The following is a 72,089-nucleotide window of genomic DNA, read 5'->3' on the forward strand; positions in this document are numbered from 1 at the left end:
ATATAAATATAAATTTACTAAATTTAATATATATTTATACAATACCTATTTATATTTATTATATACTTATAATATACTCATGATATATTTTATACAATTATAATATATTTATCTATTTTCTTAATATTTTAAATTTTATTTTTAAAATTAATTTAAAAATCTCTTTAAGTATTTAAATTCATTCATTATAATATGATAACATTGATGCAATAATTTCATAAATCTTAATTAATTATGAAATTATTATAGATATTTGTTTTATACTCATATTGTACTAATATATTATATACTATTACGTCTTCGTTATCTTCTTTTTTTATATATATTCTTAATATTTTCTTTTTATATAATTTTTAATTTGTGCATGAATCATATTTGTAATAATTAAATTTTTTTATTATTTAAGTACTTTTTATTTACATTTTATTATACTTAAGGAATAGTTATAGCTTTTTTTTTTAATTCAATTTTTAATATCATTTTATGCTTTCATTTTATATTTTAGTTGGAACTTAATTAGAGACTTAGAAAGAATTTTAGTTGTTACTTATAGACCCTAAGACATGAACTTCATGTCATATGCTCTCTATATTTTTCTTTTACTTTATTGTTGTTGTTTTGGTTTTAGTTATTATAATTATTAATGGTAGTAGATACGCATTATACACTCATAATATACTCAGAGTTTATACTGTTAATTATATTTTTGTGGTTTTTGGTCTTATTTTATGTTTGTTTAAAAATTATTTCTTAGTCAATTCTAATTATTGATTAGAAACTTGTGTGAAAGTTCCAATTTTTTATGTTAATGTGATATGATCTACTTAGGTCATATTAATTTATGCATAAAAACAACTACAACTTTGGATTTTAAAGAAGCAAAAATGCAAATCTTGTTAGATTTTATTAATCAGATCTTCAAAAAATGAAACCTATAATTTTCTTAATTCTTTTTTACATTTTACTAGTTTTACAAATGTATGGTCATTTTATGGAGAAAAATCACATGTAATTATGATTTTAAACAAGCTGATGAACATCAGAAGAAGCTTGTGATTGTATTTTTTTTTTTTTTGTATACTTGAAATAAGATTAGTATATAATATATACTCACAATAAACTCATCGTATACTATACTATTAACCATGAGATTTTGGAAGTTGTTATTTTTCAATATGAGAATACATGTTATATCAAAGTTTACATATTTTATGTTTTCTTCTTAGTATCCATTATGGTGAAGAAAAATAGGTATTGTGTCTATATTTAAATAAAACATAAAAAATATGATTTTACAATCTGAATGGAGAAGCTTTAATAAAAATCAGAGTATACCTGAGATAAACTTGTTATATATTTAATATATACTATTTACTGTATTCATTTGGGTCAATAATAACAATACCACTTCATACAGACATTTTGTCAAACATCTAAACTGCAATATCTGATTCAACAGAATCAATTTCTATACTGTAATATCTGATTAAAAAAAAATAATTGTACTTCAATATGATTTTTTATCTAAGGAAAGAAACCAAAATACAAAAACTAAAGCTAAAGAATAATAGAAAAGAATAGATAAATCATGTTTCCTTATTTACAAAAAAATCTTTATCAATTCCTCAAACAATTCTCAACAACAATAAAAATAATAATCCAATTTAGATTCTTTCAAATCAATCCAAACTCAAGTTACTTTAGGTATTTTATTTTTTCTAAAAATAAAATTTTAGCTATTAAAATCCATCTTCTATTATCATAAATCAAAACCAAATATTCAAATATAACACAATAATACAATAAACAAGAAAAAGTTTAGAAAGACAAATAACAACAAATAACAATAGCAAATGTGCTTTTTAAACTCTCTTCTTTTATTGACATGATTATTCGTCTTCTCTTCGATGCTACTTTTTGCTATTTACATATTGTTTATTGTGAATTGTTGCAAATTTCTTAAAATTTTAGTGTGACGATTTTATTTGAATCTGGAGATATATCTGAAGATTTTCAAGGCAGCGAATAGAGTCTCGAAACAGAGGACCAGGAGGTGAAGAATATGAGTCTTGAGCAGGCAGCAGTTTTGATAGTTCCATTTGAATTGTCTTAAACCATATCTAAAGATGGATGTTCTAAATTTTATTCTCTCTAGAACTGTATAGCTTCTAGCAGTTTTGTATCAAAAAAACTGGAGGATAAATGTATAAGGAGTTTTTTTGTACATATCTTGGCTCGAGGTCTACAGCCAAACCACCTTTTTCCTTTTCCTGCTTCACTCCAATATTAACACTTCAACAAATCAAAGTCCCTTTTAAATAGATATACAATTTTGGTTTGACAATTAAACAATAAATTATGATTTCTTTTAATATCTCGTTTAGTGTGGAATCAGAATTTAGGAGTTCCAATATCTCTAGGTCCATTTGATTTGTTTTCTCTTTCAATAACTCTTAATTCATTTTTTTTAAATATTTTAGGATTTTAGTATTTTTTGGTTTCATTGTTGAGTGGGATAATATAAATCATGGAACAAATTAAAATAATGAATAAAGGTGACATCAGAAAAAACCCCCTATCACATTAGCATTATTAACAATATTTTGTAAAAATAATTCGATTTATTAATGAATTAAATCACATAATATCTCTATGTTAAAAAAATTACATGTTTCTCTAAATATAAATTAGTAAAATTACAGGGTATTTTTCTTGAACTTTTTCCAAAATATAATGTAATAGAAGGAGAAATAATTAGGAAATAAAGTGTAATTTGGCCATTAATCTTGTCACACGGGCTCAATTTAATCATTTTTAAATTTATAGAATTTAGTCTAAATCGTTGTATGCTTAGTTCAAATTAATTATATTTTAAAAAAATAAAAAAGCGAGAGTCACCCTCTCTTAAAAATAAAAATAATTAAAAAATTATAATATTATTTTATATTTTTAATACAATTAATATAATTAAGTAATAAGTAGCTATTACACTATTATTCTTACCGAAATCGCTCTCATTTTTATCATTCTTGGCATCACAATTCATCAGAATCGTTTCATTGTCATTATTAAGAAAAAATAAAAATATTATAGCAATATTTATTTTTATATTTTATTTTATTTAAATATTAATATAAATTTTTTAATTTATATAAAAAATTAATATTTTTATTTTTATTATATCTAATCTCTTTTCAAGGAGTATATAATTCACTATCTCATTTTTATAAAAAATAAAGTTAATTTGAATTAAATATTTAAAAAATAGAAAAAAAAGGTAAATTGAACCCCAATAGGTAATGCAGCATGGGCATCACTAATGCTGAGGTAATTCAGGAACGAAGTTTGAAAAGAATACAAGGAAAACAGGAAAGAAAGTTCTGAAAAGTTTGAAAGAGGGAAAAGCAAACAAGTGAGTCAAATAGAGACATCTACAAAACTTCATGAATAATAATAAGATACAAGAAACTCCACGTCTAGAAAGACTCATTAATTAATGGCATTATGAATCTCACCACCCACCACTTGCCAGCAGTCCTTCTAGAAAAGCATCTCTCCTTGCATATTTTGAATCATCAAACTCTCTTTTTTTTTTCTCTCTCTGCGCTGTAGAGCAAAGACTATTCTTCTTTCTCATTTTCTTTTGCGAAATTGTTCCAATTATTCATATTGATTTTGATTATGATTGTAAATAATTATATTCTATTTGGTAAATTGTCGCCACCCATTATGACTCTTCCTCATTTCTTGTAAAACCCGTCGTCCTCTTCTTCTTCTTATCTTCTTCCTTCTGTTTATAAACGATGCCTTTTGACTTTGTACCATTCTCCTATCTGTAGCATAAAACACGTATCTTTGCCCTCCTCCAAAGCAGAACATACGCTTACATCACAATACATACTGCGCTCTCTCTCTCTCGTTTTGCTCTAGCTATTTCTTTGTTTATGTTTATATGTACATACATGTTACATACCGTCTCTTTCAATATTGGTTTGTTACATGCAGCCAGGTGCTGACAGTTTCTTTCTGATATAGGAGAGTTCGCAAGAGAGGTTCTTTTCTTAATCTTTTAGAGGTTTTTTGTATTGTTCTAGTTTCGGGGTTTTCTTTCTTTTTGGATTCTGGGTTACTGGCCTTCTTCTTGTATGTTGTGATTTTATTTGTGATTTTGTATTGAATTTTTTATCTGGACACTTTAAAAATTGGATTTTGGTTAGCTCTATGTTGTTAGAGAACCATTTGATCTTAAGATCAGCATGGCCTCAAAGAGGCCGCTGTTGATCCCATCACCACGAACTTCTAGTAATCCCCAAGATTATACTAGTTTACCTGTTTTAGCTGATCTGTCCAAACCCACTATTGATAATCCTAAATTGGTTTCCAGGATGGATTCCAAAAACACAATTGAGAGTTCCTCGAGCATTGAAATTTCTTTGAATTCCATGTCGAGAAGAAGTGCTTCTTCTAATCACTCGAGAGCTTCTGGTGGAAATTCAGTTAGGGAAGTGACATTTGGTGATTTAGGATCCAAACCTGTGAGATATGGTTCCAGAGGAGCTGATTCAGAAGGGTTTAGTGCATCCCTGAAGGAGATCAATGATGAAGATGCCAGGTTGGTTTATTTAAATGATCCTGAAAAGACAAACGAGAGGTTTGAGTTTTCTGGTAATTCTATTCAGACTGGGAAATATTCACTCCTTTCCTTTGTGCCTAGGAATTTGTTTGAGCAATTTCATAGAGTTGCATACGTTTACTTTCTTGTCATTGCTGTGCTCAATCAGCTACCCCAGCTTGCAGTTTTCGGTCGGGGTGCTTCCATTTTGCCGCTTGCCTTTGTTCTTTTAGTTACAGCAGTTAAGGATGCGTATGAGGATTGGAGGAGGCATAGGTCAGATAGAATTGAGAATAATAGATTGGCATGGGTTTTGGTTAATGATCAGTTTCAGCAAAAAAAATGGAAGGATGTTCGGGTCGGTGAGATAATCAAGATTCATGCAACTGAAAGTCTTCCTTGTGATATGGTTCTGCTCTCAACTAGTGACCCAACTGGGGTTGCTTATGTGCAGACTATAAACTTAGATGGAGAGTCAAACTTGAAAACGCGATATGCAAAGCAAGAGACCATTTCAAAGATTCCTGAGAAGGAAAAGATTGGTGGGTTGATTAAGTGTGAGAAACCCAACAGAAATATTTATGGGTTTCATGCGAACATGGATATGGACGGGAAAAGGCTGTCACTCGGTCCCTCCAATATTATCCTTCGTGGCTGTGAGCTCAAGAATACTGCTTGGGCAATAGGTATTGCAGTTTATTGTGGCCGTGAGACCAAAGTTATGCTTAATAGCTCAGGAGCCCCTTCAAAGAGGAGCCGACTGGAGACACGCATGAATTTAGAGATCATCATCCTATCTTTGTTTCTTATTGCTTTGTGTAGTATTGTCTCTGTATGTGCTGCTGTGTGGTTGAGGCGCCACAAGGATGAGTTAAATACCATGCCTTTTTATAGGAAAAAGGACTTCAATGATGAAGATCAGGATGATTATAATTATTATGGATGGGGACTGGAGATACTTTTCACATTCCTCATGTCAGTGATTGTGTTCCAGATTATGATCCCTATATCTTTGTACATTTCTATGGAGCTTGTCCGGGTTGGTCAGGCTTACTTCATGATTCGAGATAAACAAATGTATGATGAGGCCTCAAATTCAAGATTCCAGTGTCGTGCTTTGAATATTAATGAAGATCTGGGGCAAATCAAGTATGTGTTCTCAGATAAAACTGGTACTCTTACTGAGAACAAAATGGAGTTTCAGTGTGCAAGCATATGGGGAGTAGATTACAGTGGTGGAAAAGCCAGTTCACAAGATGTGAATGTTCGATACTCTGGTAAAGGTAATAAATCTATTATTAAGGCAAAAGTTTTGTAGTTTCACTATTCAGTTGATTGTGCATTAATTTATTTTACCATTTTCTGATTGCTTACATGTTATCAGTGGATGGAAAAACTTTGAGGCCAAAGATGAAGGTGAAGGTTGACCCTCAGCTTCTACATTTATCAAGAAGTGGAAAGGTTACAGAGGAAGCCAAACGTGTTCATGATTTCTTCCTTGCGCTGGCAGCATGTAATACTATTGTGCCTATTGTTTTTGATGATGCATCGGATCCTACTACTAAGTTAATGGATTACCAAGGGGAATCTCCAGATGAACAAGCATTGGTTTATGCTGCTGCTGCTTATGGATTTATGCTTATAGAAAGAACTTCAGGTCATATAGTTATTGATATTCAAGGAGAAAGGCAAAGGTGCTCTCTCTCTCTAATTGCTATTTTCTACTTTTAAAATTGAGTGTCTTGTCTTGTATTGCACCACCACAATCAGTAAGAAGAACAATAAACACTATTATAACCATCACTGCTATGGCTGCAATCTAAGCTGATGCTTGAATGGGATAGCTCATGGTTATATTTGTTGCCCTGGGATTAGCTACAGGGAATAATTCAGGCAATAATTTAAGCTAAAGAGATGGATAAATTCATTAAGAAAATTCTATTCACAAATGTTCTGCTACTTTAAGCTTTGTGCTGGAAAATTGGGGACTGCCATGGAATTTCTTTTCCTTTTTTTCTTTTCTTGGATGAGAATAAACATGAATCTTTTTCCTTTTTCACCAAAAGTTGCTTTTAGAGATTTACCTACTGTGCATCTTGTTTTATCTCAATGATTGGATTATATAGGAAAATGAGAATGAACCTTATAATTTGTGGCACTACTTAGGAGTACTCTCGATTGATTACTCCTTCAGCTAAAAATTATCCTATTTTTTTCCATTTCCTTCCGAGCAACATGGATCTCACAGTTTCTTTCTTTTGTTGGATTGCCCATTTGGGCAGTACAGGTTCGATGTATTAGGTTTGCATGAGTTTGATAGTGACCGGAAGAGGATGTCAGTTATATTAGGGTGCCCTGACAAGACTGTCAAAGTCTTTGTAAAAGGTGCCGATACATCCATGTTTAGTGTGATGGATAGATCCTTAAACATGAATGTAATACGTGCTACTGAAGCTAATCTTCACACTTACTCTTCAATGGGTTTGAGAACTCTTGTTATTGGGACACGTGAATTGAGTGATTCAGAATTTGAGCAGTGGCACTGTTCCTTTGAGGCAGCTAGCACAGCTTTAATTGGTCGGGCTGCAATGCTTCGAAAGGTTGCTAGCAGTGTGGAAAACCGTCTTAGCATACTGGGTGCTTCTGCCATTGAAGATAAGCTGCAACAAGGTGTCCCAGAAGCCATAGAGTCTCTTAGGACAGCGGGGATTAGAGTATGGGTTTTAACTGGGGACAAGCAAGAAACTGCGATATCAATTGGTTACTCTTCCAAACTCTTGACAAATAAAATGACCCAGATTATAATCAATAGCAACTCTAAGGAGTCATGTAGAAAAAGTTTAGAAGATGCTTTGGTCGTGTCCAAGAAGCTTACTACTGTGTCTGGGGCAGCACAAAATGTTGGGGGAAGTTCTGCAGCTGCTATAGGCCAAGTCGCATTGATTATTGATGGTACCAGCCTTGTTTATGTGCTTGACAGCGAACTTGAGGAACAGGTGATGGCTTGTTGCCTCATCTTTGTCTTTCTCTATTTTATAGTGATGCCTTTGTTTCTTCTGATATATTGTACCCTTCTCTGCAGCTATTCGAATTAGCCAGTAAATGTTCAGTAGTACTATGCTGCCGGGTGGCACCATTGCAAAAGGCTGGAATCGTTGCCCTTGTGAAGAACAGGACTGCTGACATGACACTCGCTATTGGAGATGGTGATTTTCTCTTGCTTTGCTTTAAGATCAGTGCCTTGTCCTTAAAAAGAAAACTTTGGGAGCACATGAATATTAAAATATTCTACTTTATGCATTTTCATGTTGGTTTTCTATTCTGATATTAGAAATCCCACTGGTTGTTACTAGGTGCTAATGATGTTTCGATGATCCAAATGGCTGATGTGGGAGTTGGGATCAGCGGGAAAGAGGGTCGGCAAGCTGTAATGGCATCAGATTTTGCAATGGGGCAGTTTAGATTCTTAGTTCCACTTTTATTGGTCCATGGACATTGGAATTACCAGCGGATGTCCTACATGATACTATATAATTTTTACAGGAATGCTGTATTTGTTCTTGTTTTATTTTGGTGAGTAATACGTGCTTATTTCATCTGTTTCTTTATATGCACAATTGTTCTGCACAGAATGAGCCATTGAATTCTATTGGTAAAAACTGTTTGAAATTTTTGGACAAAAGATGAATTTTTTCACTGAACCTGAATTTTAAATTTGTGGTTGCATGCAATTGATATATTTAATTTTATGTGATTGAATTAATATTTAAATTTGAATTAATAAATAAAATGTTCTTTATATAGGTTTCTGCTATGCATGCACCGCAGAAATATTGCTCATATTCAGGTTATAAGTGAAATTTTTTTACTAAAAGCCACTATGAAGCTAAATGGATTCATATCCCTTGTTTCCTTATTAAGTCAGCTCTAGATGTTGACTATTCCATGATTTGGTGGAGTAAGATGAGTTATTTTGCAACTGTATACAGAAACACAAAATACATTCTCTGGAATTCAGTGTTATTCAAAGCTTACAGAAGTATTATCTTATTTTGACCTGCTTCTTGATATTGCTGTTTTTGTTTTATTAAATTTATTTTCTTACATTCTTTGCAGTTACACGCTCTTTACAAGTTTCACTTTGACAACTGCAATCAATGAGTGGAGCAGCGTGCTGTATTCTGTCATTTATACTGCACTGCCAACCATTGTTGTTGGTATCCTTGACAAGGACCTAAGTAGAAGCACTCTTCTAAAGTATCCTCAGCTTTATGGAGCTGGGCAAAGACATGAGAGCTACAACTCTAAGTTGTTCTGGGTAACAATGATTGATACCTTATGGCAAAGTGCAGTTGTCTATTTTGTCCCTTTCTTTGCATATTGGGCCAGTACAATTGATGCACCGAGTATAGGAGATCTATGGACACTTGCAGTAGTCATTTTGGTTAATTTGCACTTGGCTATGGACATCATCCGGTGGACTTGGATTACGCATGCAGCCATTTGGGGGTGCATAGTTGCAACTTTCATATGTGTCATTGTCATCGACTCTGTGCCTACTTTAGTTGGATACTGGTAAGCCTGTTCTCCGTCACAGTATAAGATGCATGATCTACTTTCCTGTATGCATATGCATTACATACTACAGCATTTGCATATTCATACTGTTAAAAGTTTATGAGATGCAATGAAAAGCATTTGTGGCACACTTCTGTCTGTGAATCATGAAATAGGTCAACTTGGGAAATTCCTTTTTTGGCTATTTGAAGTGTCAATACCTGCTCTGTTGTTCCAATAATTTAAGACTGTATTTTCCAGATAGAATATCTACTCTCTATTTATTTGGTCAGTTAACTGGAGAATTCGACATTGGAAAAGGCAACTTTATAAAGTTCTCTGGCTAGGGATCTGAGTCTGTTAAATAGAGTACTGATGACCCATTTCATTTACTATTTGCTTCAAAGAGGATTGATTTAATTCCGAGGATGACGGTGCTCTCAAGAAGAACCTTAGTCCAACTTGTACTAGCCTACACATGGTTAGCCACATGGGTCTTTTCAGAAGATTTTCTTCAACCTTAGATTATATGCAAAGTTCTAAGTATGGCTGATTCACACGTTTTTTTTTAAAGCACAAGTGACTCTGCTCACGGGTTTAAATTTATACGGAATTATTCATTGTAGACAAAGTAAAAGCAGAAAGAGTGGTTATGATGTGACAAAATAAGAAGTAAAGTGCACTTCTTTCCAATATTATGCAAGTAAAAGAGATGAAGACAGTTTACTGTTAACTGAACCTGATGTGTTTTCTTTTGGTTACCCTCGGTGTTCACTGTTCGGTTTATATATGCATCAGTTCAAGCAACTCTTGGATAGCTAGAAGGACTAGATATCACTTGTGGTTTCCTATCAAAGAAAGTTAGAAATAATACTTTAGTCATGTTGCCAAACTATATGCCAATCTGATAATTCTCTGTTGTCAATAAGTTGCATTGAGTCATTGAGAAAGAAAATTCCATCTATAATTTGAGAAATCTCGGATATTTGTTGGTAGTTTTTACACTAACTCCAATTTATTCACAGGGCCTTCTTTGAAATTGCAAAGACAGCACCATTTTGGTTATGCTTGCTAGCTATAGTTGTAGCAGCACTCCTACCTCGATTTGTCGTAAAAGTGCTTCATCAATATTTCAGTCCTTGTGATATTCAGATTACAAGAGAAGCAGAAAAGGTTGGGAATAGAAGAGAGTTTGGAGCTGTAGAAATAGAAATGAACCCAATCTTGGACCCTCCAAGAAGATGACATGGTAATTTTGTGACTTCTTATACTTTTTTTTTTCTTTTTTTTTTTTTTTTGTAAAAATATAATATTCTTTCAGGCTTCTCAATGTATGGCTGCCTGGTTTTTGTTGTTTGCTATCCAAAGGATAGTGCTTGTAACATTTAGGTTTGGTATTTTTTTGTGAATTTGTTGAGTGTAAATTATCAGGGTTTAGTGGAAGAAAAATAACACTTAGTGCACGAAGATAAAAATATTATACGAAATTTTACAGTCTGAAGATTTGATATGAACTTATGGTCCTGGTTTTTTCTCTTCGCTTTTCAGTTAATTAGTCCAACTGTAGTTCAGACATTTCTCACATCTTTGGAAATGATTCTAATTTCGATCAGCCATACTCTTTCTACATTACTAAGATGTACAAGGTTCACATTTACACGGACAGATTTTGTTTGGGAATTGAGATTTAGTTCAGAGAATTTAGGAGAACACGAAAAAATAAACTCAAGAAGTAAAATGAGAATGGTGGAGAGAAATGCCAATCTGCCTCTGAATTGAAGAGATAATGAAGGAAAAAGTGCTGATGCTATCTCCTAAACGTATGCTGTTAGCACCACCCATATTGCGGTGATGTTAGTTAACTGTAACTAACTGTAAAAAGTGTATATAACTAACTGTAAAAAGTGTATATTTTGAGGAGGAAGTGAAAGTTCGAATTTGAGACTTCTACGGTTTCTCACTAGGCCAAGGACCTGATATTCTCATTAACATCCATAGAGCTTTCCACTAGGCCAACGACCTGGGATTTTCATTAACATTGAGGTAAAGAGAGAAAACGAAGAAGATAATCCTGAGGTTATTACAAAACCAAGCTAAGTAATTTTCAGTATGAATTAAATTTTAGGAGCTAGGTGGGTAATAGATAGACGAGGCATAACTTTATGGTAAAAAAGGAAGTAATAGACTATTAAACATGGGAACATGAGACATAAGACTCTTGATTGTTGTGGGAGCCTCCTTCCCATGATTCCTGAACTTGTGCTGCAAACTGCAGATTCCAGAGAACATCCTCAACTGATGGCCTATCAGATGGCTTGTCGGAGAGACATCTGATACATATCGCCATCATTGTCTTCAATGAATCATCTGCGCATTCCTTGCAGACTGCGGGATCAATAATACTCCTTCTAGCTGTATCGTCAACTGTTATGCTTACTTGTAACTGCATAGCAACCATAACCAAATTTTTAGCCTCAGATTGCTGCCAGGTTTCAGTCATTTATGATAACACAAAAGAATTACTCTTTGGGTGCTATACGTTTTACATGAGTTGCATAACTTTGTGTAGTGTAATGCAGAGAGAAAAACAATAACTTACTAGATCTTTTACTACAATGACTTCGTCAAGAAACATGATTGGCCTTCCAACTATAATTTCAACGAAGATTACTCCCAAGTCATACACATCTTTCTTATCATCATCCGTTTCCCTGCATATATAATGATAAATATCATAAGAACTATAATAGAAAAAAAAATGCACAATAATCATAACACCTATAACCAACAGGAGGGAGAGGTTTTTAGAAGGAGAATGCAAATTACAATGTGGGATTTGGTGAATGACCAGAATTTATTCGATACAATCTGAAGTTGAACCTAAAACTAGAAAATTGGCTGTAGCCTATTAAGAAGGAAGGGTGTTTGCATTAACTATGTCAAAGTAACAAGATTCAATATAAAATTGCAAGTTCTACTACTTACCTTGTCAGAGTGCATTGCTTTGGTCCTGGAGAAGTAACTGGAGCACCCACCTGAAAGGGTCATGAAGAAAGTATAGGCTCAAATTACTATTCTGAGGGAAGAAAGCCCAGACGATGTATACAATGAATGAATGTAAAAGGCAGCCTCTCAGCCTTACCATTCTTCTACTTTCAGCTAACAGTGGCAGGTTATAGCTACTAACTTTCACATGAAGATCATGATCTAAGAGAACATCTGTTATCTTGAGATTATTAGAAAATACGCCAGGAACAACCCCTGTGTGTAGGAACTGAATACCCTTTGCAACCCCAATTCCAGCTCCTATCCTTTGTTTCCAGTTCAGCTTTTTCCCTGGAGGTCCTGCCAGAGAAGGAGCCAATATATAGCTGGCATATATCTGATTGTTCATAGTTTAGAACCTTAATCACACAAGAGGTTGTCTAACACAGATGCTATAGAAGTTTACCTGAGATGTAGTCTCTTAGTGTCCCATTTGGAAGGAACTCAAAAATAAGAAATATTCTGCTAGTGCTTGAATCATCCAGGCAACAATCGAAGCAGTGTCCTAGTGCACTGACCAAATGACTATGCCTGAGTTTTGAGATTAACTCAATGTGGCGCGTAATGTTTTGCTGTGAGTGCTTTTTCTTCACTGTCAAGCTCCTAATAGCAACAAGTGTTCCGTCCCTCAGCTTTCCCCTATAAATCTGACATCAGAGTTAGAAAATAAGATACCGATAAACGGATTAATGGTTGAGTTCCTGTCTCGTGTTGTAAAAGGATTCAATTCCTGGCGCCTCCTTAATTAAAAATTTCTGATATGCCAAATAAACAATAATTTCAATGTCAAAAACTCTTAATGGATACCTTATAATGATCCAGTAAATGTGAGTTATCAAAGTTTTGTGTAGCCTCCTTAAGCTCCTCCAAAGCAAAGGTACGATAAGGAGGAAGGTTAGCTCCCAGTTTCATTGTTTGTGATATATATCCTGAAAATGGAAGGCATCAAAATTGGAGCAAGACAGAAAATCTACTGTAATGAATTTAAAGAACCAAACTGAATTAAAAAGAAGAAAAATGAAGACCTTACTTGCATCTGAAAGCAGCTTTACTGTGTTTACTGATGACACATTCTCCATTATCAGCCTTGCTTGGGGTTTTTCCACAGTAAATTTACTGTACAGTCTCCCGATAACTAAGGAAACCAGACCAACAATTATAATGGCTCCAATAATCCCTCCTATAGTGCCGGATGCAAGAACCGCTTTATCATGAGGTCTTTTGTTGTGCATCTCTTTATCGTGAGGCTTGACAGCTAGAGCTTCATTTTGGCAGAAATTAGAAGGATGCTGCTTCTGTTCTTGGTTGGACAAGCAATTGCTAGCAAAATGGACAACCATTGTCTTGGAGCTTGATTTAAGGCAAGTAGGCAAGTCTCCACTTAAAAGATTTGAGGATAAATCTACGTGGGCAAGATTAAAATTGCAGGACATGTTTTCGAAGAGCATTCCTGTGAATTTGTTCTCTGAAATATCAATGTAGGTTAACGAAGGGAGAGAGAGTAATGATGGCAAAAAGGGTCCTACAAATCCATTCAAGGAAATGTCTAGCCTCTGAAGTTGATAATAGGAGATTAAATCAGAAGGTATGCCAAAGTGAAAGCTATTATTTCTTAGCACAAGACTCACCAAATTGCTATGCAAGCTTGGAAAGTGAGGTCCAAAATAGTTGTCTTGTAAATCAACAACTTGAAGGTTTGTCAAGTGGTGAATATCAGGTACTTCCCCAGACAAAAGATTATGTGATACTGATAAAACGCGAAGATTTTCCATGGAAGTCATAGATTTTGGTAGAGACCCACCAAAGGAATTGTTCTTTAAGCTCAAAACAGCAAGAAGAGGAAGTGAACTTAGGCAACTAGGAACATGGCCAGTGAAATTATTATGCTCTAAGATCAGTGTTTGAAGGTTCCTCAAAGATGAAAGTTGTTCTGGAATGGTGCCATATAGATGGTTGGAGCTTACATTAAGTATTTCAAGTGAATATAACTGACCAATGGTTGCAGGCAATGGACCCCATAAGCCAAGAGAAACCAGAGATAGTACCTTCAAGTTAGATAGAGCAGCAAGAGTGGTAAAGAAAGAGTCAATGGAGAAACTTTGAGGCAATGGAGGAAAGCCATTGTTTCCTGTAATGTGAAGCTGAGTAATGTTATCTTCATAGCAAACCAGAGTTAGAGATGGAGTTGGTTCAATATTGCAGAAGTCTGCAGTGGTGTTAATGCTGCTAAGGGATAATGGGTAGTCCAGAAGTTGCTGGATTACCAAGATGGATTGAGATTGAGCGGATGGAAGCTGGCATGAATGATGAACAAGTGAAAGAAAACTCACCGAGAAAAGAAGAAGATGACAGGGAAAGTGAACTGAGCTTGCCATGGCTTGTTAAAAAGAGGTAGGTGACTAGTTTACAAAGGGTTATAATGATGAACTCTTTATCTCTTTCCTATTATTTTATGTTTTTGTCCTGTTCTGTGATGAGAAGCCTTTTGGTTATCTTCTTTGCTCTCTTCTTTATGTTGGGTTGGGATGGTAGTGCAATGTTTGATTGTAATAAGTAGTTCAATCTTTGTAAGGATGAAGTCACTAAACCTGCCCAGATGAACTGACATGTATTTCTTTAAGTTACAAGTGACAACCAACCTTCTAAAAGCCCTTTTGTTTGTAGCATCAGTAATGGCCAATCTCAAAATATTATGCCACTTTAAGATTTAGGAATAAATCATATTCAGGGCCACACATTTTTTTTTTTTTTATCGAGTCTTTATATTCTTAATTCGTAATATTAAATTTTAATACTTTAATTTTATGAAATTTAAATCATTTTCTAAAAATAGATATGAATGTGTATTAGACGGCATATTGATAACTATTAAGTTTTCTACTAGAATTTTTATGATTTATTTTGTGAGATTGAGTCTCTATTTTTATTTTCATAACATTAAACCTTTATACATTTATTTTAGTGACATTAACCTCTATAAACTATTATTTATCTTTTAAGTTATAAGAATGATAAAAATTTATTATAATTTAGATTTAGTTATATTTTATATTTTAATAATAAACTTTTAATTTAATTGGATTGATACCACTTGATTTTAATTTATTTAATTAAGATTCTAATTTATTAATTTTAATTAGTTATATTAACTAAGACATGATATTTTCATTAATAAAAATAAGAGATAAACTTATAGAAAAATTATAAAAGAAAGTTATAATTCTTAGCAATTAATACAATTTAAAGCAAATTATATATATTCTAGTAACAATTTATTAATTATAGAAATATTCAATTAAAATAGTACCCAAATCACATTTCCATTAATTAAATATATCCAATAATGGCTAAATAAAATATATATTAATTCATATATATGATTATGAAATTTAAATGTTCATTATAAAATAAATTTCTAGCTTTTTTGTATGTTGACCTAAGTGCAATTGATCTCTATTTTGATTTTAATAACCAAATTAATTATCACTAATACCATGATTGAGTGTCTATGTAACAGAGCATCAAAGGAACCAAACCTATCCCAAATATTCTTTAGCCTTGAAGTAAATCTTGTAAAATTTACCTCAAAAGCGCGAGGGCGCTCCAAAGGAGCGGGAGCGCTTTTCATACAGTGAAAAATTTGCAAGACGTTGAAAAGTCCACCTGACAGAAGTTCAATTATCTTATGACACTTGGCAGTCAAAGTGTCAAAGCTCCAAGAAGCGCGAGGGCGCCTCATTTTAGGTGAGACAAATTCTGGTAGATGATAGCGCAATGAGAAGCGCGTGGGCGCGGTCAAGGTAAGCGCAAGAGCAGTTTTCACAATTAATGCAATGTCAGTAACCGTTAAGATAGTAGCCATCTTATCGGTGCTACGTGGCTGGAGCCGTTGGAGTTCCAACGTCTCTTTTCAGAAAGCGCGAGCACGCTTGGGAAGCACGGGGGCGCTTTCCATGACTTTAGACAAAGTCATCAAATCTTACATTGAAGGAGTTTTAGCTTCATTATAACATCTCTAAGGGGTTGGTATAAGTATAAATATAGCTTCATTATAACATCTCAAGAACCAAGTGTGTGAATTATATATACCAAAACTCTTACAAATTTATTTCTCAACTTCTTACACTCATTTTCTTTCTCTGTAAAGTGTATTAAGTTGAAATCTTTATTCAACTAAAACTCAAACAAGGTTGTTATGTGAGCCTATGTATTAAACACAAGGAATTGGTTGTTGAGTAACCATTAATACTTAAAGGTTAAGGGACTTAGTGAGAGTTTGATACACTAAGGGAAGAGGTTTAGTGTGAGCCTTGAAAATACCAAGTTGTGGGTGAACTTGTAAAATTCAAAGTTGTAATCTAAGTGATTATAGTGAAATACTTAAGTGTGATCTTGAGGAGTAGACGTACGTAGGTTTGTTCTTGAACTGATAAACCCTTTGTATTGACTTCTCTAACCCTTAATTTCCTCACCTTTTTCCTTAATTTCTTATGTTCTTACCTAAAATCTTTTACTTCCACAATTTGAGGTCACCAATTCAATCTCCCTCCTTAGTTCCAAGGGACAACAAGTGGTATCAAAGCAAAGTCACTCTTATCAAGCTTAATTGCAAGTGCAAAGATCATGGCAACTAACGAAGGAGCCTAATACCTCAAGCCATTCTTCGACCGATCCGATTATGCTTTTCAGAAATTTTGTATAGAAATTTATTTGGATTATGTGATGAAGGAACGAAAAGCTCTCACCAAAATAAAGAATGAAAAAGAAAGAATTCTTCTTAGAGAAGAGTGGGTTAATGCTCACAAGAAGCATAACCATAAGAATAAGCAAGCAATAGCTATACTTGTGAGTTGTCTCTCTCGAGAAGAGTGTGCGAGAGTGCAACATTGACGATGGCTCATCAAATTTGGACTACCTTAGAGAATTACCATGATGACTGAGTATTTATGTGATAGAGCATCAAAGGAACAAGCCTATCCCAAACATTAAAGCCTTGAAGCAAATCTTGTAAATTTACCTCAAAAGCGCGAGGACGCTCCAAAGGCACGGGGCGCTTTTCATACGGTGAAAAGTTTGCAAGATGTTGAAAATTTCACTTGACAGAAGTCTAATAATCTCATGACACTTGGCAGTCAAAGTGTCCAAACTCCAAGAAGCGCGACAGCGCCTCACTTTAGGTGTTGAGATAAATTCTGGTAGACGATAGCGCGATGAGAAGCGTGGGGGTACTTCTGAGCGCGGTCAAAGCAAGCGCGATGGTACTACTGTGGCGCGGGGGCGATTTTCACAATTAATGCGATGTCAGTAACAGTTGAGATAGCAGCCACCCTATTTGTGCCACGTGGCTGGAGCCATTGGAGTTCCAATGTCTCTTTTCAGAAAGCACGAGCGCGCTTGGGAAGCACAGGGGCACTTCCCATGACTTTAGGCAATTTTTACCAAGTTAACAAATCTTGTATTGAAGGAGTTTTGACTTCATAAATACCTATTTTAAAGACTCAAAAACCAAGTGTGTGAATTAGATAATACCAAAACTCTTGCAAATTCATTTTTCAATCTTTTACACTCATTTTCTTTCTTTATAAAGTTATTAAGTTGAAATCTTTGTTCAACTAAAAAATGGTTGTTGTATGAGCCTAGGTATTAAAAACACAAGAAATTGGTAATTAAGTAACCATTAATACTCAAAGATTAAGGGAGTTAGTGAGAGTTTAATACACTAAGAGAAAAGGTTTAGTGTGAGCCTTGAAAATACCAAGTTGTGGGTGAAATTGTAAAACCCAAGGTTGTAATCTAAGTGATTATAGTGAAATGCTCAAGTGTCATCTTAAGGAGTAGATGTAGGAAGGTTTATTCCTGAACTACTATAAACCCTTTGTGTTGACTTCTCTAACCCTTAATCTCCTCGCTTTTTTTTTTTTTAATTTCTTGTATTTTTACCTAAAATCTTTTACTTCTGCAATTTGAAATCACCAATTCAATCACCTTCTTAATTCTAAAGGATAACATTGTATGACTCAAAAGAATTTTTATTTTTTATTTTTAAATGTACATAATTTAATTATATTTCTAAATTATAGAATTAAACTTTAAACTAGTTTTAAATAATTTTAGTACGTTAAATAAAAACTTTTAAAACAAAATAATCAAAGATTTAATCGGTTAAAATGTAAGACCTAAAGACTTGATATAGAAACTACAAGGACCAAAATAGGATCTTTGCACACTGAGTTGACGTTGTTTTTACTTTCCTCGAGTTACATAGAATTTAAATTTCGCGAATAGCATAAAGAATATCAACAAACAAAAAGTACAAGAATTTAATATAAAAAAGGAAAGAACTAAATATCAAAAAAGAATACAACAGGCAAAATATGTGTTATTGCATAAAATTTATCAACATTATTTTCTTTTTGTCCAAGGAGCTACGGGCGATACTATGTCAACGTTTGACATTGAAGTTAATTTATTTTATTTCTTATATTCTAACATTCTTTTGGAAAAAATAAAAGAAATGAATGTTTTATTCCATTCTCAACAATAAATTTAAAAACACAATTTATAAGAAATTAGAAGAGGCAAGAATTTAACTCAAAACATTTATTTTATAAAAATAAATATTCTTAACAATTAAACTAAATCTATTAATATTATTTTACCAGCATAAATAATCAATCATTTAGTATGTATATATTTGCACATAGGACCATATAGTGCATATGAATCTATATCATTTAAAGTTAACATTCTAAATATTATTTTTAATATCTTTACTAACTAACAAATTAGCCTTATGATTATATAATGATTTCTAATTCTAAAATATGGTACTATTAATTATATTTATAGTATTAGTCTATATAAAATCAGAAATTATAAATATTTTAAATAATCTGTATATTGTTATATTGATAAATTTTTTTAAAATTAATAAAAAATGTTTTAAATATTTAAGAGAAATATTTAATAATATCTAATTTATTATTATTTTTAAAATATTATAAATAATATAATTATTAAAATTTTATTAAACTTAATTTAATGAATCAGATTTATATTATTATCTATAATTAAAATAATTATAATAGTTGTACATATGAATAAACTACCTGTGTGTAAATTAACCCTGACTAAATATTAGAATCAGTAGGAATTGAATTACTGTTCGTCTCCTCCCCATATCGTGTTTTTGGTTGATTCCTTTGCCTATCATCATTAGGCATTGAAAATAAATAAGAAGAAAGTTACAAAGTAGCAATAATCATTTGAAATTTAAAATATTGTTCAGTGCAATTCCCAAAGCAAAGGCAGAGTCTGCAACGATACATAACATAAAAACAAAAGCGCACACATAAAAAGGACTTTTGTCACTTCACTGGAAAATGGCACACTAAACCATGTCGATTGCCAAAAAGGAAGAAAGACATGCAAGGCTTCGTTTGGATAATCGTCTTTGAAATCCATAACTTTGTTAAAATTAATACATGGTAACAACATGAGGTTTTTGTAAATTTTTAGTTTTATAGTTTTATTTCGCTCTCTTATTCTATATATACATTAATTTTTAAAATATTTATAAAATAATAAAGAATTAAAATAACTTTTTAGTATTAAAATGAGAAATTTCACAAAACTCTCTTTTTTATATAAAATTTTAAATTTATTTTAAAATTTAATATGAATAAAAAATTCTATAAATTTTTCTTTAACCACATCATAAGTTTTAATAAATTCATAAATCTTTCATAAAACAATTTCAAAACAAACATTAGCTTAAAATTTTATAATTTTTTTAATAAGTTTGTAATTTTTAGACTTGAAATAAGACTCCCCGTGAAGTAATATCTACGGCTTAAAAGTCCTTTTATTAAAGATCACATATATATTAAGTTTACCAAAAGTCAAAATAGTGTTGATGTTGGGGTGTAATAAGTGAAGCAATAGGAATGAGTGTATGAGGAGGTTAAAGTCGAGTTTCAACATGTTAAATCATAAAGACTGGCTTGAAAAAGAGAAGAGGTTGTGAAACTTGAAGCTTTATTACCCAGGGAAGTTCGACAGAAGGAGGAATTTTAGATTCAAAAGTCAAGAATTGTATGGCTTCAAGCCAGGAATCAAAAGACCGCATCCAAAGGAAGATAATTCATGGCTTGTATGATCAGTGAAGGGAATGACAAACCGAACCTCAAGACATTACTTAGATTATTATGGACTATTTCAGGAAAATCTACATCTTAGCAAACCCTCAGAATATAGATTTTTCATTTGGTTAATTAATGCAAAATTGTCAAGGCATATGAACTAGGGTTTCACTATGGAAGTCGCTCATGCTGAGATTTAGAAGGCAGCCTTTGCAATTAATCTAAAGAAAGCCCTAGATAGAGATAGTATAACAAGTCTCTTTTTCCAGTTCTATAGGTATGCTATCAGTGATGATGTTTTTCAGGTCGTTTCTAGCTTCTTTTGAATAGTAGAATATTGAAAAAGCTTCAATCAAAGTGAAAAATTTAATTCTAAAAGGTCTTTCCCTATAATATGAGTTAATTACACTATATTTTTTATAAGATCATATCTAAGGTTCTCTTTTCAAGACTACATAATATTATTCCGGATATTATTAGTGTTATAAAAGGTAGATTTCTTAAGAGGGAAACTATTTCAAACAATATTCTCATTGCCCATGAAGTCATGCATAACTTAAAAGATTAGAGTGGCGACTTTTATGGAGTGGCTGTCAAATTGGATTTGAGCAAATTTGTGATAGAGTGGAATGGAAATTTCTCCAGCATATATTTTCCAGGCTAGGCTTCTATTGAAAATGGATTAATTGGATAATGGAATATGTCACCACTTCCTCTTACTCAGTTAAATGTAACAGGGAAAGACATGGCATCACCACACCCTCCAAAGGGTAAGGCATGGTGACCATATATCTCCATGTTTGTTCATTATTATGTAGAGGCTCTCTCTCAACTCTTTTAATAAGTAGAAAAGCAACATACCATTATTAAAATTAAGATAGCCAAGCAAAGCCCGATGATCTCACATCTTCTATTATGGACAACTCCTTATTTTTTGGCAAGGCTTCGGAAAAAAAGGCTTTAGAAAATTATAGCAGAGTCTAATGCTTCTATGATGTGAGTGGTTAGCAAGGACAAGTCTATAATTTTCTCCAGTAAGAACAAACCAGATGCCTCAGGTTTTATATAACCTAGATTTTGGGTATTACGAATATTAGGTGTTAGGAATAGTATTTAGGACTCCCTGTAGTGGTTACTAAGTCTAAGGAACAAACTTTTATGAAAATGAAAGAAAAGGCTACAACATTGACAAGTTGGATGATCGCTAAAATCTTCACTTGGAAATCTATAGGATAACTACAATATAGGGTAATGAGTCAAGATTGATCCTACAAGAACAACTCAACTGATATTTACTAAAACTTATGTAACTAAAAGAATTGAATTGTAAAGATTGGATATTGAAATAGTAAAAGCAAGTAATAAAAAAGTTTAAACTTTCATAATTACAAAACACTAGAGATCCATTTTAATGATAATCATCATGGAAGTCAAATCAAATGTAAATTCTTAAATACAATTATTCCTAAGATATTCTAATACTCTCTTAAGCTATTACCAATTCTCAAAGGTAACAAACATAATTAAACCCATTAAGTAACAATTTAAGTATCATAGTCTATTAGATATATTTATTTAGCTAAAATCATTATCTTTAATCTCCTAGATCTAGATGTATATTTCTTCTTTCAGTCTATCATAAAAATTCTAGAATAAAAATACTATGGTGATTAATCACAATATTCATAAAAAGAACAAGAAGATTAAATTAATAATTAAATAGAATTGTCATTGAAATCCAATCATGAACCCATTAAACTACATCCTTCACTCTAGTAGAGAGATTATTTACTTATACTAGATAAACAATAAACACAATAAATAAAACATTCCCAGATAAGAGTTAAAATAAATACTATTTTGATCTTTAAAATTTGAGAAGCTCCCTTCAATCTCGTAGCCAAGTATCAAATTTCCTATCAAAAGAGTGTTTTTCTCTCTAAAAATGAATTGCCCCCCAAAACTAGGACAAAATGGAGTATTTATAGTCTCTAGGTCAAGTTAGATCTCAAAAACCTTTTTTACTCTCCTAGAACAGTAAAACCTATGAGTAAAAACCTATTTTTAAACACTCACAATGTCTTCAACCAGTCTTGGATCACTTAAGTGATGAACCAATTGAGGAACCAGTTAATAACAATGCCCAAATCATCTCCCAACTGGTGCTAGTTCAATGTATGGACACGAACCGGTTAATAACATAAGTTGACTCTTTGCTTCAAGGCTCAGTTGATGCTGGTTCATGAATTACACTGAACTGGTCGATGAACCGGTAAGCATAAAACTTCTTTCCTTGCTTTCATCCAAATAGTCTGATGCTCTAATTCCTCCAGAATCGATCACCTTCCAAAAAGTTTTAAAATTACTCAATACTGCATCAATACTCCCGATATTAAATAAATAATAACTAAGTACTTGGAGTACGGTTAAACTCTTATGAAATATAAGCATACTACTTAACAAACACACAATAAAACAATGATTATATGCTCATAAAATAGAGTTATCAAATTCCCCTACATTTAAATTGCTATAATCTTAATAATAATGTACAAAACTCAAACAACTCTAAACATTACTTGGAAACTTACTCAACCAATTCCCCAGAATAAAAACCTCATAATTGGCAACAAAAAATTGAAGAAGAAAAAGATGAAATAATTATTCAATTCAAGTATAGCAATTCAATTGAGCTCAACATGTGTGTGAGAGACCTTAAAGCACATTCAACATAAACAATTGATTCATTTACTTATAAAATCATTCCACACAATTATCTAAATCCTCAATGTCATCATTTATTAATGCTCCTCAATCTTTGCCTAAGAGAATTTTCACTTTATACACTTATTATTTTTTCTTTTATTTTCGTCATCCTTTTGAAGGTTTCTTTCTTTCACTTTAGATGAATACAATTCCTTTTCTTTAGTCATTCATAGCCTTTGAACACGTATACTAACACTTGTGCTGAAAGTGCCAGTTGCTCAGCAAATAACACAGTAAGAAAGCTTTGCTCACTTATAATGCTCAATCACCATTTGACGTGAAGATCAATATTTGTGATGAAGACCCCTAGTTACTAAGTAACTAAACATTAGCAGAGTATAAACTTAACTCAAAATCTCATTTAATCACTAGCAACAATTAGAGATACAAGCACACTACAACAATCAATTTCCTAAAAAACTTTATTAAATGATAGCCTCTAATTTCCTTAACTATCTACGTTAATCATGTCAAGATTTTATGTGCAATTAGTTATAAAACTTAAATATTACACAATGATGGAAAAACTATCTCAACCGTTTAGATCATAAGTTGGCTACAATATCTTGATCACAGATTTTTAGGGGAATATATCAAGAAGTAATAAACATGACACCTAAAAATAAAAGAAAACAATACAAAATTAAAATTTAGCAAAATTCAAGCTTTGTTTCCTTCCCTCATACTTATTATTGATATTATCCCGAATGTTAATTCTTCATGCATACACAAATGAAAGAGAAGGAAACTCACCTAATTTAAGCACATCCACCTTTATGATAAGATCCTTTCATGTCTTTAGAATCATCATCAAATTGCACATGTGTAGGCCTCCTTCGATTTAGATTCTATTCTTTAAATGGACTATCATCTAGCCTTATTCTGTTCTTATAAAAATAAAGAAAATATTGCAAAATTAAAGGAACACAAAAATAAATAAAAAATACTATAATTTATTTAACTCATATAACACAACATTTAGGTTGCCTTCCAAGAAGTGATTGTTTATAGTCCATAACTTGATTCTTGGCCTAGGTTCTTTTGTAATTCAAGGTAATTCTTTCAATTTCTTATTTCATACCTTGCTAATAACTCTTTGAAAATTCTAAGAACTAGCCCTCTTTTCTTTTTCTTCTTCAGCAGTCCAACCCAAGAGAGCATGTGAACACAATCATATTGCAGTCAGGTAAGTATGTTCCTGGTCCTTCTTTTGTTTCTAATAATAATGCTGATGCGCAGGTAGATTCAAGCAGGAAAGTTGAAGCTACCAAGACAAATGAACTAGAGAAGAAAGAGGCAAAGGAGATTCTACTGAGGGAACACCAGCCCAAAATTCCGTACCCTACTAGATTGAAGCAGGCGCAAGTTGAGCAGTAGTTTGGTAAATTCCTGGATATTTTTAAACAATTGCATATAAACTTACCTTTTGTTGAAGTTATGTCGCAGATGCCTATGTATGCGAAGTTCTTAAAGGAGATTCTTAGTAACAAAAGGAAGTTTGAGGACTTGGTGTGCATGACGCTAAACGAGGAATGTTCGGTAATTTTCCAGAATAAGTTATCGGAAAAGCGACATGATCCAGGGAGTTTTACTATTCCTTGTGTTATAAGTAACTTATCTGTTAATGATGCTTTAGCTGATTTAGGGGCTAGCATTAATATAATGCCGTACAGCCTGTTTGTAAAGTTGGGGTTGGGAGAGACCAAACCCACTAGGATGAGTATACAGTTAGCTGATAGATCTATTAAGTATCCTAGGGGTATTGTAGAGAATGTGCTAGTAGAAGTAAACAAATTTATAATTTCTGTTGATTTTATGATCTTAAACATGGACGGTGAGAGTAGTGTACCCTTAATTCTAGGAAGACCTTTTCTCACAACATCTAGGGCAATGATAGATGTTTGTGATGGAAAGTTAAAACTTAGGGTAGGGGATGAGACTGTCACCTTTGACTTGCATAATTCCATAAGCCAGTTTTTAGATCATAATAATGTTGTGTTTGCTATTAATGTATTTGATGATGCTATTGAGACACAGTTGCAGGAAGTATTATTTGAAGACTCTCTATAAGTCATTTTGCTAAGGGGAGATAAGCATAAGCTGTCAAATGAGGAAGTGTTAGAGCAGCTTGAGTTTCTTTTAGCAAACGAGCCAAGCAACAATACTGATGAGTTTGCTGTAATTGACAGGATAGGTGTGCAGAAGTTGAGGCCATCACTTGAGGGACCACTGGTTCTCGATTTGAAAGAGCTTCCACAATGTCTTGACTATGCGTATATGGATGAGGATAACGGGCTGCCTGTCATTCCAGCAGTTGACTTGACACCCGAGGTGAGGGAAATGACATTGCCCTCTCGAAGGAAGTACCTAAAAGTGGTTGCTTAGAGGATTGCTGACATTCTAAGGATCCATAACTTAGCAGTTCAATCGCAGCATATGTCAAACCCGCACATGCAGGGAGTTACCACCGAGTCAAGTTAAATAACTCGAGAAACAAAAAGAAGCGCTTTTGGGAGGCACCCCAACTTTTATTTAGTTTTGGAACATTTTTTTAGTTTTATTTTTCATATTTTATTTAATTTTTATTTTCAGTTTATATTATTTCTTTATTTTTCATTTTCAGCTCCTGCCGAGGACCCACTGAATTTCCACTCCACCAGCCTCGGCGGATGATCAAGGCAGTCCCCCTAGATCTTCTTTTTATTTTCTGCGTTGATTTACTTTATTTTTCATACATGTCATATACCTAGATAGTATTGATTTTGCTTTCTTTATTTGTACATCCCATGCGGGGTATCCACTTCGTTTTACATTAAGGATAGTATGTTCTTCAAGTGTGGGGTGGGTGTGGGTAAACCATATGTTCTCTTCTCTTTCCTATGACTATTGGATGTGTCTGAAATTGCTATCCCTGGTGTTGTATATTATTAGGATGTTAGGACCTATGTTCTTCATGTCGCTTAAGCTTAGTTTGTTCGTTTGTAATTAATGATTTAATTCACACACTTGTAATTGATTGTCCCTCTCGATTTTTGTTCTTAGAAAGCAATTTCATTGTGTTCAATATGTCACTTTGGCTGGGTTAAACCGGTGCTGCTTGAGTTCTTTGCAAATTTCCAGCCTTTACCTTTGAACTTTGATTATGCCAATCTCTTATACCATTTATGTGATGATTCAATTGATCAGTCTGGGAACCAATTGTAAAATTTAGCCACTTCAAATGCGAGCTTTTGAACCAAAATTTGAGCATCCATTGCAAATTATGCTTATGATTTTCTTGTTTGAGTGTGCGTTGTACTTAATTTTGTTTCTAGAACTTGCTCTGTAATGCTTGTTAAGGTTACATGAATTTTTGAATATCATTAAATGATTTGGGCAACTTAGGATTCACCACATCTGGCCAAAAGCCTACCCTTTGTTTCCATTAGTCAGCCAGTTTTAAGCCTGAATCTTTTCTTCATGATTTACACCTATACACTACATTTATACCATTCTCTACATTTGTCTTTTCTTTCATCTTGTATACTAAATAATTATGTGTTATGCTTCTTCTTTTATGTGTCTAATTTTGTTATAAAATTCACTTAGTCCTTTTAATCATTCTTTGATGCTCCCTTCAATCCAAATTGTATAACTATTCTCATTGTTTGTGTCATTAACCATGCAGCCCCTGTGTAAGTTGCAGTAGCATAAAAAGAAAAATATTTAAATAAGTGTTTATTATGCTTCTTTCTTAGCTCTTTTCTCTTTTGGATTCAATTCTTTGAGCATCCTCTATTTTAAATAAAGCTTAGTGAGTACTTTTGTTGATTTAACATTCAGCTCCTGAAGCATTCATTCTAAATAATTACATGATTTTTCAGTATACTTTACACTTCTATCCAAATGTTCTTACCTTTACCTTAGCCACATTTCAACCCTTGTAAAGACCCTTTAATTTTGGTATTCATTTATTCGCAGTAGCGAAGATGGGGTTTATGAGCAAGCTTATAGTAAACAGGTTTTTTGCAACTGCATTGAGAGAATCTTTTTGTTTACCTGTAAATAATGTGAGTGATTTGAGAGATCCCTGTGAAGCAATGGTTCCTAGTCTTTAATGCTGAGTTGCTATATAAGTTGTACTTTGAGATGGTATTATTATAGTTCTTCTTTGAAGGTGTATGATATGTTTAGCTACTTGAATTTCATTCTTTATATGTTTAATAAGGTTAAGTTGCGAACCTTAGCATGGATTTTGAAGGGTGATTGTTGCTTGTATATGTATTGAGTTATTGATTGCTTGGGGTGATTTGATATGCATTGTGTTACACATGTTTATATGCCCATTACTTCCATTTTTGTGCATAGTTATCTTGTTTTATGCCAGAATCACCTGTGTTTTGGTTCCTTTTATGTTTCAGGTGATCATTGATGGAAATTGTCAATATTTAAAGGCGATACGTGCGAATACGGATCAGAATCCATCAAAATCGAACAAAGGCTAGCATTTCAAGGTTGAGCACAGCCTGGACTCTAGCCGTGCTGAACCATCGACCTTTGACCCTCAAAGGTTGCCTTTTGGCACAATTTCTGAGTCCACCATGGTCTCCATCACGGCCCGTGGTGGCTCAGCATCGGCGAGGGCACGGTCAGGGAGCATAGGATGATTTTCAGGACTCGAAGGTCTAGCACGGCCTGGACTCTGCCCGTGCTAATTAGCACGAGCTTAACCACGGCCATGCTGGAACATTTATATAGCCAAAATCGATTTCTTTTATGAGGGTTCGGTTTTCTGACTTTAGATATCATATACGCGCGCGAGCCACCTCTTTTCAGACTTCGACATTCGACTTTGGGAGACCATTTCACATATTGAAGGACAGATTTCAGTGGTTCAAGCATCACATTGAAGATCAAGAGTGTATTTGGAGGCATTCAAGAGGAAATTTTTGAGGTTCATTATTCAGATTTGGAGATTTAGGACTATTCATCTGACTTGAAGAAGAAAGGTGTACATGTTTCCAATTTTCTTTTATGTATTTGTTCCTTATTTTATGTTATTCGTTAGCATGAGTAGCTATTGAACCCATTGGGGTTCCTTTGGTTATTGGATTGCACTTAATATTTATGAGATTTTGATTATCAATGCTTATATTCTTCTTTCTTTCAGTATTAATAAGATATCAAATTATTCATGAGACGTTGTGAACTATATTGTTCAGATTGCTTTTTGTAATTGAGAAATTCATTTAGTAGTTGGAAATTTGAATAACAAGAACTGGTTAATGATCACTTAGAGATGAGGGTAATTAACTAGCCAGACTAAGAATTAACAACTCTTAATAGCAGTGGATTAATCTTAAGGCTAATCTAAAATCAATCGTTGGAAGAGATTCCGTCGTTTAGGTTCTTAGTTTTAAGAATTCGGTGTTCTCAAGAGGAAACTCGAATTTAATTTAGAATCTGCTCACCGGTAATCATAATTGGTAATCAATCTAATTTCTACCTTTATTAAAATCCAACTAGTTTAGGTCCCTTTGGGTTTGCTTTCTTCCCTTGATTGTTTCACTAAACCTTTGCAGATTGCTTAACATTTAGCTAATCACTTAGCTTACATTTAGTCATAGATTAGTAACTTCATCATTATTATTTAAGGTTAGATAACGCAGGATGCTAGAGTAGTTCTAGGCTCACACTTTCCTGAGGATACAACCTTGATACTCGCCATTAGTGCTAGTCTGTATCGATAGGTTCACTGCCTTAGATTGTAACTGCATAAATAGCTCATCAATAGTAATTCTAAACCTTTAAGGACTTTGATTAAAAGGTAGTATATATAAAAAGAGATGCATGGGGCAACAAGGATTGATGGTTTTATTGAGAAAAATATTTTCTTGAGAAGAATACCCTAGGTGAATCAATCAATAAGATTAATTGATTCAGCCTATTGTTTGGAGCTAGCATCCAATCTCCTACATCTCTTCTCAATCTCTTAAAAGTTGTTTAGTGAGATCTTTTCTTAAAAGCTTGTGTGGATCACCAAAAGAGGCTGGTCATTTGAGTAGCTTTGAAGTGCATCAATGATCTTTGAAGAATCAAGAATCAATAAAGCTTGGAGCACTCCTTAGAATTGGCGGCATGCTCCTTTGTAAGCCTTCTCCATATTTTGCTTGTTTTGTGTGTTATGATTACTTTACATCAATGAGACCCTTGGTGGGATTTGAAATTCTTTTGCTCTCATTGCACCTTCGTTATATTTTGATATCAATTTCCAATATGTTAATATAAGTGTACAAAGTTGGTCCTTCCAAATCATAAAGTAGCCATTTTGGGTATGTTTAGGCTTAACAATGTGGTTTGCATGTTAAACAGGCTAATAACGTGATTAGGAGCATGATTAGAGTTAATTAATCAAGTTTATTTTCTATTATATTTCCATGATGGATTACCTTTAGGGTTCCCATATCAAGTTTCCATTTTTAGTATGGTTTGAATGCTTTTGATAGTTAAGTGTGTTTAGTTGCATTTCATTAGCTTATTTATTATTATAAGTACCTAAACTAACTTAATTTATTTATAGTACAAGTTCGAATATTTGTTCTTGACCCAATCCTCGAATGAGGACCTTCCTTAGCCTTAGTTTAATTTAAGTTTGATTATTACTAATGTGTTTACATGTTTATGTACTTAGGTATGATTAGAACTATATGGGATGTTAGTTAATCCTCCATTATATTTGCTAATCCATTTTGGATCCCTGTTAATTCCTTCATTATCTTTCTTTGGATTGAATTTAATTTTATTTGGTATGCTTAGATTTCACCTCACATGCCTATTAAAATGAATCAACTCACTAATGTGAGTTCTCGCCTTCCATTTTTCACTCATATAATTAACCTAAGATAAAATGAACCTGCACCCACATGTTTAATAAAAACTTATTCTTACTTGGCCATCTTCGCATATTAGATAAAATCTAAGGTACCAATATACCTCCTTTAGATTAGTGACACTAATATGCCTTCCACTTAAGTAGATACATGATAAGTCAGTACGTTCTTTCCCTCACTATGCATGTTTAAATAAAGATAATAAAATATCCTCATAATAAAATGGATAGTAACCGAGCTAGGATTAGTATAATTAGGGAAACCAAAAGTCTTAAAGTCTAGTGGAGGTCAAACTCTGTGTCCGGCCATGTTAGGGTGCCTAACCCTTTCCTAAAACGTACCTAACTCTTTGAACCCACATCTCTGACTCGCGTAGGAGGAAAGTTAGGCTCTCTATGAGGAATCTGAGTTGCCATCCTTTGCCCCACCCTATTATCTTAGTCATCTTTCTAGTGGTGACTCCCAGTCTTCTCCGATAATTTGCAGTCACCGCAATTGTCGTGATTCCTTAAGCACTTCTCCCGAACTGCTCATTTTGAAACCGGATGAGCAAACTTTCGACACGGTAACGTGGTTGCATACCATATGGGGTGCGCCCTAAAAGACGCACTCACATTACCCAGAATTGTTACAATAAAAAATCTCCTTTCTAAATTTACTCCAACCCATGAAGTTTTTATTTCGGCTTCCTCTATGCAATTGCATCAAGGTGCTATAAATTGGGGAGGCAGTTTTTTTCATCTCACCTTAGATTTTAATTCTTGTAAATAATTTAGGGATATAAATTAAGATTCAACAAAAGAAAGGTGAACATGATCAATATTGGATTTTAAAAGAAGAAATTGGATAAAAACAAGAAATTTGAGCATTAGGATTTAGAAATTAGATGAAGAATCGCTTTGATAATAGATATAGTCATTGTTTCTCAATATCTTTACCACACCATCACACTAACTTCCACTTTTTTATTTGCATAAAAACATATGCATTTACAAGTCAGCAAATCAGAATTTACATAGTCCAAAAGTGTTTTAGGTGGCTAAGAGAACCAAATAAAATTATAAATGGTTAAATGGCTATTCTCATTTAAATGCTACTTATGCATTCCCCCTGTTTATAACACTTCTTATATCATGTCCATGCACACATCAACATTCATGGGCTCATCCATTTTTAATAACAAAATATAGAATACATTTAATCAATAAAAGAATAGAATCAATAATTTTAAATGAAACTGTAACAAGGCTAAGTTTTCTCCAATGCAGGATGGCTTTATAATTCGTCCTTTTTTTCTTCTCTACATTCCTTATTTTCACCATAAAATGCTGCAATTCTAAGAGATTAAATTCATCTACTATATTATAGACATTTAGAAATCAATAACTAATAATAGATATTGATCAGATTTCTTAATTATAAAACATTAAAATAATAAATCATAAAAATGAAAATGAAAAATAAAAATATAATGTTCACTAGCTTAACCCGACAATGAGTATATATCTTAATTTGAATAAATTTTTAAGTTCAAGTTCTCACTCTTTATTGTAACTTAAGAAAATATAACAAGAATAACATGAAAGAGGACATATTGGAAAGGGCATAAAACATTTTATTTTCTTATGATAACTGATCAAAATATAGGTCGAATGATTTATGCCAAATAGAATAGACTGAGAATACAAGAATAGAGCATAAAAGAATGGACCGAGCAGACAAGAGTAGGCTGATCATACAAAAATAGTTTGATTAGACAATAGTAGGCCGATATATAAGAATAGGCTGAGCACATAATAATGTGGATAATACAATGATGGTCAACTATAATAGGCCAAACAAAACATGTCGAGTAAACCAATCAAAGTCCAAGTTCTAGTGAAAATACAAGTCTAAGCATGACCAATTATTGACGGACTTTATTAAGTAATCCAATTAAACAATGATACTTATATACCACTAAGAAGACTGATCTTCATAGCATTGAGAGCTCTTCATATTACTTATTTTACTCCTAATAGGACTAGAAGACCTCTAGACTGTATATAAGGGTCTAAGAACAATATGTTGGGTAAATAATTTATTCTACCCGACTAGATATTCTTATGTTCACAATATCTTTACTTGTTTGTGCTTATGAACTAAGGAGGGGTGGTTGAATTGGTGAATGGAGAAGGGTGGAAATTAAAAGGTTGGTTTGAGAAAAGGTTGAAAGAATATAAAGAAAAAAAGAAGGAATTGTAGTGGTTTGGGTGTTGACAAACTCTATGTTCACTTTTCAATTTACAATTAGGCATTCACTATCTTCTCAATTTTACAAATAAGAGTTTTTTTAAGCTTACTCCCAACTTAGTGTTTTATGGCTTACACTAAACCTTACACTTGTGTTTTAGTGGTTAACACACAACCTTTACAAAAGTTTTTCTAGGATAACCCTTAAACCTTACCCCAAGTGTTTAGGCTAATACTCAAACCTCAAGAGCATTTAAGCTCTTAGAACAACTAAAGAATGTGAAATTAATTGCAAGAAAGAGAGAAATTGAATGCACAATAATATGAATTTTTGGAGGTTGTTGATCAACCATAAATGACCATTTAATATGGTTTTTATAGCCTAAAAATATCAAAGAGCCGTTACACATTTGTTCCAAAAGATTCACTATACTTTGTTTTAAGACTGTCATTAAATGCACTTGTCATAATGTAAAATTGCGGTTGCGATTCTTACATCGCGCTCATGAATCTTAAACTACCACCAACGACTATCTGACATAGTGCTATGGCATTGGCGGCTTTCAAATGTTATTGTTGGTGGTTCCTAACGGTTACTTCAAACTTCAAGTTTTACGGTCGTGCCAACTTAAGGTGCGGTCATGAATCAGAGCTTTCCAAGCCATTTTCTTCTGCCTTGAAACTTCTACCTTTTACAATCGCGCCATCCCAGTGTGGTCGCGATTTTGAGCTTTTGTATACTCAAAGTTTTTGCCATGAAAGTGTTGCTTTTCACGGTCATGCTCTCCTAGTACAGTTGCAATTCTTGAGGTAACCTTTCTTGAACTAATGCTACACATGAAACTTGAAGAACCATTAGATTAACACTTCAATTTGTGTGTTAATATCAAAATAAGGGATGACAAGCTATTTAGGCTAATAGTCTGCCCCTTTTTTATTTTGACAAACAAATTGATTAAAAGAGATAAAGACTTAGAAAGATATTTAAAGGTGGGTAAGTAGGTGCTCAAGTTGATATTTGTAGTCTAGCTCCCCCTAAAATATTGCTCCCTCTCACTTTATGCATATTAGTTAAGAGTTATGAAATGAATAGCTTCTCCCCTTTTGTCCAATTCAAGAAGGGAAAAATATTAGAGTAACTTATAAAAGCATAAAGAAAAGAAATAAAGAAGGCAACAATAATTATTTAATATTGAGAAGGATGTATAATTACACAAAGAAATGGGACTTAAGATCAAAAGCAAATAAAACAAACAAAAGATTAAAAACATGAATGCAAGTGAGATGAATAATGAATGACTTCTAAAGATCTTTTGACCCACTTGATTTCTCTTCATTCTAATCTTCCTCCTCACTAGACTCATCATCAGATAGGCACCTAATCTGGATAATAAGGAGGGATCCTATGGTGCTTTTGCATCTCAATGAGATCTCCATGGACATGTTTGAGAAGCCTATAAAAATTTTCAATCCTTTTAGCTTGCCTATCATGAAGATGATCATCTTGTCTCTTAGGATGATGCTTTCTTGAGGGACATTCGTCTCTTATTCAACCCTTTCCTTTTCATTCTTGGTTTCCTTTACATCTTTCTCCTCTTCCTCTTCACCCTCTTCTAAATGTAACCTAGCACTATTCTTTTCCTTAACTTGTTCCATAGAGGAAAAGGCACTAGCACCTAATATGACTTCCAAAGAATCATCACTCCTTTTCTTGAGAACTTTAGAGCTAATAAAGTATTGGATGGTGATATAGTTTGTGCTTATAGATAATTGGTATTTTAAGAAGGCAAGGTGAGTTAGGGTTAGGAGTTTAAAGTAGTTTGTAATCATGGAGACAAAGGGTGAAACCATGACACAACCACGAGATGATTTTAGGAGATGGACAATATGGTCAATGAGGAAGAAGGTGAGTTAGATTGGCTTATTATGAACCATGCAATAAAGAATGCATAGATCCTTTTGGGTAATCTTTTCATTACCATCACACCTTCCATGAATGGTTAGCCTGATGATCCTATGAAGAGTCTAATGAAGAAGAGATTTAAGATTTTTAGCAATAAAATTATTATCTAGTTTGATTTTAATTGAAATTTCGTTCTAAAAAGAAACTAGACCTACTTGAAGCTCTCCTAGAGCGATGATGCCATGCTCTTGGAAGTTTAAGATTCCTCTAAGTTCACTTCTTATGAGTGAGAACCTTTGCCCAAAGAGGTTGAATATAATGCTAAAGTACCAAGATCTCCTCCTTGTCTCTTGTTAACTTATAAGGAACTTAAAAATTCCAAGGTGAGTTCCTTGTATCCATCTAAAATTGTTCCTTACTTATTGGCTTGTTCCCTTCATCTTGGTGGGAATATCTAAGGAAGAGGCAAGAACTTCTTCATCTTAGGTTTTACCCTTGCTCTAATTGCCTTGAGAAATATTCTTTTTAGGAGCCATTGGGAGAGGGATGAGAGAATAATGATGTATGTAATGAGGATTTGAAAAATCTTTGATAAAATGCTTTAGAAAGAGAGAAGATTTGCACTTGAAAGGAGTAGAGTGAATAAAGTGTATGTAAAGGTGTAAAGGGGGGGTATTTATAAACAAGGAATAGTAAAAAAAAATGGTAAAGATACATTGAAGAGGTGTAACTCAGAATTTATCCAAAAATGATGGTAAAAGATTTTCAGAAATCGTACAATTCGCAACAGCAATCATGGAGTGTGATCATGAATTTCAAAATTCCTGTTAGAATGGCTAGTTTGACTAGCTTTGCGATCGTGAAAATGGACAGAGATATCATAGAAGTGAGGCTTCAATTTTCTTCCAATTTCACGACCGAGGCCATGTGTCGCGGCCGCGATTTTTAAAATTTCAAGAACCTTGAAATTTTTTAAAGCACACTTACTTTCACCTTTAATCCCATATCATATACAATTCATATTTATGTATGAATGGATTAATTAACAATAAGATCATCACATGTGATCCATGTTCTAATCCATTCAATAATTTTTGAAATCAAACAATCAAATAAACCATAATCAATCGAAATAATTACCATTAGGCATTCCTAGTTCCCTTTTGATGAAATTTAATCTATCTTCACTAAGAGGTTTGGTGAATATGTTAGCAAGTTGATTATTAATGTCAATGAGTTCTAATACAACATTACCACTTTGGACATGATCTTTCAAAAAATGATGTATAATATCTATATGCTTACTTCTAGAATGTTGAATGAGATTCTTAGATAAGTTTATAGCACTAGTATTATCACACTTAATTGGAATGAGACTAAGCAGTTGGCCATAATCCTTGAATTTTTGCTTAATCTATAGAATTTGGGTACAACAAAATCCTGCCACAATGCATTCCGCTTCAGCAATGGATAAGGCAACTGAGACTTGCTTTTTACTACACCATGATACTAAGCATTCACCTAAGAAATGACAAGTGCGGAAAGTGTTCTTTCTATCTAAAAGATTACTCGCATAGTCAGCATCAGAGAAGTCAACTATGTCAAATGAAGGGTCCAAAGTTCTATATGACACAAGAAGCCACATGGGCATGTGGCCTTCACGTGTGAGTTGTGAGAAATGGCAGATTGCATGAAAGGTCCATATGAGAAGCCCACACGGCCATGTGCTCTCCGTGTTAGACTGACAAGCGAATTTTAGCATTACGTAAATTTGATTACATTAGCTTCAATACAGTTTTTCATGATCTTACAGGTCCAAAATTGAAAAATAGTCTTCATCAACTTTGTAGAGGACTTCTAAGGTATAATTATTATGAATGGCTCATCTATATAATAGGTTGCTAAGGATGTGAAAACTTGGGTTGAAGTCAAATGTTGTGCAGTTCGTTTTTGTTTGGGTCAATCTCAATATTTGGGCCTTATCTAGAGTTAAAGATGTCTGATTGAGGTGATTCAAAGTCCTAAAATGAACTACTCTTTAAGAGATACAACATTAATAAAGAACATAAACCTCGATTCGATTTCAAAAATGCCCTAAAATATCCCACAAAGTAAAGAACGGATGGAGACACATATTCAAGCTACAAAAAGCTAAGGACGTCACACGACCGTATGGTGCCTATGTGGTTCCCATTTCAATCATAAAAATATACTATTTAAAGGAAATTTTAGGGTTATTTTAAGGGAGTTCTGTTATATTTTCATTTCTAGAGAGAGAAACACTTAGAAACTTCCTTTTCCTTTCATTTTTAGGGTTTTAATTGGTATTTCTCAAGGAAGAACATCATTTCCTTTATTGCTTTCCAAGATTGAAAATTCAGAATTGAAGATTTCCATTTCTACTTTTCCATTGCTAGTTTTAGATCTTCTTCCTCTAATCTTTACTTCTTTATTGTAATGTCTAGGAACTAATTTTCTTGCTATTTGGGTGTTGATGAACTCTAATTTGTTTTGTATGGATTGATTCAAAGTTAATGCAATTAATCTTTTCTATGAGTTGTTTTGTCCCTTTGGTTGCTTAATTATCTATTTCAATTGATAAGTCGATGTATTGATTGAGATTTATTTTCATAAACTGATTAAAGATAACTTTTTATGAATTGATCACATTTTAGGGATTGAGGATTGATTGGGATACTAGAGATAGATCTACAAGATCGTTTAGTTCAATAGTTCTTTAATCTTAATACGTGACCTAAGTGAGTGGGTTTGAGAAGAGATTCCTCTCCCTCATCTTAGAAATTAGGGGTTTAATCACTTGAAAAAAGTTTGAGCCTAATTTTATGGAATGCCAACTCAACTCTTAATTTGAATTAATTATTTTTTGTTTCATGAAATACTTAACTTACTAGGGGGATTCATTATCTAAATAGGCTTTATCCTTGATAAGTTTACCAATTATTTTAATCTTTGTTTTCAAGATTGTTTTACTTCTAAATTTAAATACACCCAAACAACATTTTGATTGCTAAAAGTTAGTGTATGATTGAAGGTAGTACTCATAATTAGGTCCCCAATAGAACGATACTCTTATTCATCATTATATTACTTGATACGAGCGGTGCACTTTGCCATGTGCGGATAGCGCGCATCAAATTTTTGACGTTGTTGCCGTTGACTCTTTTCTATTGTGATATTATTAGTAATTTAAAAGCTAGTGATTTAGCGTTTTTTATTTTTCAATTGATTGATCTTTATTGTGTTTGTGTTTTCTTTAGGTGCCTGAATCTGTGTTTGACCTGAGCTAGTTCGATGGAACTATTCGCTTACGAAACCAGATTGGAAAGAACTTTAAGAAGCAGTGAAGAGAAGAACGAGAACAAGCTTTGGCTGAAGTGGTGGCAGAGTTACAAAATCGAAATCAAGAAGGAGAACCAAACTATGAAGAGGAACAGTTAAGAATGGCAGCTCCATATAAGGAGAGAACCATGCAAGATTATGCACGTCCAACTCGTAATGAGGCTACATCAAATATTGTTAGGCTAAATGTTGCGATAAAAAACTTTGAGATCAAGCCCAACATTATTCAGATGGTGGAAAACAATTGCGTGTTTGATGGTTTGCCCAATGAGGATCCAAACACCCATTTGGATTATTTTTTTTGAGATTTGCGATATCTTCAAGATTAATGGGGTATCAAATGATGTTCGATTAATGCTATTCCTATTTTCATTAAGGGATAAGCAAAAAAAGTGGTTGAAATCATTTTCAGCTAGGACATTTATGACTTGGAATTAGCTGGCCGAGAAATTCTTGGAGAGATACTTTCCACCTTCTAAGATGACCAAGTTGAGGAATGATATAACAGGGTTTCTTCAACAAGAGAATGAGACTCTGTATGATTGCTGAGAATGTCTCAAGGATTTACTGAGGAGCTATCCACATCATGGTTTACCTTTATGGCAACAAATTCAGACATTCTTTAATGGACTGAATTATGCAAGTAAACAGTCTATTAATGCTGCAGCAGGTGGATCACTGAACAATAAGACTCTTGAGGAAGCTATGGATTTTATTGATGATATGGTAGTCATAAACCACCAGTGGCAGAATCCAAGAGAGCAGGTTTGAGTTAAAGGGAGTGGAATCCATGCGGTAGACCCTATGGTAGTTGTGAATGCACAGTTAAAGGCCTTGAGCAAGAAGATGGATGCTTTGACTATGTCTTCATCTGGAAGACAAGCACAAGTTATGACTTGTGATTAGTGTGGGGGTGGTCATCAAAGTCGATATTTCCAAAGCAACAATACGCTCCCTAAGCTGGAGCAGGTTGATTATGTGGAAAATGCTCCTAGGCAGCAGAATAACCCCTATAACAATACCTATAACCTGGAGTGGAGAAATCATCTGAATTTCTCTTGGGAGAACCAAAATCAATAAAGACCACCACCTCCAGGTTTTCAGCAATAAGACCAATAGCAAGCTCCTCATAGAAGAGTAATCTGGAGGAGATGATGGAGAAGTTTATCTCGGCGTCCGAAATAAGGTTCCAGACTACTGAGACTGCTCTTAGAATCCAACAAGCTTTGATTCAAAATTTGGAGAATCAAGTGGGGTAGATTGCAAAGCTTTTGAGTGAAAGGCCTCAAGGAAGTTTGCCAAGCAACACAAAAGCTAACCCTAAGGAGCAGTTTAAGATTATCACATTGTGAAGTGGTAAAGAGTTAAAAACTATGTTGAATAAAGTAGATGAGAAATCTACTACTACTAAGAAGGTTGATGATAAAAAAGATGGTACACAGGCTGAAGTGGAAGATAAAGTAGAAGTAACATCAAAGCCTATCCCTTTTATGAAGGAGTATAGACTGAGGGTACCATTTCTAGCCTGTCTTTTGAAAGACGAATTAGATACACAATTTGGTAAGTTTGTTGAACTCTTTAAATAATTGCATATTAACATACCTTTTATGGAACCTCTATCGTAGATGCCCAAGTATGCTAAGTTCTTAAAGGAACTCCTCTCTTACAAGAGGAAGCTTAATGAAGTGTTAATGGTGCATCTGTCGGAGAAGAGCTCGTGAATCATTCAGAGGCGATTACCAAAGAAGCTAAAAGACCCAAGTAGTTTTACTATCCCTTGTTTTATTGGTAATTTAAATGTTGATAATGCACATTTTGACTTGGGAGCTAGCATTAGTGTTATGCCTTATAATTTGTTCAAGAAACTAGGACTTGGAGAACCTAAACCAACACTCATGAGTGTTCAGCTAGCTGATAAATCTGTTGTATACCCTAGGGGTATCATTGAAGATGTATTGGTAAAGGTTCAAGAGTTTATTTTTCCTGTGGATTTTATGATCATGGATATGGATGAGTATGTTGATGTTTCCCTTATCCTTGATAGACCCTTTCTTGCTACAGTTAAAGCCATTATTGATGTTCATGATGGTAAGCTCATTCTTAGGGTAGGAGATTAATAATTGACCTTTCAAACCACTAATGGTATGAAACACGCACTTGCACTTGATGATATAGATTCTAATGATGATATGATAGAGCATGAAACTATCAATTCTATTTCATTTATTGTTGCTAAAAACCCTTTTGAGTTATATATCTTGTAAAAAATAGGAAAAATTGGGAACATCAAAAGCTATTGAGTAGTTAGCTTATCTAATAGTTGGAAAATCGATAAAGAAGTGGGCATTTGAAGCTATTGAGATGACCAAGGAAGAAAGAATGAAGCCTCCTACTAAAGACTAACCAACATTAAAGCTTAAGCAGTTCCCATCTCATTTAGAATATACATTTTTGGTGGAGATGATTATGCTCCTTGATGCAGGTTGATGGAGATGGTGGTATGGAGGACTAGACCTCCACTTTGTTCTAGCATTTGAGCTAGACTTTTATTTTGATTTGTTTTTATGTCTTTTATTTTAATTTTAGATGATTGTACTTAATTAGGATATCTTCGGTGTTTTTATTTTTTTTTATTATTGGTTGACTACATATGCTATAACCTTTACTTTTGTTTTTAGTTGTTCGATAGATAGACTAGAAAAAGCGGTTACTCTCATCATAGAGTTTTCCATTTTTTCCTCGATATTTAGATCCAAAAAATGGGTGCTAACAGCTGCCTCCGATTTGTCAAAATTTATTAGCATGCAAATACGTTAAATAAATTTAGAAAAATCTTAGACATCAAAGATACGGCAAAAATGATATTTGAGCTGTATAAGCCACGCTTCATAAGCTCAGACTTCGATTGATGATTCGATGTGGGGCCACACCCACTTGGATTAAGGACTTCGCTTGCTTAGAACTTCGCTCAATTGAGGAGTTGTCAATTTCACTCCATTAGGGATTAAGAACTTCACCTACTTGAATTTGAGGACTTTGCCTACTTAGGTTTGAGGACTTTGCTTGCTTTTTTGGGAATCACACCCATTTGAATTGGGAACCATGCCTATGCAATTGGGACTATGCCCGTTGAATTTGTGATTGTAGAGACCTCCCTTGGCTACTTTCCATTCTAGGAAATAATTTCGCCGCTTCGGGTCGATTTGGTAATTTTCCACTTTCAAGTACTTGGGTTGAAAATTCCCGCCTCGAGGCACAATTTGACTTGTTTTGATGTTTTCCAGAAGTTATAATAGCATTTGGTCTACCCAAGGACTAAAATATAATTTTATCGAGTCATGGACCAAACTTATAATTTTCTTGAAAACTTCTCTTTAGTGTGTCAATCATACTTCTATGTCTTCTGTAGACTTTTATCAAATTTTAGACTAAAATTCAATTTTGGCAGGTCAGGGACCTAAATGACATCTGTGCCCCTCCTTAGGACATACATATAGGCTTATCCATTCTTCTTTCTTCACCTTACTCATTTCCTTAATTTCTTTCTAAAGCTTCTTTTGCTCTTTCTTTGATTTCTTGCTCATTTCTCAGCCAATTTCCAAAAATTCATTCTCCAAATGGCAAGTTCATCTTTTGGACTTACTATACGCACCCCAACTGCACTAAATTAGGAGTTTACTGCTCCAATTTTCTACCAAAATTACCTTGGGCTTATGAAAAGAAAGGAGATTCCTCTTCTAGCAAAATTGAGCACACATCGCGCCTTTTGAACCATTAGAGAAGTATTTCTTGACCTAAACTTGTTTTCTATAACTTAAAAACTTAAAATGCATGTTAATTAATCAAAGTATATGCAAATTTATGAAAAAATTAAAGAAATCCAAGAACCCTAACTGCGGTCGATCATTGTATATCTGTTGAATCGGTGTACTTCTGATCGACTACATGTAGTGCCGATTCAGCTCTACACAGCAGAAATAGCTATACACAGACCGGACCAAGGTGTTCTAAAGTTTTTTCATGAAAATAACATCAAATAGACATATATTTACCTCCTCAGAGTATTTGGTATGTGTGTGATACTTAAATACCTATTTTTTACTTTCTCGAGCGACGTAGTGCCAATTCTGTTTGCCGAAAACTTCTACACCTCACGAGTGGTTTGACGAACTGCCTAGCTTAGTTTAGGCTAGGATTAGGAACACTAGCTTCCGTCGGTTCTTGGCCACACTATCTTTGGTCACTAGGAGTATCGATCGCTTCTCGATTTATGCCTTGTTAGAGAGATGGATGGATATGACACACACCTTCCATACTCCTGTTGGTGAGTTGACTCTTTCTCCCCTTGCATTTTCTACTATCATTCGCATCAATTTCTATGGCACGCCCGTGCCTTCTAACAATGGGATTCATTATCGGTGTCTCGAGGCTCGAGAGTGCTTCATCATTGACTTACTAGGGTTCTCGCTGATGCTCAAGAGTGCGAGATGCATTGCTTATTACTGCATCCCTCTCCACCACCGAGGCTTTATTCCTCAAAATGCTCAAGAGGTTGACCAGTTGGCCCAGGCTTTCCTAGTGTACCTTTTTGGTACTACTCTGTTCAGTGACTTTGGGAGCTCGCTAAATTTTCATTATCTAGCATCTCTACGAGACCTAGACTAGGTTTCCTTTTATGATTGGAGCTCTATGGCCCTCGCGTACCTTTATCAAAAGATGGACGTCATTGTTCTTGGTGGTAAAAGGATTGTGGTTTCTGACATGCGATCTAAGTAAGTTGTCTTGACTTCCTTCATTTTAGTTACTTTTATATAAATATCATGTGCGCTGATTCCTCATTCTTACAGGTCTAGGCCTTGGAGATCATCCTTCTGGTGGGCTCACAACCCATCTACACCTTGCGAGCTTTCCCTCACTTGAGCCGTTAGGGCTCAAGCAAGACAGTAGCTTAGGAGTGGTCACAAGTTTCATATGCACCATACGTGGATCAACAACCTGACTTGGACATGGTAAACATAATTTGTTAGTTACACTCGTGTTTTATTTATATCATCACTTACTTTCTCTGGTTTACAGATCCAGAGTGATTGGCTGGGAGAGCGTGACTAGTGGGAGCCTTTTATGCTGTTTGTGGCTGACCTCGAGTAGATGAGGATCTTGTTGGCTGGGCCCACTTGTCAAACTTAGTATCTTGGCAAAGGTTTTACAGTTTGGAGCAAGGTCCCAACAAGCGTCGAGTTCCTTTGCCTCCTCCCCTCTTTCCATGTTTTGGACAACGGATCTCGCTAGAGAGGAGCTAGTAGAGTGTTTAAATAGGTATGACGAGCTTGAGGACTTCATGATCCTTTCATGGCTGATTAATTATACCTCATTCATCCCACAGCTACTGAGGACTTTAGCTTTCAATGATGCCACCATCGTTCAGGTATTTTCTCAGATTATTGGGAATTCTCTCTTTTTTACCATGTACTGCTCTTTTATTCACCTATTCATAGCTTGTTCACCAAGCCCCTGCTATCCATGAGCCAATTGAAGAAAGGCCTTCTCGACGCATCCGGCTTTTCCATATTGCATGCTCATCCGCCGGCGTGACTTATGAATGAGGCACCATTTATGGCTACATCAAATGTGCTCCCAAGGACTATCTCATTCCCTCCTGACTCGATGGTTTCACATAGGAGCCAACTTAGTGTAATAGAGCACCATCTCGCTATGGATCAATATTTCTCTCCGGAGTTTGTCCTCAGCAACTGCACAGATGTAAGCTTTTGCCTTTCTTTTGCGTTTTTATCACTTTGGCTTTCTTGAAAAGGTTAGCGACATATATTTAAATACAAGTTCAAAGACTAGTTTGAGCATGTACATCGACTGGTTGGGGCCGCGAGGAGACATTTCTTCGGCCTTGGCGAGGATTGGCGGGTAAGACTTAAACAAATTATAATTTATAAAATGAAAAATGTATGCATGAAATGTGTGAAATGTGCTAACTAATTCTCCTTTTTGGGTTTTCATCAGAGGGACCGTGAGGGACTGCAGGGGCAGTTAGATGACCAGTAGCTTCAGCTTGATGCTTAACAGCGACAGATTAATACCATTACTCTCCAGTTATCAGCATTATAGACTCAAGGGATGGATGTTGAGTCGGACGATAAGATGGATAGTCTAGGAGGGAACTCTAGTTTTGACTTCCCTATGCTTGTACTTTTTTTGACTTCCTTGTGCTTGTACTTTTTTTTCTATATGTAAAGCTTGAAACTTTTCTACAGACTTTTAATTTTTGAAGATATAAGATGTATTGCCTTTTGGATTGCCCCTATTTTCTAAATTTGCACGATAAAAATTGCATCAGGAGGCCATGCAACTAAATCTCTTTTCTATTATTTTGCTTTTGCCAATTTTTTCCTAAGTCGCCCTTTTGGATTTTCAACTTAGTAGGCTATTGTCTTAACTTTTGTCTAAGTCACCCCTTTAGGTTTTCAACTTAGCAGACTTTATTTTTGCCTAAGCCGCCCTTTCGAGTTTTCAACTTAGCTTTTTGTTCTTTCTCTTTTTTTTTTCTTTTTACTTACTTCTTTTTGTAGATTTGGCTACTTCAAATATTGATTTTTCCTAGCCTTGCTTGAGTCGAGAACTAGATGGTTTATCTAAGGATGCAGATGCAAATTTTGCAAAGAATAAATAAAAAGATTATGCTTCTTTTCAATTAGTGCATAAAAAGTTTGGAACTTTTCAGATACTTTTCTTTTCATATTTTCTATCTGACTATTTTCTCTTTTTTATCTTGACTTTTGCCTAACCAGCCTTTTCAAGTTTTCTGATCAGTAGGTTATTTTTTCTATTATTTTTTATTTTTTATACAATGGCATTTCTTGAGACGTTCTATGTTGATTGGTGATATGCATAGTTTTACATATTTTTACTTGCATATTATTGTGTATTTTCTTAGCAATTATTGTATTTTTATTCCAAGATCACCCGTGTTTTGTGTCCTTTTGTATTCCAGGAGATTTTATAGGTCCATCATTAGTGTTTGAGCAATACTAGATCAATTCCAGGCGAAAACGGATGTAATTAGAGGCGTTTGATTTTAGATTAACAATTGGGAAGTCAACACAGCCCATGTTGGAGCTCGTGCAGAAATTTCAGGCCATGTAGCTTAAGCACTTTGAAGCAGTACATTTTCCGAGGGTACCACGCCCTAGAGCACGGACCGTGTTTATTAACACGGGCCAGAACACAACCCGTATTGGCCAACACGGGCAAGAACACGGCCATGGTCGATTCAGTTCGTTCTTCCAACTAGAGCTAACATGGCCCATGTTGAGGGACATAGGCTAGAACACGCTCGTATTTGCGCAAGGAATAAAAGGAATGAGCCAAAAATAGAAGAGAGAGTTTCAGATCGGTGACTTTGACTTTTGATCTTTTGTTGTAATTTTCCTAGACGTGTTGTTAGGCATTTCAAGGGGCTTTCAGGAAATGGATTTCACCTTGGAACGTCAGATTCGTGATCTAGGTTTTGGATTGAATATTAAGGAGGAGTTTTGGAGCAAATCAAGGAGCAATTTCACTTTTTCGAGGATACGATTTTTTAATATTTGTCGTTATACTAGGCTACATCGATAGGTTCACTGCCTTAGTTGTAGTTGCATACGCAGCCCACCAATTGGGTCAGTGATTTCATTCCCTTCCAGGTCTGAGATCTTAGTAGCATCTCCAGGGAGAATTCTCTTGACCAAGTATGGGCCTTTCCAATTTGGTCTGAACTTCCCTCTTGGGTCGAATGGAGTAGGTCTTGTATGCTTTAAGACGATATCACCAGCTCTAATCTTTCCTGGCTTTACTTTCGTACTGAATGCCCTAGCTATCATTTTCTGGTACAACTGCGTGTGGTATAGGGCTATCATCTTTTTCTCATCAATCAAAGCCAGTTACTAATATCTTTGCTCAATCCATTGGTACTCTAGTATTTTCGCCTCTAACACAACTCTCAAAGACTTTAACTCGACTGGTAATACCGCATCAGTTTAATAAAGCATAGCGAATGGAGTTTGCCCAATCGATATTCACTTGGTTATCTGGTACCCCTAAAGCTCTAACTCGACAACCAATCCTTGTGAGTCCATACCATCTTTGAAAGTATCTTCTTCAGACTCTTGTTGGTTGCCTCTACCGCTCCATTCGCCTGAGTCTATACTGAGAAGACCTATGATGTTCAATCTTGTACTCCATCAGCAGGTCCACTGTCTCACCCATGAATTGTACTCGTTATCCATCACAACATGATGTGAGACTCCATATCTGTAGATCAGGTTCCTTTTTATGAATTTGGCCATATGTCTTACTCCTACGGTGGTGAATGACTCGGCTTTGTCCCATTTCAAAAAGTAATCGATGGCTGTGACTATGAACCTGTGTCCATTCAAATAAGGCTTTATTTCTCCAATAATGTTGATACCCCATGCTGCAAAAGACTAAGGAGACATCAAGTTGTGCAGCTCGGTTGGAGGCACCTGACTCAGGTTACTGTATAGCTAGCACTCTTGGCATTTCCTCACTAATGCTATACAATCCTTCTCCATTGTCAACCAGTAATAACCTTGCCACATGATTTTTCTAGTTAAGACAATTCCACTTATATGAAGCCAGCGTACTCTTTTATGTATTTCCTCCATCAATACTTGAGCTTCTGCTTTAATTACATATCGGAGCTGTACGCCCAACACCATTCTTTTATACAAGACTCCCTCGTGGCTGATGTAATTCACAGCTTGGACTTGCAACGCATACCTTTCCTTGGTTGTCGCTTCCTTTGGATACTCTCTGTCTTTTATGAACTTTTAAACCATGGCTTCTCTTTTGGTTCCATCTGAACTTGCATAATTTGATTCCCATGATTACAAGGCGTACTTGACTTCACGATTACCAAAGGTTTCATTAACAGGTATGAGGGATTAACCCACATAGATGATAGAGTAACTGACACATCTGCCATCTGATTCTCATCCTGAGGCAAGTGTAAAAAGGAACACTTAGAGAAGCTCCATACTGAAGTCCTAAGATAGTTGACATACGGCTTCAACCTCTCTTCTTTTACTTCTCATTCCTTGAGGCCTTATTGAATCACCAACACTGAATCCTGTAAACCGTTAGATGCTTAGCTCCTGCTATCACAGTTGCTTCTAATCTAAATAAATAGGCTTTATAATTCGCCATGTTATTAGTCACTTTGAAGTCCAACTTCTTGACCATTGGCAGCATCTCCCCTTTTAGCATGATCAGAACTACTCTTAAGCCTGCGCTTCTTGCGTTCACAGCTCTATCGAAGTACATCTTTCATTCGTGGATCTCGATTGCCCCTAGATTCTCATCAGGGAATTCCATATTCTAAGAGTCGTCCCCTTCAATCGCGTTCTGGGCTAGAAACTCAGCCATAACCCTACACTTGACTACCTTCTTAGTAAAGTATTCAATGTCAAATTCTATTAGGAGCACCAACCATCTAGCCAGCTTTCTCATAAGAGATGGAGTCTCGAATAAGTACTTCAAAGGGTCTATCTTTAAAATTTCTTACACCTTATAATATTGGAAATAGTGCCTAAACTTTTTTGTAGCCCATATCACTGCTAGGCACGTCTTTTCAATGAGGTTGTACTTTGACTCGTAAGGTAGCAACTTCTTGCTAAGGTAATAGACTACATGCTCCACATTATTAGGCCCGCATTGCGCTACCATTCCCCTCATAACTTCTTCCTCTAAGGTCAAGTATAGGATTAGCGGCTTGCCATCCTTCGACGGTTTGAGTATCGGTGGCTTCATTAGGCATTCTTTGATTTTGTCGAAGGCTTCTTGACAGTGCTCATCCCATATAATGGGCTGATGTTTCCTCAAAAGTTTAAAGATAGGATCACAGACCATCGTGAGCTTGGAAATGAATATACTAATATATTGCAGACGTCCTAGTAAACCTCTAACTTCTTTCTCTGTCTTCGGCGCCAGCATCTCTTGAATGGCTTTGTCTTTATGCGGGTCGATCTCAATACCCCTCTGACTTACTATGTGCCCTAGCAGCTTCCTTGATGTAACTCCGAACACACTCTTCTTCGGGTTGAGTCTCAGCTTATACCTTTCTACTCGTCCTAAGAACTTATCAAGAGCCTAAAAGTGTTCTTCCCTTATTTCAGATTTTATCATCATGTTATCAACATACACTCCCACCTCCTTTCAGATTTTATCATTATGTTATCAACATACACTCCCACCTCTTTATGCATCATGTCGTGAAATAAGGTAGTGACTGCTCTCTAATAAGTTGCCCCCGCGTTCTTCAGTCCAAAAGGCATAATCTTGTAGCAGTATTTCCCCCACTCAATGATAAATGATGTCTTCAGCTGCTGCCATCATAATCTGGTTGTATCCAGAGAACCGGTCAGTAAAGGAGTACATTGTGTTCGAAGCAGCTGTCGACTATCACATCTATATGCGAAAGAGAAAAGTTATCCTTCGAGCACGCTTTGTTCAAATCCTGATAGTCCACACACATTCGAATCTTACCATCCTTCTTCGGGACTGGAACAATGTTTGCGAACCACTCATGGTAGTCAACCACATCGATAAAATTGGCCTTGACTTGCTTAACAACCACCTATTGTATTTTTTCTTCCCATTCCGGCCTTAGTCTTCTTATCTCTGCTTGACCGACTTGATTTGTGAATAAGTTGGGATATGGTGCTCTGCTATTTTCCTATCTAGACCTGGCATGTCGTCGTAGGACCAAGCAAATACATCTTTTATTTTCTTTATTATTTTCTCAAACTCTCTCTTTTCCTCAGGAGTTATATCATGAGCTATCAGAATGTTCCATATATTTACATCTGTGCCTAAATTAAATGAATGAATTTGTATAGAATTGATGTCAAACATGCACATGTTATGATTATCAAAATGTACAATACTATCAAATAAACATCACACAAGTAAGAAAAGTTGTTCATTGATTGATCTTAAAAAGAAAAGAAACTTTGTTCTCATAAATATCGGACGTTATTACATACATCAATGATATTGTTTTCAATTAGAGCAGCTAGCTCCTTTTGGTTGATTCTCTCCGGCTAAGTGGTAGCTCTTCCAACTTCAGTTTTTCCATCTTAGTGGTGACCCTCTCACGGACTTTCCTGATACTCAGCTTAATCATCCCGTCGATGATTAGGTTTTTAAAAATTTTAAACCCCGGTGCCTCAGTCCTAGCTACACGAACAAGTTCGGGCTTCCTAGAGTAGGGCTTGAAATCTTGGACAACACGTCTTTTAGAGTCTAGCCCTTTCGTTTGCTTTCGTCTTCCTCGTCAAAATACCCCAAACCTCATCGAGTCTTCTGACCTTTGAAATCTGGCGGCTCCACAACACCCTGTCGATTGTTCTACAGCCCTATTCCAAGCATGAAGTTCATTTTCTTAAACATGCTGACTACTTTAGGATCTAAGTAGTCCTCGTAGAGAACAACTACTTGGAATCTAGTAGGGGCATCCACCTTTTTGACAGCTTCCTAGATTATCGAGACGATCTTACCACCTTTGACGTGAATAGTGATGATCTCACCTTTATGAGGGAATTTCACCTTTTGATGCACTATAAAAAGGACTCATCCTAGGGCATGGAACCATGGTCTTCCCAATAATAGTGCAAAAGTTATTGGGATGTCTAGGACAGTAAACTCCACGTAGGATTTAATTAGATCTGTCTTCACTAGTGCTGAAAATGTCGCTTTTAGGTCCTTTTTTATCTCGTCATAAGCCCTTATGACCATATCTGATGGTTTTAGGTCCTTCGCAGTCATCCCCAGTTTAGGGAGTATGCCATATGGACACACATTGATAGTTGACCCATCATTAAACATCACACATCGGGTTCTCTTTCCTTTCACCTCTACTGCTATGTAAAAGGCCTTGTTGTGGTCCCTTCCCTTAAATGGCAGGTCCTCGTCTGAGAAGGTGATCATCCCGGTGGTCTTGTCAGTTACTGTTTTGATCATCTCTTCAGGGATAACTGTTGTGCTTACACTTATACTAAATAAAGCCTAGATTGAGGAATGAATTAGCAGCTCCTAAACGTCAGTTGTCTTTTTCTCCTTCCTCCACCATTTTAACAACACAGCATCCCCATTTTCAAGTGCTTGTTTCTCTTGCTTCAACTCTTGTACCCACTAGCTCAGTCTCGGAATCGTTATCTGCCCAAATATCCTTGGCTTTGGCATCTTGAACCTCATTCTCCTCCTCGGAACTATACTAGATGTCGATAGCCATTACCAACTTATTTTCCCCTCTTTCTAAACCTCTAAGAGACAAGGCTCACAAGCGGCTTGATCTTCATCTGACCCCCAACCACTTAGCATAATATCTTCCATCAAACATCGGCTGAGGGTGGCCTTAAGTACTAAACCCTGAAATCATATTTACCCTAGGGTTGTCCAAGTAGGTTTTCACACTCATATTGAGGAAGTTGCTCCACCTTCTATTCTTCAGAGTTGATTGAGTCATGGATCTTGTGCTTGAGACAGTTGCACTAGTCCTTCACATGGTCGAAAGTCTGATAATACTCACAATACTAACCATTGTAAGGCTTAGGACTATCTTTCTACAATTGGGGCTTAAGCTTCCCACTCCGTTTTAAGTGTCGGAACACCATTAAATAGTGGTGCCTCTAGCTCGGTGAAGGTACTTTATGGGCTTTTTAACTCAGCTATTGGTTCGGCTTGGGGTAGGTCTATGAAGGAGTTAATAATTTCCTCTTCACTGAAGTCAGGGTTAACCATGGACTTTTGGTTCGGGGGTGGTGTTTTGCTGTAGCTTGGTAAGGGGTTCCTTCTAGTGCTAGGCTGGTATGGGTTAGTGAGCTTTCTAGCATCGATGTGGTCCTGAATTTCATGCTCTAGCCGGATGCAATAATCGGTATGTTAGCCAAGTGCTTGGTATAATTTTCAATAATTGTTGCGCTTGTATCCAGGTGCATTTGGGTTCAGTAGGTTCTTTAAGGTGGTAGGTTGGAGCATATGCCATTCTGAACCAATCTTTCAAAGAACTTAAAGAGGTTGCTTGAAGTTAGAAAACTTCCTCGGTTACTGTAAAGCATTCATATCGAGGGTCCTAAACCCTCTAGTCTGGTAGGTTGCCCTTCCGTCAATTATCACAGTCTTTCTCTTGTCATTTTCTATTTCTTCGACTTACAACCCGTCATCATATAGATCCATGAAGGTCTTCGGGTTCATCATTTGTAATCTTTGACCCATCCAGGGAGGACATTTCAGACTACCATACGAACTTGGTCTTCTTCAAAGGGCTTATTCTTCATTAGGCTAGCATTATTGCTCCATTTGGTCAAGAAATCAGAGAAGGACTCATTTGGCTTTTATTTAGTGGATTCAAGATCCCTAATTGACACCTCTAAATGAGTGTTATAGTTCTACTACTTGATAAAGGAGATTCACAAATCACGCCACTCAGCTTTGGCAGATTTCTCTAGACCGTGGTACTAGATGACTGCGGATCATTCTAGTGACAACATAAATAGCTTAACAATCTGGGTCCTGCTCAGTTGAGTAGTTTACATGATGGTTACATACTGCTTCAGATGGACTTTCGGGTCACCAGTCTTGTTGAACTTGTTCATGTCGGGCATCCTGAACTTTGCAGGCAGCTTGTCTTCTCCTGTCAATACCACCTCTTCAAAATTGTAGGTTGGGCCTAAATCTTTGATTTCTAGCATACCCTGCATCTTGTCAAATAGGACACTCCGTCTGCTTATAGCTTCGTTGGTGGCAAGGGCAGTCTCCCTCTTAGCCTGGTCAAGCATAAACTCATTGAAATCCCAAAAATTTTAGGGCACTCCCCTTCTAGTTAGGTCTTTGGCATTGGCATTGTGTTGGTTCACGACAGCAGTGGCAGCAGCAGTCTCAGCGGCAACCACAGCCGGGTTAATAGCAACATGCAGGTTAGCTGGTGCAACAGAAGCAGTAGGTGGGGCATGGTTTGCAACCATCCTAGCCAAGAGTCATTGAAGTTCCTCCCGAATCACACCCTTCAACTCTTCGATTCCAGCATTCTTAAGGATCTCAATGTCTTGCTTGTTGGCTCTTTCATTGGCCATCTCTTCTTGGCGTCTTGGTCTTTCTAAATGTTCTAACGCAGTTCTGATTCTTGAAAAATAGGCCATCTTTCCAGTCTCCCACTATCTTGCCTCTTCTCACCTACAAGAGAGCCTATATGGCTTAAAAAGAAAAGGTTAGTATGATGCATGTAATGCATGGGATGCATGATGCACGTGCTATGCATAAAGAGAAAAGAAAAAAGGTTAGCACATACACAGTAGTAAATGATTCATCCTCCAAACCTTATTACTCCTGCATACGGTTTGTGGTAAGTCTCTCTTCCCTAGGATTTTTGGTTTGGGCTTTCTATCAACAGGGAATAGTAGGCCGGGCGCGCATGCCATAATCTTTCAAAGTATATTTAAATCAAATAAGATGATATTTCTCAATGTAAGCATAAAAGCCTGCATATTTTGGGCCTAGGGCCTAGTTCCACATTTGGGCCAAGGCCTTTCAATATTTGGGCTTAAAACACTTACAAGGAAAAACATCTCATATAGCAAGCAATAGGGTACCTAGGGGAGATTACTACAGTCATTACCATGAGCTGAGTCCTGGATAAGGATAAAAGGCTCCACAAGTAGAAAGTGTTCTTCTTTGGATCGTCTCCTCACTTAAAGGCCCATGCGACGAAGAAAATACACTCATTACTTGTGAGTGATGGTAGCTAGTGTCGCAATTGTAGAATTTGAGTGGAACTAAAAAACTGTTAGCTGACACCATCGGGGCTATAAGGAGCAATATGTACAGTGTGTGAAAGTGCAATGATGCAAGAATAATTTGTTAAATAATAAATTTAAGGACAAACGTACACTAGAATTAACTTCTCTTATCCTCAGTGGTGTCACCACTGTGGGCGATGGTTTCGGGCGCACACCCAAGTGTCTTTAGCGACTACGGCATTGTAAGGCTTTTCAACCTAATTAGGAATATGCTAGCTAGTCATTGAGACTAGCGTAGAGATGGGAGTCGCCACCCAAATAATTATTAGGGCACTTTTACTAATGAGTGGCTTTTCTCAAATTCTACAAAAAAGCTTAAGCCATAGAGTCTAGAGATGGATCCGGAAGCCAATTTTTTTATTCATATATATTAGTCTTTAAATTTATTGTTTAGCAAAGTATTTCCTATAAATGCAAGCATCTTATACATAGGTATGCCAAAACAACACATAAAACACTTATTTCTAACCCATTTTATTCAAGCCCATCCCATATTTAAGTTATTAATCTAACTTACTAACCAATTATGTACAAGGCTCACATATTCTAGCCCAATTACAAGTTATGCTCTTTGGATTCCAGCCTTCAAGCCTATTGAACTACTTGTTATGAGAACATCCATTTATTGTGATCTCAATCCTAACTAAGTTCAAACCTTAACTAAGCATGCCAAAGCCTCCTAGTCTAATCAGATTTTAGTGTTTAGGCCCAATTAAAGTGGGTTAGCCTATTAGACTATCAAATTCATGTTGGATCAATTTTAGCCCTAAGTCTATGTGACCAATTTTATTAATCAGTCATATAAACATGTATTGGGTTAACATGTGATGAGCATAGTTTTACACATATTTGCTTGCATATTATTGCGTATGTTCTTAGCAATTATTGTGCTTTTATTCCCAGATCACCCGTGTTTTGTGTTCTTTTGCATTTCAGGAACATTTATAGGACCATCATCGGTGTTTAAGCAATTATAGATCAATACGTGCGGAAACGGACGAGAATTCATCAAGATCAGACAAGAGCCCGCGTTGCACACATTGAGCACGGCCTGAGTCAAGGCCGTGCTGACCATCACGGCCTGGACTCTAGCCGTGACCAACCATCAAAACTTGGTCTTCAAAATAATGGTTTGAGCACGGTTTTCATAGCCACCACGGCCTCCAGCACGGCCTGTGGTGGCCAGCACGGGGAGCAACACGGTCATAGTGAAACCCTAGTTGGTGAGATCCACAGTTTCAGCACGGCATGGACTCCGGCCGTGCTGAGTTAAATATATAAGAAAAATGAATTTTTCTTAGAAAAGAGAGAGAGGGAAGAGAGGAAAAAGGGTGACATAGAGCCCTGGAGGCTGGTTCAATTTCTGTACAGTATTGAGTGCAAGAGAGAGTTGCAGTGAGTAAGAATCTCGGAATCGCAAGGTTCCGAGTGCAAAACAGTAGTGGAGCAATTCAAGAGGCAGTTTGGGAGATTAATCAAAGTGTAGATCCAGATTTGAAGCTATTCATCCAATTCGAGAGAAAAAGGGTGTACATGTTTTATTTTCATTATTCTTTCATTGTAATTGATTTCCTAGATTGTTTTAAACATGAACATGTTTAGCTAGACTGATTTAATCCATTGGGATTTCTTTACTATGTTGGCTTGATATTATATTGTTGGATTGTTTGGGTTAATTTTGTATTCTTCTTGTTTTCAGTATTAATAAGATTATGCATTATTCATGAGACGTTGTGAATTGTGATGTTTAGATTGCTTTATGAGATTGAGAAATCCGTTTGGCAATTGGAATTTTGAATAACAAGAACTGGTTAATAATCGCTTAGAGATAAGGATAATTAACTAGCCGGATTAAGAATTAACAAAGCTTAATAGAGGCGGATTAAAGCTTAATGCTAATTTAAGAATCAATCGTTAGGAAGAGATTCCAACTTTAGGTTATTAGGTTTAGGAATTCGGTTATCTCGAGAGAAACCGAATTGATTAGAAATCATCCACGGGTAGCATAATTAGACTCACCGATCCTTTATCTTTTGTTCGGTTGCCAACTAGTTTAGATTCCCTTTGGGTTTGTCTTCTTGTCTTGATTATTTCATTTATCAATTACTCCTGCATCTCCCTCAGAACTTAGCTTGTAGTTATTAGTTAGTTTAGAATTTATTCATCATCCATTTTAGGTTAATATAACAAAGAACAAAGGAGTAACTCTGGGCTTTCACTTTCCCGAGGAATACTACCTTGATACTTGCCATTAGTGCTAGACTGCATCGATAGGTACACTGCCTTAGATGTAGGTTGCATAAAGAGCCCATCGAGTTTTTGGCGCCGTTGCCGGGGAATGTTTGAAAACTAGAGTGAAATTTGCTATTTGTTAATTTAGCCATTTTTTTTTCTTTCTTATTATTTTATGATTTTTATTTTTATTTGTTTAATTATTTTATTTTATTTGTACATATTTATTTAGTTTAAGTTTATGATTCAGATAGTGAATGATAAAGAGGTTCAATGCTAAATTCAAACTCTTTGTATGACACATTAGAAAATGGGATCAGGAACCAAGAGAGTGCTAAAAATTGGGATGCCCGTGCATCTTTAGATGCTCGAGTGGAATCGTTTTGCAGGGCTACCGATCAACTCTCTTCTCCTATCCTTTCATCTCAAGTCTTTTGTGAATTTTGTTGTGGTTTACATGTGTGTAATGATTGTCCATTGTATAGTGATGTTGCTCATTGTTCTTATAGCGTGAGCGGGTGAATTATACGGGAAGTTGGCCAAATGACTCGTATGGAAGCACCTACAATCAAGAGTGGAGCACTCATTCACCCTTTGGATGGAGCTTAGATGGCCAAGAACCACTAGGAATTCAGCAACTACATCGTGACTAATCTTGCACCTTCAACTCAAGATGAAGAGTTAGTGTCGGAGGAGGCGATGATGAGGTTCATAACAAGTCTTGAGGAAAGATTCCAACAAACAGAGGGTACTTGAAGGTCAACAAGCCTCAATTAAGAACATAGAGCATCAAGTAGGCTTAATCTTCAAGTTACTAAATCAAGAGCAATTGGGAATTCCATCAAACGCCATCTTGAATCCGAGGAGCATTTGAGCGCCATCACTTCGCGTTCGGTGAGAATTTTCCTGGTTTATCTATTATGTTTGACGATGATGCTTCATGCGGGACGATTTCTTGAACATGGAGATGGAATCGGGGAAAAGGAAGAGGCGAGCATAATTCCTCCGAAAGACTACCAGCAGGAATGTCTGATTGATGATCTTTGAGTCATGCGGTTAGAGGAATTGTTGGTAAATTTTCCACAAGTCCCTTTGATGATGGACGATAAGCACGAGTTATCCAATGATGAAGTCTTGGAGGAGCTCGAGTTTCTTCTAGCAAGTGAACCAAGCCGGGGATTGAAGAAAACCATCGACACTCGGAAGAGATTGCCCGACCATCGATCCTTCCAATTGTTGAAACTCCGAGCTTTCAAATTGGAAGAGCCCTGAAACATCATGACTATGTTCAATTATACGAGGAGCGAGTCTTGCCCATCATATTGGCAGCTTGCTTGATAGTCGGGAAGAGGAAATTGACGATTATCCCTCTAAGCGGATACTTGAAGACATTTGCTTGGAAGAAGGATGGATGGTCGTCGATCACGCCCATTTGCCTTTCACCATGAGTCCAAATTTAAGAAAACTCATCACATAAAAAAGAAGCGCTTTTGGGAGGCACCCCAAACTTTATCTTTAATCTTTAATATTTTAACCTTTTGTTTTGAAACATTTTATTAGTTTTAGTTTTCATATTTTCAGTTTTGATTTTATTTCTTTATTTTATTATTTTCAGATTCTACCGAGGAGGCACTGAATTTCCATAACATCGGCCTCGATGGATGATCGTGATCCCCTAGATCTTTTATTTTCCGCATTTATTTACTTTATTTTTCATACATGTCATGCACTTGGATTGTATTGCCTTTGTTCTCTTAGTTGAGCATTCCATGTGGGGTATCCATAACATTTTACACTGAGGACAGTGTGTTCTTCAAGTGTGGGGTGCTTATGGGTAAACCTTAATCTCTCATATGGATTTTTAATATATCTGAAATTGCCATGGCTAGGTGTTGTGTATTTTTAGGGGATGTTAGGACAACGTGTTTTTATGCACTTGAGTATGCTATTTTTGAAACCGATTGATGACTTGATTTATAGAATTGTAGTTACTTTTCTTTGCTGTTCATTGTCCTTAGAAAACAATTTATGGTGTTTTACACATCAACCCTGCCGGGTTAAACCGATGTTATTTAATTATTTTTTTGAATTGTCGAATTTTAACTTAGAACGTTGATAATATCATATACATGTGTTTCTTAAGTAATGATTCAATTAATGATGTTGCGAACCAACTGCACCTAATACCACACCTGAAAGAGAGATTTTGAGCCAGTTGAGCATTCATTATACTTATGCTCTTTATATTTCTTGTTTGAGTGTGCATTGTACTTAACTTTGCTTCTAGAACTTGCTTTGTAATGCGTGTTGAAGTTACATGAATATTGTGAATACCATGAGATGATTTGGGTGATTTAGGATTCACCACATTTGACCAAAAGCCTATCACCTTATGTTTCCATTAGTTAGCCAGTTTTTGAGCCTTAACCTTTTCTTCATAATCTACACCTATACACTTCAATTATACCATTCTTTACATTTATCTTTCCTTTACCCTTATGCTAGAATTTCTTTCTGTGATTTATTCAACTTTATGTGGGATTAAAATGCTAGTTGCTATGTTGGTAAATTCACTAAATCTTTTTGATATTTTAAATGCTCCCTTTGATCCAATTTGTATTTGTTATTCTTTATGTTTATTCGAGTTGTATGCGTGATGCATTTAATAAAGTTGCTAGTTCATTATTATAAAAAAAAAAAAGAGAGAAAAAAAGAAGAAGAAAAAAAAAAGAATATATAATAAACAAATCTCTTGAATTATTTATCTTTTTATTGGATTTAGAGCATTTGCGAGCGTTATTCTATGAAGTAGGGATTTTAGTGAATGATTCTTTTTGTGATCTTAGGCATTTAATCCTTTGAGCATATACTATTGTTTATCGCACGAATTCCAGCACTTTCACACTTCTATCCAAATCTCCGTACCTTTACCTTAGCCCCATTTCAACCTCGGTAAAGACCCTTTGATTTTGGTATTTACTTATTCACAGTAGCGAAGATATGATTTATGAGCAAGCTTATGGTGAGCGGGTCTTGTGCATTTGCTTCGAGGGATTTGTTATTCACCTAATATACACTTTGAGCAACTTGAGTGATCCCTGTGAGGCATTGGTTCATGATGTTTGTGTTGAGTTGTCATTTAAGTTACTCATGCATTAATATTATTTCCATTCTTTGTTAATGATTTGTAATTTGATTTATGATTGAGTATCCTTTGAGATGTGTTGAATACTCTCTGTTGTGGACTAGGGGCATAAACTGAAAGGAATTGCTAACTGTAGTTTTATGGGTTGAGTTGTTAATTGCTTGAGGACAAGCAATAGCTTAAGTGTGGGGTAATTTGATGAGCATAGTTTTACACATATTTGCTTGCATATTATTGCGTATGTTCTTAGCAATTATTGTGCTTTTATTCCCAGATCACCCGTGTTTTGTGTTCTTTTGCATTTCAGGAACATTTATAGGACCATCATCGGTGTTTAAGCAATTATAGATCAATACGTGCGGAAACGGATGAGAATTCATCAAGATCGGACAAGAGCCCGCGTTGCACACATTGAGCACGGCCTGAGTCAAGGCCGTGCTGACCATCACGGCTTGGACTCTAGCCGTGACCAACCATCGAAACTTGGTCTTCAAAATAATGGTTTGAGCACGGTTTTCGTAGCCACCACGGCCTCCAGCACGGCCCGTGGTGGCCAGCACGGGGAGCAACACGGTCATAGTGAAACCCTAGTTGGTGAGATCCATAGTTTCAGCACGGCATGGACTCCGGCAGTGCTGACCAGCACGGCCTTGACCACGGCCGTGCTGAGTTAAATATATAAGAAAAATGAATTTTTCTTAGAAAAGAGAGAGAGGGAAGAGAGGAAAAAGAGTGACATAGAGCCTTGGAGGCTGGTTCGATTTTTGTACAGTATTGAGTGCAAGAGAGAGTTGCAGTGAGTAAGAATCCCAGAATCGCAAGGTTCCGAGTGCAAAATAGTAGTGGAGCAATTCAAGAGGCAGTTTGGGAGATTAATCAAAGTGTAGGTCCAGATTTGAAGCTATTCATCTAATTCGAGAGAAAATGGTGTACATGTTTTATTTTCATTATTCTTTCATTGTAATTGATTTCCTAGATTGTTTTAAACATGAACATGTTTAGCTAGACTGATTTAATCCATTGGGATTTCTTTACTATGTTGGCTTGATATTATATTGTTGGATTGTTTGGGTTAATTTTGTATTCTTCTTGTTTTCAGTATTAATAAGATTATGCATTATTCATGAGACGTTGTGAATTGTGATGTTTAGATTGCTTTATGAGATTGAGAAATCCGTTTGGCAATTGAAATTTTGAATAACAAGAACTGGTTAATAATCACTTAGAGATAAGGATAATTAACTAGCCGGATTAAGAATTAACAAAGCTTAATAGAGGCGGATTAAAGCTTAATGCTAATTTAAGAATCAATCGTTAGGAAGAGATTCCAACTTTAGGTTATTAGGTTTAGGAATTCGGTTATCTCGAGAGAGAAACCGAATTCGGTTAAGAATTTGTCCACGGGTAGCATAATTAGACTCACTGATCTTTTATCTTTTGTTCTGTTGCCAACTAGTTTAGATTCCCTTTGGGTTTGTCTTCTTGTCTTAATTATTTCATTTATCAATTACTCCTGCATCTCCCTCAGAACTTAGCTTGTAGTTATTAGTTAGTTTAGAATTTATTCATCATCCATTTTAGGTTAATATAACAAAGAACAAAGGAGTAACTCTGGGCTTTCACTTTCCCGAGGAATACGACCTTGATACTCGCCATTAGTGCTAGACTGCATCGATAGGTACACTGCCTTAGATGTAGGTTGCATAAAGAGCCCATCAACATGCAATAAACAACAAAAGTAATAAAAAAAATAAAGTAGAAAAGAAAATCCTAGCTATTACAACCCGCCTACAACTACGATTACAAAACTAGAAAGGCCTAAAACTGTACAGGGGCCAATAATACATTGAAGTATGCTAAAATGCAAAAAACATAAAGGGTCCAGCATGAAGAGCCGATCGACTGTGCATGAAGATCTGATCGGCTCAATATAGAGCCGATGGGCTCTATATTGAGTCAATCGGCCCTGAAGTCCAAGGATGGATTCTTGTCGATTTTTCTTTGTTCATCAATTCAATCTCACACTCCAGAGCCAATTTCCACATGTATAGGTGTTAAAAATTAATGAGATAAAATATATAAAAAGTAACAAAATAAAGTCACATAAGTCAAAAGAACTAAATTAGTAAAAACCCTAAAATCTCATAAAATGACAGAAGATTATCAAAGCAAAGAATCATGCTTTATTTAGGCTTAATTACTAAATCATATTAACAAAAGACCTAAGTATTAACCTTATAACATGTTTTTAATTAAATCTAAAACTCTAATTGGCAAAATATCAGATAAAAAAACTCTAGTTCTTATTATTGTATTCAAAACATATTAACTTGCATATTCATGAAAACCTAATCTAATCATATTTATTAAAGATAAAAACCCTAATCATGTTTCTAAGAGCAAATAATATAAGAAAATAAAAGATAAAAAAGGTAATGAAAGAACCAATTTTATGATGAATACAGATGTGTGGTGGAAGAAAACCTCAGATTGTCACCAGGTATATTGGATCTGCGAGCCTCGGGCGATGAGGAAGCAGTTGAATAAAAAACAGGGTAAGAATCTAGAGCAAGATCTGATTTTGGAAAATCTTCTGTCGATTGAAAAAAAAGTTTCCAAAAATGCTCTTTCTTTAGTGATTGGTTTCCGAAAATGACTCTTTCTTAAGTGGCTTGAATCTTTGAATATAAACTATGATCGTCAGTGCAATTCTTTCTGTTTTCTTTTTATTTTCTCTATTTTTCTTCTTTCTCAGTGTTTCTTCTCTCTTAATCACACTTACGATCAAACCTCAATTCTTGCCTCATTGAAACCCTAAACACCTCTTACTATTTATAGAGAAAATGTTTCAAAGGAAACTCTAGAGAAAGGGATAAATTTTAGGAAATATTGATAAATATCCCATTTACTTATAATTTAAGTAATTATCGATAAAACAATGATTGTCGTCAAGGAAACATTCTAGAATCTGTATTTGGACGTAAAATCATCCGAAAAAATATTGGAGAGTCAAGATCCAATCATTTCTATAAAGAACCGAATGGCTTTATCATAGAACCGGTTGGCTCTGTAAAGGAAATTTTGAAATTTACAGTTTAGTCCCTGATTTTATAAAAATTACTATTTTGATGCTCAAATTTAATTTTTTTGACAATTAAGTCTAAATTAATTTCAAAAATCTAATTCCAGCTGGGTTCGCGTGATCTTTGCTTTTCGAGATCTAAGCAGTAACTCTCATCATAGGGTTTTCTATTTTTCCTTATATCTGAATTTAGAAAAAGGTACTGACAATTACATTTTTAAATAATATTATTCAATTATTTTAAAATTTTAAAATAAATATATAACTTTTAGTTTATTTTTAAAAATATTTTTTGGTAATAATTTTTGAAATATTACAATTAAAAAAAAGATGTGACAAGTCAATTATTGTTACTAACATAAAAATAAAAGATTTTGTTGTATTTAGATATCAAATATATGAGAAAATGCACATACATGATATTTTTAATGGTCCTATTAAGTTTTAAGATAAAATATTTTTACTGGTTTATAATTATTATTTTTTTAGTTAGCACCATCGATTTTTTATATCATTTTTTTACTATAAAATTTTAAAACTATTATCGAAAAAAGTTTTTAAATTTAAAAAAATAATATTTTGTTTATAATTTTAAAATAATTAGTCTTTTTAAGAATGTAATTTCAAATTTGAATACAATTTCAAATTCAAAGTTCAAAATATTTTTAAAGTAATGAGAACTTTTAATTATAAACAGTAACATTTTCCTCATGTCAAACCTTTTTCTCAATTTCAAACAGAAAATAAAAGAGTAAAAGTTAGAATTCCCTTTTATTTCTTTTATTTTTCTCCCTTTCAAAACATGGAAAGTTTACCTCCTTGCTCTTTTTCATATTTTTCTTCCTCTCTTATTTTCCTCCTCCCAAACATGGAGTTATAGCATTAAGGGTCCCACCGCCTCTCAATTGCTCTATAGAAAAGAAGGATAAAGCATTTTCTAGAGAAATCAAATCATATATAAGAAAGGACAAATGAATGTGAATTCACAGTGTTTCACAAGAAACTCATAGCACTTGTCAATTTTATGCCACTCAAAAATATATAAATAAATAAATTCTTCCATTCAAATCAATGGACTTCTGTGTGCAAAGGGGTCACGGGTGAGCCTGGCAAAAGTACGTTACGTTTACATTTTTTGAAACTATCAATTCAATGATTTTTTTTCAAAGAGAACTCAATGATTTATGAAATTACCTGTTCTTAATTTTTGTCCACGTGATGGTATATAATACTGTTTTCTAATTTTGAAATATTAAAAATTATTTAATAAAAATATGTTTTCTAATTTTGAAATATTAAAAATTATTTAATAAAAATATGTTTTCTAATTTTGAAATATTAAAAATTATTTAATAAAAATATTTTATATAATACGAGATAGATGAAAATTGAAATAAATAATAAGGAATTTTTTTATTAAAACTAAATAAGATTAAATTTCATTAATATCCTGCTTTAAAAAAATTACAAAAACGTTAGGGAGGGACAGCAACCCAAAAAAGAGGAATATTGTGATCTATAAGTGACATTTTTTTACTCAATTTGTCATTCTTTTACTCAGTTTATCGGGAAATAAAGACAGTTTGTTAGTTATACAATGAATTAGTGTTTCAAAATTCAGTAAAACAACTAGTAAGGTTGTTATGGCCCTATGATCGGTTCTGTTTTGAAATTGAGTAGGTGCCGGGTCTGCCTTGGAGAGGCTGATTCCCAATGGATAAAGGTTCAATTTGCCACTCAATTTATACGAAGTATAATATATTTAATTTAAATTTTTAGTAACTAGCGTTCTAAATTTATATTTAAAAATTAAATACATCAAATTTAAATCTTTTTAACAAATAACTTTCTAAGTTTGTATTCATGGTCAAACCTTCAAATCGGTGTTGGATGATGCTTGACATAAAACCAATTGGAAATCAGACAGAATGGTCAATTTGCCTCATAAACTTACGTGTAAAGGTCAAATATATCTAATTTAAATTTTTTCAGCAAATAACCCTCTAAATTTCTATCAATGATCAAATACATTCAATTTAAACTTTTCAGTAAATAGTCTCTTGAATTTGTGTCCAAGGGTCAATACACTCAAATTAAACTTTTTTTAAAAAGTAAAATAACATTAAATTTTTAGGTTTTAATTGAATTATAAAAATTAAAAAATATATTAATTTCATTAATTTACTAATATAATATCTAGTGACGCATTATACAAGAGCGTATTTAAAAAGATCTAAAATTCGGGAGATTATTAATAAAGTAAATATTATTTTTAATTCTTAAAATTCAATTAAAAACTAACAATTTAATATTATTTCACATTTTTAAAAAAGTTTAAATTGAGTGTATTGACCCTTGGACACAAATTCAAGAGGCTATTTACTGAAAAATTTAAATTGGATGTATTTGATCATTTATAAAAATTTAGAGGACTATTTGCTGAAAAAATTTAAATTAGATACTTTTGACCTTTACACATAAGTTTATAAGGCAAATTGACCTTTCTGTCTGATTTCCAATTGGTCTTATGTCAAGCATCATCCAACACCGATTTGAAGGTTTGAAGAGGAGAAGTCATATGACCATTCTATGGAACAATAGAGAATAAGTAGGCGTAAAGCTACTGAAACTTGTAACAAGTGAACTCAATAATTCACATTATATCCAATATAACTCGTAATCATTCTTAAGTTAGATTCTTAAGTTAGATGTCAAACTAAATACTAAGAGATAACATTTAGTCAACATTCACAATCTATCATATACTTATTACCATATTGATCAAATATAATATAAAATTCAAACACAAACTATGATACTTCGTAGAAGTCAAACACAATAAGTACAAGAAATAAAATTACACTAGAGTCTTGAAGATTGAGGAATTATGGCTATCAAAAAGTGGATGTTGTAAAGATCATAAATACCACTAGAAAAATTAATTTGAGACTATCAGTCTTGAAAATAAATTATTATCATATAATTTAATACAAATTAAGAAAAATATTCAAACATGCAATATATATATAACTAATAATAACATGCATCATAAAAATATCACAATTTTAAATAAATGGGAGGAGATTTCATAGTAAAACTCTAGTATAAGCATCAATTTTTTGGATCTAGATATTAAGAGAATTACGGAAAATTTGATGATGAAAATCTTTGTTCCTATCGATTCTTAAAGAGTTGAGGAAAGTCAATATCTCAATTAAGGTTACGAGTGATTGAGTCAAAACCTTGTTTTTTGAAATAAGAAAGACCAAAATTGGACTAAAATGACTAGAATAGTCAGTTATTAAATGGATATCTATTTAATAATTATCCAAATTATTTTAATTTATTTGTATTTATTGATTTGAAAAGATTTTGATAAAATTCTTATAATTATTAATAATTTTTAAAAATTATCAATAATTAAAGGACCGATAATTCTGGCCTCTAGAGTTTCCTTCACCTTCTATATAATAGAAAAGGAAATCCTAAGTCAGAATGTTCACAATTTTCAACAAGAGAATGACTGGTAAGTTTTGGTAAATGTAATGTGATTTAGAAAAGCAAACATTAACCCACTAAACACTATGGATCCTTAACTAATCTTTAGATCAACCTCTTCCTCCACTCCCCCGAGACTCAAGGATGTGCATAATATGGTGACAACCTGAGGGTTCCCTAAAACTCAATCATCTCATCATCTGTTCCTTTTCTCCTTTTCTTCGATTGTTTATTCTTAGTGACATATTTAGGGTTTTAATGTTAAAAATTTGAATTTGATGTTTGCATGAAACTTATTTACAATAGATCTGCATGTTTAGCATTTTGAATCAGATAACCTATGCTATAAGTGATAGATTTGTATGCTAGGATGAGTTATCTAATGATTGCCATATTTAAGATAAAGAGACTTAAAGTTGTCGTTCAGTACAAATATGTTTTTAGGAAAGTTGTTATTATCTTATGAATCTGGCAATCTTTGCTCAATTGCCAATATGATTAGAGTTTATTAGATTTTCTTTATTTTTTTATTCCTTATGAATAATAGTTGATTTTAAGCATGTTAATCCTTGATTTTTGTATCGGTTTGTCTTTATGCTTAAAATCACAGCAGCTTCACCTAAAAATGTCTACTTTCACATGTTTAGACCCGAATCCCCCATTTTATCATATGTTTATTTATTTTATCTATTTTTACGTCTTTCTAATTGATTTTTGTTGATATGGACCAACCACAATCATATGGATTTCATGAAGATGGACTTGATGAAGATGAGCAAGAGAATCGAGGAGTTCGTCTAAGGCTTCAAGCCCAAGATCAAAAGTCAAGCTATTGAGGCCAAAGATCCAATACAATTGCCTCAAGGCCTAATAACTAGATCAATATCCAAGAAGTATCAACAAGTCTTAATTCAATATATGCAAGACCTTGTGAATTCTGCCCAAGAGAAATTACAAGGAGTTCAAGTAAAGGCCCAACTCAACTTAATATACTATAAGTCCAAGTGTTTAATGGGCTTACTTAGTCTCTTATTTAGGCTCAAGAAGACCAAAAATACTGATTTGGAGTGTATGAAGACTTTAGGTCTAACTTAGCTTATGTTTGAAGGCCCATATGCATGACTTAAGTAAATTAGTATTTCTTTACTTAAGTTGGGTGGCTACAAATGTTATTTGCCCTAGCTAGGACTTTGTTTTACTTACCTCTTTTTATTAGGAAGGTTATCTTTATCCTAAATGAGATATAAATCTTTATTAGTTAAGATTTCAGGTTTTCTAAAGCCTATATAAGGCTAGTACGAATTTTGATGTATGAAATTAAGTTGAATTTGAATGATAATTGGTCATTAAACCTAAAAGCTATTTTGCTTTTGTCTTTATGTTCTTGTACAGAATGCATGCTTAAGAAACATTCAAGTAGACTGATCATCTTCTTGTGGAGTATTTCAAAAATTGGGATTTAGGAACAAGTTTTCTAAATTCTAATTCTTGATCATCTTGCTAAGTAATCTGTTTTCTAACTTTTCTTAGGGGTTGAACCAAATTGGTTCTTGAGATTTTCATGTTAATATGTTAGGGGTCCGCAATTCAAAAGGGGTTTTCAAGCTTATTCATAGAGGTTCCATATCATTTGGTATCAAAACTTTAGCTCTAGATTAGTTTTTATCCTTTCATTTTTTCAATATTAAATTGTTATTTCTTATTTATTTGTTCTTTCTTGTTTCTGTCTGTTTGCTTCAAACTTGTTTTTACAATTTCAGTTTCGGAACTTACACATAACAAGTTATTTCAATTATTTTAAAGTGTGATTCATTTAAGAACATAAAAGAATTAGCTAGAGTGGTGTGAGGAAAATTGAGAGAACATTAATTTTGAGTACACATGAGTGACCAATCCTATCAATTAAGTGAAAACATCTAAGGGAGTGCTTATGAAGCTCTCAATCTACATTTTTTTTCTTTTCTTGTTACTAACTTTTCTTTGCAGCAATGTCAAACCAAAGTGGAGACAATAAAACCATTCATGTTAATGATGCTAGACTACATGAGGCACAACATGGAGAGTTCATCCGACTCTATAGGAATATAGAGGGTATAAGGGAAGTCTTAGAGCACATGAATGTAAGATTACAAGCTATTGAAAAAGCTACACTAAATCTCAATGAGGGACAACGAGGGGGTAGAAACTGAATACCTTAAGTTGATAATGTGGGAGATGAAGACATGAAATACAATGAAGGTGATGATGCTTCCATGGTTAGAATCGGTGTACTTATTAGAGGTGGATGTAGAGGAGGCTGTGGATTAGGAAGGGAAAAAGGGAGAATGCAAGATAATCAACCTGAGGATTTTGTAGATAGGAATTTGAGGAGCATTAAACTTAAGATACCTTATTTTTAAGGTAAATCAAATCCAGAGGTTTATTTACAATGGAAAAAGAAAGTCGTACTCATATTTGATTGTCATCAATTTAGTGAGGAGAAGAAGGTTAAGCTAGCGGTTACCCAATTTTTAGATTATGCCATAGCTTGGAGGGATTAAGTGGTGACTACTAGGGGGAGAAATTTAGAGTACCCTATTGATACTTCATATGACCTTAAAACACTCACGAGGAAAAGGTTTTTACCTAAGCATTACCAAAGGGAGCTTGTTCAAAGACTTCAAGTTCTCAAACAAGGTAGTAAGGGTGTTGAGACTCCTACAAGGAAATGGAGATGATAATAACGAGAGCCAAGATAGATGAGGACATGGAGGCTATCATGGCATGTTCCTTGGCTGGTTTGAATAAAGAGATAGCTGATCGAGTGGATTTGCAACCTTATGTGGAGTTAGAGGAGATAGTACATATTGCCATTAAAGTGGAAAAATAACTCTAGGGAAGAAGGGTGGCAAGGTATGTTCTTAAACCTTATTCCAACTTAAATTCTTCTTAGAAAAGGGATAGGAAGAGTGATTTCAAGAGTGAAAATAAGACTGCCCATGGTGTTGCAAAAGGCAAGGTAGATTCGGTTTCTAAAGAGAAATCTAAGACCGAAGAGCCTAAAGAGAGAAATAGGGACATTAAGTGTTGGAAGTGTCAAGGAGTAGGTCATATTAGTAAGGAGTGCCCTAATAGGAGGACTATGATCATATGAAATGGTGAGGTAGTGACGGATAATGAAGAGGGTGACAATGAGAGTAATAGTGTGAATGAGATGCCCGAATTAGAAAGTGGTAATGAGAGGAATGCTAAGGAACCAATTAGGGGTGATTTGTTGATTACAAGGTGTGCCCTTAATACTCAATTAAAGAAGGATTGCCATGAGGAGCAATGAGACAACTTGTTCCATACAAGGTGTCATGTTCAAGGAAAGACATGTAGTGTAATTTTTGATAGTAGAATTTGAACCAATATGGTGAGCATGTTCTTGATTGATAGATTAGGGTTGTTTAATATACCACACCCGTGATCATACAAACTTCAGTGGCTTAATGGTTGTGGTAAGGTCAAGGTAAATAAGCAATCTATTATTTCATTTACAATTGGTAAATATCATGATGAAGTATTGTGTGATGTGGTCCCTATGCATGCGAGGGATATTTTGCTTAGAAGATCGTGGCAGTTTGATAGGCGAGCTATAGATGATGTTGTGCTAACTTGGTTAAATCAATCCGTAGGAGCTACTATTGATTCCGACTTGGGATTCTTAGAGCTCCAAAGAAAGGTCAAAGAAGGCTAAGGGAGGGATTCGTAGTCATCTAGTTGCAATAAGTATTCATTTACCAAGGATGGACAAAAGACCATATTAACACCACTTTCCTCAAAGGAAGTATATAAAGCCCAATGTAAGATGGAAAAGATGAGAGTGGAGGTCGAGAGAAGAAAAAGAGAGTATAAAGAGTGTTTTAGAGAGTGAAAATAAAAAGGATGGAGAGTAAAAAAAAGTAGTAAAGAATCGGCCTAGAGAGAAAAGTGAAAAGAATTTGAGTTTAATAGCTAGAACAAGTAAGGTTAGGCAAGCTTTATATTCTAATCAACCTATATTTGTACTTTTGTACAAAGGGGCTTATTTTGCCAGTAACAACCTTAATCCATCTTTGCCTAGTGTGTTTGTTGAACTTTTGCAGGAATTTGAAGAGATGTTTTCAGAGAAGATGCCAAGTGGTTTACCACCAATTATAGGCATAGAACACCATATAAACTTTATTCTAGAGGCTGCCATACCTAATAGACCAGCTTATAGGACTGATCCAAGTGAGACTAAAGAGATCCAAAGACAAGTGGAGGAGTTACTAGCTAAGGGGTATGTAAGAGAAAGTTTGGATCCTTGTTCCCTACTTGTTATTCTTGTGCCAAAGAAAGATGGATCATGGAGGATGTGTATAGATTGTAAAGCCATCAACAAGATCACTATAAAGTATCGTCATTTTATTCCTAGATTAAATGATATGCTTGATGAATTGTATGGTTCTTGTTTGTTTACTAAGGTTGACTTGAAATCTGGCTATTATCAAATTTGCATGAATTTTGGGGATGAATGGAGAACAACATTTAAGACTAAATATGGCTTGTTATGCCTTTTTGTCTTACTAATGCACCTAGTACTTTCATGAAATTGATGAATCATGTTTTGTACGAATACTTAAGTAAATTTTTAGTTGTTTATTTTAATGAACATGTTATGCATGTGCGTTTCATTTTAGGTATACTTAGGAAAAAAAGTTGTATGCTAACCTTAAAAAGTATAGTTTTTGCATGAAATATGTTATCTTTTTAGGTTTTGTAGTATCTAGTCAAGGTGTTGAGGTAGATGAGTACAAGGTTAAAGCCATAAGAGATTAGCCGACACCTTAAAATGCTAGTGAGGTAAGAAGCTTTCATGGACTTGCGGGTTTCTATAGGAGATTCATTAAAGATTTTAGCAATATAGCTACACCGTTTAATGAGTTAGTTAAGAAAAATGTTGAATTTATTTAGGGTGATGCACAAGAACATGCATTTAATGAACTTAAGGATAAATTGTGTAATGCACCTTTACTTGCTTTACCTAACTTTAATAAGACCTTTGAAATTAAATTTGATGCTAGTGGTATAGGAGTTAGAGTTTTCTTAATGCAGGATTAAAGACCACTAATATATTTTAGTGGAAAGTTAAGTGGGACAGCTTTGAAGTATCCAACATATGACAAGAATTATATGCTTTGGTTCAAGTTTTACAAACATGGCAACATTACTTATGGCTAAGGGATTTTGTGATACACACGGGCCATGAAGTTTAAAACACTTAAAGGGTCAAGATAAGTTGAACCGAATGCATGCTAAATGGGTAGAATTCATTGAAACATTTCCATAAGTGATCAAGTACAAACAAGATAAAGAGAATGTGGTTGCGGATGCATTGTCTAGAAGGTATATTTTACTTAATTCACTTACTTCTAAACTATTAGGTTTTGAGTTTATTAAGAAACTGTATCAACATGATGATGATTTTGATGGAATTTATGCATCTTATAGTAATGGGGCTGCTTCGGATTACTTTTACCTATTTGATGGTTGGTTGTTTAAAAGAAATAGATTGTGGATTCCTAAGTGCTCTATAAAGGAATTATTGATTAAGGAAGCACATAGAGGAGGTATAATGGGGTCATTTTGGTGTGAATAAGACCTATGATATACTGCTCGAACATTTCTTTTGGCTTGGTATAAAATATGATGTGAATAAAGTTTGTAAGCATTGCATTACATGTAAAAAGACTAAGTCTAAATTGAAATTATATGGTTTATATACTCCATTACCCGTTCCTAGTGAACCTTGGATTGATGTGTTTATGGGTCTTGTGCTTGGATTGCCTAGGACTAGGAAAGGAAGTGATAGTATTTTTGTGTGGTTGACAGATTAGTAAGATGGCTCATTTTATACCATATTTATAAAACTGATGATGCTACAAATACTGTTGATTTGTTCTCTAAAGAGGTTGTGCATTTACATGGTGTAGGCAGCGGTTTCGGGAGCGCACCTAAGTGTCTTTAGTGACTACGGCACTGTAAGGCTTTTCAACCTAATTGGGAACACGCTAACTAATCACTGAGATTAGCACGAAGATGGGAGTCGCCACTCGGGTAATCATCGGGACACTTTTACTAATGAGTGGCATTTCTCACATTCCATTAGGAAGCTTACGCCACAGAGTCCAGAGATGGATCTGTAAGCCAACATCCTTATTTATACATATTAGTCTTTAAATTTATTGTTTAACAAAATATTCCTTATAAATGCAAGCAATTTATACACAGGCATGCCAACATAACCCATAATACACCTAAGGCTAGCCCATTTTATTCAAGCCCAGCCCATGTTTAAAGTTATTAATATAGCTTATTAACCAATTATGTGTAAGGCCCACCTATTCTAGCCCAATTATGTGTTATGCTCTTTGGATTCCGACCTTTAAGTCTAATGAACTACTTGTTATGAAATGACCCATTCATTGTGATCTCAACTCTAACTAAATTCAAACCCTAACTAAACATGCCAAAGCCCACTAGTCTACTTGGATTTTAAGATTTCAGGCCTAGTTGAGGTTGATTAACCTATTAGACTACCAAATTCATGTTGGATCAGCTTTTAGCCCTAATTCTATATGGTCCATTTTAATCAATCAGTCACTTAATCATGTATTGAGTTAACATACAATAAATAAAAATAACAAAAACAAAGCAGAAAGAAAAATCTTAACTATTACAACCTGCCTTCAACTACGATTGCAAAACTAGAAAGTCCAAAAACTATACAGAAGCCGAGAATACATCAAAATACACAAAAAGTACACAAAATAAGGTGTCTAGCTTGATCAGCCGACCGGCTATGCATGAAGAGTCGATCAGCTCTAGGGTCCTTAGGCAAGTTTCCGTCGATTTTCCTTCATTCACCAGTACAATCTCGCACCCCAGAGATGATTTTCACATGCACAGATATTAAAAATTAATTAGAATGAGATAAAACGGATAAAAAATAACAAAATAAAAGTTACAGAAGCCAAAAAAAAACCTTAAATCACAAACCCTAAATCTTATAAACAAATAGAAGTTTATCAAAACAAAATGTTTTACTCAGGCTTAATTACTTAATCATGTTAACAAATAGATCTAAATATTAACCCTATAATATATTTTTAATCAAATCTAAAACCCCAATTGGCAAACCAACAGATTTAAAAAAAAACTAGTTCTTAATATTAGATTCAAAATCCTACTTGTTATGCATATTAATAAAAAAACCTAATGTAATCATATTTATCAAAGAATAAAACCCTAATCATGCTTCCAAGAATAAAAAATGTAAAGAAACACAAAAAGAATGAAAGAACTTATTTTTATAATGGATGCAGATGTATGGTGGATCTGCGAGTCTCGGGCGATGAGGAAATAATTGAATAAAAAACTGGGTAAGAATCCAGAGCTAGATCTGGCTTTGTGAAATCTTATGTTGATTGAAAAGAAATTTCCAAAAACGATCTTTCTTCAATGACTTATTTTCTAAAAGCTCTCTTTCTTAAGTGGCTTGGGTTTTTGAATATAAACTACGATCGTCAATACAATTCTTTCTGTTTTCTTTCGCTTTTCTCTTTTTCTCTTCTTTCTTATTGTTTTTTCTCTCTCGATCTCACGTATGGTTGAATTTTAATTCTCACTTGCTCTTTGAAACCTTAAACACCTCTTACTATTTATAGAGGTGGAGTTTCAAAGAAGACCCCAGATAAAGGGATAAATTTTAGAAAATACCGATAAATATCCATTTTTAATT

At 34.5% G+C, this 72,089-nt stretch overlaps 3 protein-coding genes and 1 non-coding gene across 8 annotated transcripts; 2 read left to right on the top strand and 2 right to left on the bottom strand.

Annotated features, from left to right (window-relative positions):
- Positions 1-3,585: 3,585 nt before the first annotated feature.
- LOC8285415 (phospholipid-transporting ATPase 1) lies at positions 3,586-10,683 on the top strand. Of its 4 annotated transcripts, none has more exons than XM_048375585.1 (8): positions 3,586-4,612; positions 4,715-5,895; positions 5,997-6,306; positions 6,900-7,608; positions 7,695-7,818; positions 7,966-8,185; positions 8,729-9,187; positions 10,195-10,683. In XM_048375585.1, the coding sequence occupies exons 1-8, from the start codon at positions 4,257-4,259 to the stop codon at positions 10,412-10,414; spliced, it is 3,579 nt and encodes a 1,192-aa protein (XP_048231542.1). In that variant the 5' UTR covers positions 3,586-4,256; the 3' UTR covers positions 10,415-10,683. The 4 variants fall into 4 exon arrangements, with proteins under 4 accessions (XP_048231542.1, XP_002514445.1, XP_025012302.1 ...); XM_025156534.2 differs by having other exon boundaries at positions 3,587-4,052; positions 4,385-5,895; XM_048375586.1 differs by having other exon boundaries at positions 4,482-4,612; positions 4,782-5,895.
- Positions 10,684-11,122: 439 nt separating this feature from the next.
- LOC8285416 (probable inactive leucine-rich repeat receptor-like protein kinase At3g03770) lies at positions 11,123-14,783 on the bottom strand. 2 transcript variants are annotated; one of them, XM_015716416.3, is made up of 7 exons: positions 13,245-14,783; positions 13,022-13,143; positions 12,621-12,861; positions 12,312-12,505; positions 12,155-12,204; positions 11,769-11,880; positions 11,123-11,612 (listed from the first exon to the last, which is right to left on the bottom strand). In XM_015716416.3, the coding sequence occupies exons 1-7, from the start codon at positions 14,587-14,589 to the stop codon at positions 11,358-11,360; spliced, it is 2,319 nt and encodes a 772-aa protein (XP_015571902.2). In that variant the 5' UTR covers positions 14,590-14,783; the 3' UTR covers positions 11,123-11,357. The 2 variants fall into 2 exon arrangements, with proteins under 2 accessions (XP_015571902.2, XP_015571901.2); XM_015716415.3 differs by having other exon boundaries at positions 12,312-12,514; positions 13,245-14,775.
- Positions 14,784-21,055: 6,272 nt separating this feature from the next.
- LOC125370256 lies at positions 21,056-38,391 on the top strand. The gene is made up of 6 exons (XM_048375255.1): positions 21,056-21,130; positions 24,361-24,486; positions 24,568-25,167; positions 25,249-25,452; positions 38,101-38,250; positions 38,311-38,391. The coding sequence occupies exons 1-6, from the start codon at positions 21,056-21,058 to the stop codon at positions 38,389-38,391; spliced, it is 1,236 nt and encodes a 411-aa protein (XP_048231212.1).
- Positions 37,972-38,078, bottom strand: LOC112534011. The gene has a single exon (XR_003078341.1). It is a non-coding gene; the product is annotated as a small nucleolar RNA R71 (small nucleolar RNA).
- Positions 38,392-72,089: the final 33,698 nt, after the last annotated feature.

This window comes from Ricinus communis, chromosome 6 (assembly GCF_019578655.1).
Source record: "Ricinus communis isolate WT05 ecotype wild-type chromosome 6, ASM1957865v1, whole genome shotgun sequence".
Taxonomy (NCBI): Eukaryota; Viridiplantae; Streptophyta; class Magnoliopsida; order Malpighiales; family Euphorbiaceae; genus Ricinus; species Ricinus communis.

Coding starts and splice junctions, on each gene's coding strand:
- LOC8285415 (XM_002514399.4), top strand. CDS start 4,257: ATGGCCTCAAAGAGGCCGCTGTTGATCCCATCACCACGAACTTCTAGT. Junction 7,609..7,694: donor ACAGCGAACTTGAGGAACAG/GTGATGGCTTGT, acceptor CCTTCTCTGCAG/CTATTCGAATTAGCCAGTAA. Junction 8,186..8,728: donor TTTGTTCTTGTTTTATTTTG/GTGAGTAATACG, acceptor CATTCTTTGCAG/TTACACGCTCTTTACAAGTT.
- LOC8285416 (XM_015716415.3), bottom strand. CDS start 14,589: ATGGCAAGCTCAGTTCACTTTCCCTGTCATCTTCTTCTTTTCTCGGTG. Junction 12,515..12,620: donor ACTAAGAGACTACATCTCAG/GTAAACTTCTAT, acceptor CTTCTCTGGCAG/GACCTCCAGGGAAAAAGCTG. Junction 11,881..12,154: donor AAGCAATGCACTCTGACAAG/GTAAGTAGTAGA, acceptor TTATATATGCAG/GGAAACGGATGATGATAAGA.
- LOC125370256 (XM_048375255.1), top strand. CDS start 21,056: ATGTCACCACTTCCTCTTACTCAGTTAAATGTAACAGGGAAAGACATG. Junction 24,487..24,567: donor CTAGATTGAAGCAGGCGCAA/GTTGAGCAGTAG, acceptor GTTATGTCGCAG/ATGCCTATGTATGCGAAGTT. Junction 25,453..38,100: donor CAGTTGACTTGACACCCGAG/GTGAGGGAAATG, acceptor CAACAAATTCAG/ACATTCTTTAATGGACTGAA.